The sequence below is a fragment of the Hippoglossus stenolepis genome, chromosome 3 (genome assembly GCF_022539355.2).
Source record: "Hippoglossus stenolepis isolate QCI-W04-F060 chromosome 3, HSTE1.2, whole genome shotgun sequence".
NCBI lineage: Eukaryota > Metazoa > Chordata > Actinopteri > Pleuronectiformes > Pleuronectidae > Hippoglossus > Hippoglossus stenolepis.
The window spans coordinates 7,883,942-7,950,578 of NC_061485.1; the positions used below are offsets into that span (position 1 = coordinate 7,883,942).

Genomic DNA, 66,637 nt, shown 5'->3' on the forward strand with positions numbered 1-66,637 from the left:
TGTGTGTTTGTGTGCATAATGGAGTAGGTTTACAAGGATTACTTCCAAATTCCCCCCCCCACGTCAGCCCAGACCTGAGACACTGGAACCCTTTGAGTTCAGTAATCCCTCGGTGCTCACTGCAGGTTTTGCTGCGTAAAAATAGACAATGCAAGTCCACGGAGAATGCATGTTTTCCTCTCCTATTTAATGCCTTCTGCCATCTGTTTGCAGGTATGTGCCCACCCATTGTAGACACGGGCGACTTGCCGCCATGTGACCCGCTACTGGGTTTAAAAGCTTATGGCCAACAGAGGAGGGCCCAGTATACGATTCCCCAATTGAGTCACATCTGAAGCGCACATCGCACTATCTGGGTAAGTGTCTGCTTTTCTCTTGTGTGTGGACGAATGGTAGATAAACAGATTTCTTAAACAAAAATCTAATCCTCACCGTGCAGTGACTTGTTCTCATTTGTGAAGGTGCTGCCTCCTCAACATGTCCGACACAGAAGACACAACATATGAGTGAGTAAACTTTTAATTTCTGCAGAGCAGGGAGCGAGAATAACAAAGTGATGTCAGCACCGATGGAATCAGTCATAACAGAAATATTGTTGCTGTGTTTTTCTTCTTTCAGGGGAGAACGTAAGTCTGTGCACTGAACACACACACACACACACACACACACACACACACACACACACACACACACACACACACACATGCAAGATGAGTATACCTGCAGTGTTGTATAGAAGCTGCAGATTCAAACCAACTGCACAAACTGACTGGCTGGATGCTCCACAGCTGCTTCATCTGTAGTCCATAGAACGACATGCATGGACATTGTGAATATTCTGCATGAACGTGTATCAGAATCATATTTCAGCTCATGTTTAATCCAGTTGTGAACCACACTGCTACAGCTGACCTCTGCTCTTTACGTCTCTGTGTGTGTGTGCGATGTGAAGGAGAGGAGGATATTGTTGGTATGTACTTTAATACAAACAATATCCATGAAAACAATGTACATCTCCACCTCTGAATGCATCAACTTTAATAGGCAGGTTGTGTTGGATCTTTTCTGCCACTTTGTTACCTGCTTTACACGCTTGAGCCTGGTGTTTAAACGCTGTTGGTTACTTAACACGCTGCATCTGCTAAGCCCCTGGCTTCATCACCGGGTACTGTATTTCTGGCGTGTTGGTGCCACTGTAGAAGCAGCTGGTAAAGGCCGCACCTTTCTGCCAGATTGACCTTTGCTCTCTCGGTGAGTCCCCCTCTGTCTGAGGCTGAAGATAGTTCACCTTGAATAAACATCCCAGTGGATCTGTCCTTTCAATTCGAATGGTGCACCGGGCTGCCATGGAGGAGATAAAGGGCCGTACCGCTATTTCTGTCTCCTTTGTGAGGCTGTCCAAGTGGGCCTCTGTGCAGCCACGCTGTCCCTGCAACTGAGCAGCACCTGTCTCCTTGTGTGTGGACTTCAGTCTCTGTTCGAGACCAATGTAGGTCAGCTTAGGCTCTCAATAGAGAACCTTGGGGCAGATGTCGGTGCAAGCACAATGCCCACTTTCACTTGTATGCCTGCTCGTGGTCCCCTAAATGCAGGTTGGCTTACCTCCTAAACAGTGGAAAGAGATTGAGTTTCCCTTTGTGGCCAAAGGGACTAAACGCTTGGTGTCACTTTTTCCTACTGAAGCCCCAGTGAGGAAAGAAATGCTGGGAACAAAAAGACACTGCTCAGCCGAGTTCATACATCCGCCAGAGTTCATACATCGGCCCAACAGGCCCCTCATGAAACCACATTCAAACTCACTAGATCCAGATTCATATTTGGATCTGCAGCATAAATATCAGAAGTATATATTGATGGCAGAAATAATGAGTGTCACATTGTTTGCTTGCTAACTTCATACTTGCTTTGCACAGAAGAGGAGGAGGATGTGGAGGAGGTAACAGAGGAGGTGGAGGAGGAGGAGGAGGATGAAGTAGTAGAGGAGGAGGAAGAGGTAGTAGAAGATGAGGAGGAGGAGGAAGAAGGTAGTACTGCTTACGCTAATATGTTTGCATGCCAGCTGTAAATAGATATTCCTAACACGCTGCAGTCTAATGACAAACACTATACGTGTATGAAGGATTATATTAGCAACCATTTAATTTCCAAAACATTTGTCATCCTCATTCTCAGCTCGATGTCAATGCATTATTTGAATTTCATGTCTCACAGTGTGATTTAAAAAGGTACATTTACCACCTAAAGTCAAATGCCTGTGTAAAAGCAAAAGCAAATGTTATCTTTCTTTCTCTCTCTCTCTGTGTCTTTCCGTTGAGAATAATACGACTGTGACATATGACAAGACGAGTGAACTATGACAAAAACTTGAATTATAAGGAACGAAGTAGGTTCTTTTGTCAGACTAATGGATGAGGTCATTTGTTTCTCTGTCACCGGGCAGAGATAACACATGAGTTATCTGTCTCAATGATTTGAATCAGCTTCCTCTCAGACAGACACAAGCCCTCATACCTTTCAGGATATGTCCGTCAACTCTGACAGGAGCTCTCAACTCTGCTGCTGCTGTCAAGCGCTGAGTGTTTGAGGCTGTTCCCCCATTTCAGCTTAACAATCCTTTAAATGAGAGACAGACATGAGGGAAATGTGTGACACTGGGTGTGTTATAAACAACTGAGAGTGAGATTCAGACAATTGGATGAACAAAAACATCAAACCCATGATACAAGTCTGCAATAAGATATTTATTAGAATTCACTTGGATCATAAATCACATTTTTACAACCATATGTGACTTTTAAAGACTTCAGAAACTTTTATTTTGAAAGCTTTTAAACATATTTGCACATAAAGGTCTGTGTGTGTGTGTGTGTTTGTGTGTGTGTATCTACTCATGACCTTTCACTGACTCTCATCTGTCAGCAGATGCTGGAGAGGAAAATGAAGGAGGTATGGACAGAAATACAGAGGTTACGTGTGTGTGTGTGTGTGTGTGTGTGTGTGTGTGTGTGTGTGTGTGTGTGTGTGTGTGTGTGTGTGTGTGTGTGTGTGTGTGTGTGTGTGTGTGTGTGACAGAAGAATGTTGCTATGTGAGTTTTTTCATGCATGTGAGTTTCTTTTTTTAAATCTATTTTATCATACACTCCAAAATGCTTTGCTTTTTCTCCTTGTGGATTTGCAGACGATGCAAAGCCCAAGTCAAAGTAAGATCTTTTTTTTTTATGTATTAACGACCAACCTTGTGAGATTTACTGACATGAACAGGTTGTAATTTTCCTCGTCCTCCTCAGGCCTGGCTTCGTCACCGGCCTGATAGCTCCAAAGATCCCAGAAGGAGAAAAGGTGGACTTTGATGTGAGTCCATCTCAGGACAGATTAAAGTCAAACCTGCAAACTTCTCTCTGGACAGAATGGATAACTTCTTGTTTTAATCTCAGGACATTCACCGAAAACGAATGGAGAAGGACCTGACCGAGCTCCAGACTCTGATCGAGGCTCACTTTGACAAGCGTAAGAAGGAGGAAGAGGAGCTCCTCAGCCTCACAGACCGCATTGTACGTTCACGTCTGACTGTCCTGCTGCAGAAATCACACATTTATCCTCCGATATTACCCGATTCTACAGTAAAGTGATGTCTGTAGGTCCCAGGTATGAGGTGTGTAAACTTTCCCTTTGTTTCCTGTTGCAGGATAAACGCAGGTCGGAGAGATCAGAGCAGATGAAGATCAGAGCGGAGAGAGAAAAAGAGCGACAGAACAAAATATCTGTGAGTTGAGGTCCTCATCAAATCACACCAATGGGTTGTGATCATCTGTGTTAATGTTGTGCTTTTTATGAAAGGGAAGGTTAATTTGTTCATAGAATGTGTGTGAGATAATTGTATTGTTTTGTAAAATGAATTATGAATACACTGAAATGACAGAAATAAACTAAGCTAAAACTACACGTTTTTCAAACTGGCTATTAGATATTTAAAGGTTCAGTGTGTAGAATGTAGTGACATCTAGTGGTGGAGTTGCATGTCGCAGCTGAAGACCCCTCACCTCTCCCTCCCCTTCCGAACATGAAGGAGAACCTGTGGATCCTTCAGTTGTCATAAAAACTCAAAAGGTGTTTAGTTTGTCCAGTCTGGGCTATTGTAAAAAACATGGCGGCCTCCATAGAGAGGACCCTCTCCTGGTGTAAATATAAAGTATTTAAATATCAAGGGTCCATTCTGGGGGGGGGGGAAACAATTCATACCATTTAGATGAAACACAAGAGTGAAAACATCACTAGGATTATTCGATATTAAATTTCTGCCAATAGATCCCTTTCACCTAAATCTTACACACTGGACCTTTAAATAGTGATACTAAACATTTTTCTCTCCTGCCTTTGGCCCATACCCCTATGAATTATATTAACAATCAGTTTACTCAAGTTCAGACAATGTCAACGTTACTTTAATGTTTTTTCCCACCAGGAGGAAAAAGCCAGGAAAGAAGACGTCGAGTTCAAGAAGAAAGCAGACGATGACCACAGGAAGAAGATGATTCTGTCCAACTTGAGCTTCACCGGATACAAAGTGAGGATTTTGTTGTCTCATTAAAATAGACAAATATAAAAACATGCTGTGTAACATGTCACCACATGTGTCCTCCTCCTCCTGTCCTGCAGACACAGACTGGGGTAAAAAGACAAACGGAGAGGGAGAAGAAGAAAAAGATCCTGAACGACCGACGCAAGGAGTTAAACATCGATCACCTGAGAGAGGACAAACTCAAGTAAAAGAATAAAACACAATCATACCTTGGTTAATTATTGTATCTTTAACCAGAGCACTGGGCATCATCGATTTTATCTTGGTGATATTCCCCATCTCTAATTAAAAGGCTTTAATATTCTTTTCCAGGGAAAAAGCGAAGGAGATGTGGGACCGGATGCGTGAGCTGGAGTCGGAGAAATTTGAACTTCAGTATCAGCAAACGAAGCAGAAGTATGAGGTAATAAATCACGAGTGACTGTCACACCAGTTCTGTCTTATCAGCTCATCACCTGTAAAACACAGGTCTCTGTCAAGTCTTTACCGCAGATTTTACATGTTTCATTCATAAAGTTTAATAACTACTAAAAACATGACCAAATATATATACAGTGCTGCATTAAATGTCAACACTAATTCATCGTTTTTTAAACCCATGTCTGCACAGATCACCGTGCTGAGAAACCGAGTCAGTGACCATCAGAAAATGTAAGTCTGTTATAATATTCATATGATTTATATATTCAGTGCTTTCTAACACATGCAGGATCATCAGGATGAGCAGAAATTTTCTCTCATCACGCCTGGTTTACTGTAACAGGCCCTTCCAAAGGCCTTTTCAAGTAGAAAACCTGTCGACCGGCTTCTGACACCGTTGCCAGGATTTTGATCAGAGTAAACAGGTTGGAACACATCACCCTGTTTTTTTTAAGCCCCTTCACACTGGTTTCCAGTACATTTTAAAATAGGTTTTTAAGGTTCTTTTAATCACTTACAACTTATGGTCTGACTCCTCAGTATCCTGCAGATCTTTTTGAAATACGAGCTCAGTGCCTGATGAAATATGGCAGATTGAGTCAGGAGCTTCCTTCAAATCAAAACTTAAAAAATACTTTTATCATACAGCTTTCCCTGATTTCACCTTATTCTACAATTTGTATGTTTTTATTTGTATTTTACATGTGAATCACTTTGACGTGGCAAATTAACATATTACTATTTTACAAAGTAGATACCAAAACGGCACAAAGCAATATTCAAGTAAACATTAAGGAAAGTTGCGGTGCTCAGTCAGAGTCTGTAACTCTGATCAAAACATTCACCAAGTTTCCACCTGCTCCAGGTCCAACGTGCGCAGAGACAGGACGGGACAGGGAAAACAAAAAGCAGCGGAAACATGAGAGGTGGATTTAAAGAAGGACAGACTGGTCTGAACTACATACGTGCACTCAGTCTCAGGCTGTAACGCAGCTCCGACAGCTGACAGATCTCATAGCAGCCACGTGATATCATCAGTGATAATGTGGCTCACAATAAAACAGTGACCGGCCCCCGCTGACATCCAAATCATGTCAATCCTTTGCTCCTGATCCGCAGGCCGTGTGACAGCGAGGGCTCGGAGCAAAACTTTAAACCAGCTCAGACGCTGATGCTGCTGCAGAATCTGACAGTGATTTTATTAAGCAGGAATATTGGAAAGAGTGATCGATCATTTCAGACGAGAATCTCCTCGGGATAGAGCCTTTATATTTGACTTTTAGTTTTCAGGTCAAACAACAATTACTTTTAGAAAAGGTAAGTCAATATTTAGACATTCAGGAAACCATAGTAACAGCCTGTGTTTATAGTTTTATAGATTCATAGATTCGCAGATGAGCTGCAGGTACCTCGGTAGCAACAGTAGATAAAGATAGCTGTCAACGATTTGGTAGCTAATCCCCTCCCAGCAGCAGCAGCAGCTATGAAAAGCTTTCTGTGCAGCGGTGGTTCCCAACATGAGGGTTGAGCCCCTTGCAAGGACTCATGGGTATTTGTATTGTAGAATAATAATAAAAAATAAATAATAATAATAATAATAATACAGAACCATTGTTCTTTGTCTCAAGTATTAACTTTTTTCTGTTGATTTGCATCTTTGCTCCTCTTAAACTCTTCTTATACAATTCAATCATCAAAATTAAGGGGACGAGCTCATGAAAAACAGATTTCAGGATTCCTGATCAGTCAGATATGCCTGTGCCAAAAACACATTCTGGTCAAATTCTGAACTATGAGGAAAAAAAAGGTTAAATCCAAATGATAATGATTTGTGCTCTCATACATTTGCAAATTGATGTGTCCACAATATCCTTTCTGCTTCGGATATTCCCCTTAAATGATTTAAATGTCAAATGCTGCGACTTATTTGCATCTGAAGAATACATTCAATTTCTGAAATGCAAACTCTGAAAGCCAGAGATCGTTATGAGGTTTGCAGCCATGTGCAAAATTATAGTAGGATTCAACATTTTCGGTGGAAGGGAACATCCGAGGTTCAGTCTGGCTCGTATCTCTGAACTACTTCTCTCTTCGCCCTCAGTTCAAAGGGCGCCAGGAGCAAGCGAGGGCTGAGGAAGTAACATCTGACGTCACCGTGAGGAAAACTGGCATCAATGAGCGACAGGAACTGAATTTGAACGTTTTCTAAATACTTGAACGCGCAAGAACAAAGTGACGGTTCTGAAAATATTATAAAATGCTCTTAAACAGGTTATCTGTGAAATGCAGTGCATGCTGAGAAATCCAGAGGTGTCACTGAGTCTCCGATCTCAGACTGATCAGACCAAGTGGTGCAGCTCATGTTCATTTTTAAAAAAAAGTGTGTGATCTATTATAATGGCTTTAGCGACAGGATTTTGACTTTAATGCTAAATTCCAAACACTGAATGTGTCGCTTCGAAAAACTCAAAGTGAAGTGGAGACTAATTAACAGATTTTGTGATGCAATGAATAAAATAAACTTTATTTAACAAACCAGAAACAGGCTCCTGTTTTTTGTTTGGTTCTTTCTCTTTTCTCAGGACTCTCGGCCAAATAAATTTGGTCCAAATATTTTAAGGACCAGTCATCTCATTGGCACCACACTTGATTTGTTAAGGGCCTAAGGAAGTGTGGTGTCAAATTCGGAGCCATTTGGACATGTGATATGTTCAATATTAATGAATGGGATCAGTGCACTGTGAGGACATCAATCACAACAACAGCGCGTTCACAACGATGACTAACTGATTATCCAGTTCAAGTGAGTCAAGCCTCACTGATCTTTGAATAAATGGCTCTTTGTGCAGCGGTGGCGAAGCTTCATGGTTCTTTACTTGCAGCCGCTCAATCACTGCAGGGGACTTTCACAGATACAGAAAGAGAAAGAGCTGCAACCAGCATAACCATTAGCAAAACAAACAGCACATACCACACATGCAGGTTTAGAACATGTGCTGCACCAGTAAAACTAAATCAATAACACAGACCTAAATCTAAACCAGTGGTGAGTTTGATGCAAGGGAGGAAGAGCTGGTTTCACCAGGAGCTTTATCTCCTCTGCACCAAATACACTGCCTCTTATGGTTTATGTTTCCTGGGTTGTACTGTCCGACCTGTGGGTGGCCTGTGTTGAAATGTGTTAATTTGTGTGGACTGCTCCGACTGGCTGTGGAAACAAAGTTCCCCCGAGGGGACAATAAGGTCTAAAGTCAAGAAGAGTCTAAAACCAGGGGAATCATCACCATCAATACCATCTGACATCAGATGCTTTGCCAAAGAGAAGCTGTTTGAGCCATTACGGCCCGAGAATAATGTTATAAAAATGTAAAAGGCCCTTGATAAAAGAAGAAGTTTCCCCGCCCCTGACTGTCGGGATTGTAACGATGATGAGCACCAACTCTGTGCTCACAAAAAAAGCCCCACCTTCTTTTAATAATGTCAGATTGTGCTTGCCAATAAAAATAATCTTCACGTGTATTTGGGCGATCGAGTGGTTAATGACTGGCAGTTGCGGGGGAACTTCATTTTGGCAGTTTTGTCTCGAAGCAGCCACTGAGTCACGGCTTGGGGACTTACCCAGTGTATTACCAGTTTTCTATAAATGACCAGGCACATAAATCTATCAGTGTAAAATGAAAAGAGCAGCTCTGCCAGACCCTTCATTAAATTTGATCTCACCCTTAACCCCACAAGTCCCTCGTGGCTGTTGGGTGGATCATGTGGTTTGAACTGTGGAAAACCAAGGTTCAATCTGATCGCCAATAATTCACCGAGTGCAACAGCAGCTGCAGCGTCTGGCTCCGACGGCTTGTTTATAGGCTGCAAGAAGAAAAAAAAACCGATGAGGGTGGAGTAAACAGACAGAGAGACGAGCTGCTCATCTGCCCAGAGGTGTTTTTTAAACTGGACTGTCAAGATGGGTGTCAACCGGTTGATAGAACTCTCGATGCAACTCCAGCGACTGTGACATTTGCCAAATGATCTGCTCCATACAGTATGTATTACCTCACCCCATCATTATTGTTTATTCCTCTGGAAGAAGCACTGAACTAATTTGAACCTCACTCGGCAGAGGGATTGGGCACAGGCCAGGAGAGAGATCATTTAAGTTTGATGCAAATCCGATGAAGGGAGCTGATCCAGGCTCGTTTTTGTCAAATTACGTTGGACATTTTACTTTTATTTTTCTAGCTTTGTAAAGCAGCCTTATGTACTTTGAAATGCACAATCTAAATCCAAGCTATTATTTAATTTTTCTATTTTACAAGTGAAAGAAACACACGCAGGCTTTTTGTCACATTTGCAGCTCAAAGAGAACATATTTCTTTATTGCCACTTTTTGGGACAATACAAGCAAATCACTTTCCAATCACACATATGAAAATGCATATCCCACCAACAAGAGTTGTTTTTATCAAATGTAAACACAAAAAAATCAAGGCAAATTCATAGCTCTTATAGAAACCACATAAGCTCTACAAATACAAAATGCTCCATTATCCATGTGTTCATTCTCTATCAAACAAAGTTTACAATCTTCTGTCATCATATTAAAACAATTTCTGTGCAAAATTAAAGACGTCACCCTCATATTTGTAGTAAAACAAGCTAATGTTACCATATCACACACAATTTCCTCCACTTTTAAAACCTAAACAAGCAAATCAAATCTTCAAGCAAAGACAGTATATTTAGTTTTCAACCTTCACCAGTTTTCTTATAAAGAGAGTCACCTTACAGCAAATACAGGCCTGTGTAATCATGACTGATGCGTGGATTATATGGAAACATGGATTCCAAAAATGAAATGAGAGAGGATGCTGCTCAGCCTGTGCATGTACGACCTGTGCAGGAGAGTTGCCTCGGTAAAAGACGACCGGCTAATGTCCATCTTGAACCAACTGCAGTGCCGACTTGGTGTAGTCATTTAAGAATAAAGGCTTTCCCATCCTTTGCTGCGGGACAAAAATAATTAAATATTAATCAGTGTTTTGTCTCTGCAATTAATCCAAGCTTGAAAGTCGGCGAGACGTTGACGACCCAGTGACCTCAACTGCGCCGCTCTGAAAATTCACCTCGAGCCGCAGTTCAAATCTGCATGTACGTACAGAAGTATAGAAAATGCATCATGCTAATTAGCTTCGGTGCATGTGCAAGCAAAGTCCTGCAAATTTTTCCCTCGAAACCTGAGCGACGAGATTCCTCAGCTCTTTAGATTTTGGCACCCGACTCTCATGCACTGGGCATTTTGTGAGAACACCACCTAATCCGTCAACCCTCCTCTCCCTCCGTTTCTCACAAATACTTGAGAGAGGTGTGGACTTTGAGTTGAAGGCAAGAAACAAAAGAGGACACACCCAGACCCAGACGGATCTTGGCACTCGGGGTTAAGTCGCAACTCACCTTTTTCAGGAAGCTTTGTAGATCTTTGTCTGACCACAGGTTGCAGAGAAACAGCGACGCAGCTTTGCTGGTTTTGGGTAAATAGCTAAGAAGGAGGGAAAACCAGCATAATCGATCAGTTCTAACTTGTGGAAATCTGAGACATGCAAATAATAATCCCTGAGGAGTCATCGGTATTTCCCACATCTCAAATTATTTTATTTACACACAGTCGCATGCACATTCTCTCTCTGCACACATGCAACCATACTTGTTTTGGCTGAGATCTCCCAGTGAGTTTATCGTGGTCCTGTTCAACAGCTTTTTGCCGATGTCAGGTGCCTTCATGACCAGGCAGTTAGTGGCCTGACAGACCATGGACAGGGTGTCATCAGACTCGTTCCCTTCCTCTGTGCCGGCGTTGATGATGTCCCCCAGCTCCGGGAGACATTTAAGAGCTGCGGTAACAAGGAAAGCAAAACCAACTGCGGTTACACACCAGCATGCACATGTAAACCTGCTGGCCGAGATTATGGATTTTAGGGTAACGACCCAAACCATTAATCTACTTTCTTTATAGGTGGTCTCTAAGCATTTTAGATCTTTTTGACAAAGCAACACACAGTTTTGTCTTTCACAAGCTTCTTACCAACGGCGCTGTGCAGGCCTGGGTTATTGGTCAGGTTTCCTACGAGGGCCACAGCGCTCTTCTGCAAATTGGCTTTGTCTGACTTTAAAAGGGGAGCGATAACCTGCAGGCCATTCAGCTTCTTCACAATGGTGTGTCCCATTACTTTGGAGACCTGTGAATATATATGTATAAAAAAGGGTCAGCTCCTAAACTCAGGAAACAACAAGCCGAGTCCATGAATACGTACAAAACGAACAATAAAAAAAAATATACAAGTCATAATTTTACTGGCACAAAGATATTTACGATCCAGACTAATTTAACGTTAGATTTAATTTGACAGTTTTGTCCTTACAATGCCTTCGTGTGCGGTGAGGTTGTGCAGCGCTCCACAGCAGGCTTCCTGTGTGTCAGCTCGCTGGCTGGTGTCGAGCAAGTTCAGGTAACTCAGCAGGGTTTTGGAGTGGAACAGCAAGCCCGCCCCGGTCGGATGCGGATCCTCAACCACGGGGTAGTCTAACTGGCGCTGGACGAGGAAGGGAACAGTTCATCAACGTGGACGAAGCTACTCATACTCAGAACTCTGGATTTTCTTGGCCTTAATCCAGCACAATGCAAACCTTTCACTCCGTCCCACACATCTGTATATTTGCACTAACACGTGCAGAACGTTAACAGGAGGTACAGTTCTCCTAAAACTCTGAGATACTGTGTGAACATTTCATATTTTTATACACATACAAATTGCACAGCTGAAGCATTTCAATGCATGTATTACATATATTAAAATGTTTTATCTTTCAGTTTTTAATCTTCAGATTTCCTAAGTATTATTCTTAAGATAACTAGCGTGGATTTTGACACACCCTGAATGTACTTAAGCCCTTGTGCTTACGTTTTTCTTTACACTATAGCCCAAAGACTCAACATAATTACAACTGCCATAAAGTTTATAAAACAAACTTACAAGTTCAACTGAGGAAAAGGATGAATGAAGAGACGCACACTGAGAGCTGCCGGCTAGACAGACTGACAGGTCCTGTCTCGACAAATTGCTACGTGGAACAAGCTGTCATATACTAAATCCTTTATATATCTTATAATTTGTCCTGCCTCAGTTTCCCTGTCTCACCTCTTGTTCTGGAGCTTTGCTCTGTGGACTGAAGCAGCCGATGGGGGCCGCGTCGTCCTGGCTGCTGCTGCTGCTGCTGCGGTTCTGGGTCTTGGACAAAGCCGTGATTTTGCTGAACAGAGTCGCAGCCTCGGCCTCCAGCTGGAACGTCAGGTTGTGCAGGATGCACACGCAGTTTTCTACTGACTGTTTCAGCGGGAACGACACAACATAGGGGCACATGTGAATGAATGCATCCTGACAGATAATTACAACACAACAACAATGACTCAAACACACAGAAGAAGGGGAAACTGAAAGAGAAACATTTGAACAATATAATGCAATCTAATGAAAAAATTGCAATACTTCCAAATAATGTGTAATAAAATATTTGAATGTCTCTTGTCTTGAATTCCATTGTGTTCTATATATATTATATATATTTAGATGCATTACAAATTAATAGGATGTAACAGAGAGATCGAAAATAAATATATAAAAAATATATTGAAAATAAATCACAGTTGTCTATTAGACAAAAAAGGGAGTTTGTAATTTGAAAAAAAATGGCAACAAAAGAAAATAAGATATGAAAATAAATAAAAACAAAAACAAGTTGTTCGGTTGAATATTTAGAAGCAAGTCAAGGTTTCCTATCGTGCAAAGAAGTTTTTCTGCTCAAGATCGCAGAATTTAAAGAATTACTGTTCCACCACAATGTATAACATCAAGCGTTAGTAGACTGCGTATGTGCATTAGCGTATACATGACCGTATAAAATAAGAAGTCTGTGACTGAACATAATCACATTGCGACTAAGACGAGCCGCTCTGTTGCTATAGAGCTGCAGTTTGTTTACCTTCAAACTGCAGCTCCTCTCTTTTACGACAAATGTTTTTTTTCCCACATGAAGGTGTGACACACAGAGACAGAGACACACAGAGACAGAGACACACAGACAGAGACAGAGACGATGAATGAAAGAGGATGAACAGGATTAACAAACCTTATCATCTGGTTTCCCTGCCTCCACACACTCTTCAATGTAACTGACCAGAGAGTCGACCAGACCTCGACACTTTCTCATCACCTGTCGGTGGTTTTGCTTTGCACTGCTGAGGTTTCTGTTCAAAAAGAAAAACACAAGTCCTTTTTCTATTAGTCAGCACAGAAAATTTTAGAAATTTAGAAAGTTTTATTCATGTTTTAAACAATGATACAAGTGTAAAATACAACTTTCTGTTAATAGTTGTCATTATTATTGCTCTCTGGTAGAAGATAATAAAGGAGTGGTTCCGGCGCTGCCTTGTATTTATCAGTAGTTTGATGAGTAACAGTTTTCAGGGAGTGATTTACAGGAACATTTTTGATCTGGTGTGATATTAATTAAACCGTTCCTTAAAAGAAATCAAAAGTAATCTTGATCGGCCAGAGACGTAAATACGTCAAAAATTACAGCTTTGTCTGTCAGATGTCTAACACCGCAGCCGAGATTCAGTCGATCAGATAAAAGTTACGACATGTAAATGTGGTTTGAATGATGCTGATGCTTTGTATTAACTTTGACAATATCATATCAAACAAGATGAATATCCGGAGGAACTATTTCCTAACAGAGAGCTCTATAATACTGAATCATTTTGTTATTGACCATTGTGATGTGTAGATGTGTTGTATCAGTCTTGAAAGAAAGAAGGAAATGGAGAAAGAAAGAAAGAATATATGAGTGTCTGCAACTGAAATATAAATAAACGTGAATAAAATGACTTTTCCATTTGGTTCTGCAGTTTGGAAACATGTCGACAAAGGGGATGAAATTCTATCCAGTGCTCGCTTGTATGTTTTCTTACCTCAGACACCCGGTGGCGTGATAGAAGACCTCAGGGTCTTGGTTGTTACTGTTGGTTTGGTCAGGACCTGTCGTGTAAGGCAGGATCACACGCTCCATTAACACAGGCAACGCACTCTTCAGCAGGTCGGGCTTCAGCTCGTCTGCAGACGACAGGTTCCACAGGAGACCTGAGGAGAAAACACGTTAGTGTCTGTGCCAAAGATCCGTGAATTCATTTTGACATTTACAGGCTTTTATACGAGTTGAACAGTTCAGATGACATCATAGAGTGAACAGCTCCTGCTTCAGCACAACACTCAGAACAACAGTTTGAATATAATAAGATTTTCATTCGAGGTTTATCACTAGAAAAACACTGAATGGATTCAGGCAGCAGGCTGGAAGCACGAAAACACCGGTGTGATTGACAGCAGGATCTGAGCAGGAATAAGTTTTACTCCACACAAGTTTCTCTCCGTCGGACTTGTTTGCAGAGTTAAGTGTATGTGTGTGTGCACAGATTAAATGTGCATATGTCGGCCTGCGAAGCTCAGAGCGAACTCACACCTGTCAGCTGTTTCTGCAGATCCAAAGAATCGGTTTCCTTGAGCAGAGCCACGACCTCTGTGAGGCCTCTGCGATGTATGGCCTCCTTGCTGCTGTTGCTCTTGAAGGAGAGGTTACGGAGCGCGGCCGCGGCCGTCTCGCTGATCAGAGAATTGTGGCTGCGCAGCAGCGCCACCAGAGGAGGGATCCCGTTGAGTTTCAACACCTGAGAGTCGAGGAAAAGAAGAAGAAGCTGCAGGAGTTAGCGCAGCGGAGGAACAACAATTTATCACCACACAAAGAACTTATGCTTGATATTAACGTTGGTCTCTCTCTGGTGACTTGATCACAAGCGGACAGCTCTGATGTCAGAATACTCAGCTATGATCCTCTAAGAATGTTAAATAGACTGCTGAGCCTTTCCAGTCTTATCCACCACTCAAAGCATGTCACAATACAACTTGATCTTTCTCGATCACTCATCATTCCTACACGGCCAGCACAGCCGTCAGGGGTTATTCGGGGTTAAATATCTTGCCCAAGGACACTTCGGAGGAGCCGGAGTTGAACCATCGTTCGTGGTCGACCCTCTCCTGAGCCACAGTTGACCCGAGGACACACATTCTTGCTGGCAAACAAATAAAAACCTTACACGTCACGTAAACTCTGACATTTTTAGAGAAATATTATGAACGCATCAAATCCTCTCGGACAATTTGGTTTGCCAGGAACACGCATTGTATTGTTTGAATTTCTTCTTCTTCTAATGTGAATCTACGTACTTAGAGACCGTCCACTTGTGATTGGATCATCCAAGCTGTACATTAACGCCAGAAACTTCAAGTTAAAATTATAGGTTCAATGCAAAGTCTACATTTTCTGTGATGGTTTGCAAAGAGTAAAATTGTTGAGCTTACTTTGAGAAATAGCAGGTAAGAAACATGTCAGTGGCATTTGCAGTGTTTGTAGGTCACTCGGAGGTGATAGTGTAGACACACTACAAACAGTCAAAGGTGAACTGGGCCTCGAGGGAACACAACATACTTCTGCCTCACAAACAGGACAGTCTTGACAAAGGCCAATAGTTTGAACTGACATGGTAATGACCGAATTTTCATTTTAGCAGGAAGATAAATTACACAGGTAAGATATTTCCTCCACTTCTTCCACTTCTCAAAAGTTCCCACACAGAATCTCAGGTTACACGAGATGGAAATGATAAACGGTGAAAATATGAAAACAAATCACCTCCTCTTTCGCATGGTCGTTGATGAAAGTGTTGTGCTGGATGTAGGAAGCTCCGCAGTGCTGATGCGTCTCATCGTTGCTGGAGAGACAAGACACAGCCTCGTTCATGGTGATGTCCGCAACGCCACTGTTCCCGTTCGACCTGGAAGAAAAAAAGATCACAATCTATACGAACGCTGGATTTGTTCACTGCCTCTCTGCCCAAGATGTTGTGTTTTCATCCTTTTGTTTGTTTGTTAGCAAGATTACATAAAAAAAACTGAACGAAATATCTTCAAAACAATCAATTTTCCTTGATTTCCCAGGGAATGATTAACCGAGCTTGCCGGAAAAAGATCATGCATGTTCAGAGAATTGATACAGTATTTATGAGTGTGTACAATTTGGTGTAGATCCAAATAAAAATCCAGTTCGAATGGATTTAATTATGGTCTGTTGGGCCTTGGTGGAGGTATGAGCTCTACAGAGTGTCCTTGTTGTTTGTGGGATAAATTCTAAGCTTGATAAAAGGTAGGAATTACTGCCTTTGCAAGCCAAGTACGTCACTCGACAGGGGGGGGTTTGAGCAAGTTGTTTTGGCTAAAATTAGCTGGGGGTGAAATCACCATCACCACTACCATCTGACATCAGACAGCTCACCAGAGAGAAGTGGTTCAAGTCTTCCCATTAGAGACGTCGGTCTGATATATGGCCTGAGTATGTGCTCTACCAAACAGGGGCGGCTAGTCAATAGGGGGCGCTAACAGTAATAATATATGTTTATATATGAAATGTGAATGAGTGTAACATGTATAATCTGCAAGTAAAATGAAGATGTTTCTTCCGGGGGCGCAAAGACATAAAAGAGTGTGCCCCCCCAAGAATATATTCTCACCAGCCGTCACTGCTACCAAGCATCCGTCTAGTATGAAACATTTTAATAATATAATTTGAAATGAATGAAGCTAGCTTGTTCCCACTCACCCAAAAACTTCTCTAGTCTTGGTTGTGATCTCAGGGGCCACCGGCCATGGATGCGTTACGGGCCCATCCGGCTGGCTGCTGTTCAACAGCTTCACGGATTTCATCGGAAATGTGCCGTTGCTGGTGTACACACTTTGGCGTGAGCCTTGGGCAATAAACTGACTGGAGGGCCTCTCTGCCCTCATGGTACCTTTGCTGGAGGGCAATCGCTGCAGAGGCACAGAGGAGTGATTTGCAACGGTGCGCCGCCGGGCCAGATCATGCTCGCTGCGGCTGGTGCTGGGTTGACTGACAGCCATGGTGCCGAGGGTGGCGTAACTCCTCTTCTCATACTGAAAGGCAGCGGCTGCTGGATTCCTCCTGACGGTTGATTCCTTGGAGTTGTTGACAACTTGCTGTTTCATACTTTTCTCAAAGCTGAGCTGCAAAGCCAAAGAAAACATGAGTTTCATGAGTCCTGTCTCGTGAAGGTTGGTTTGCCAGAAATGAAGAGATGTACATTGGAGCCGGGCAAAGTCAGATTAATTTATGAGAGATGTGGTTGTGGCTGCGTCTATGAGGGATGAACTGATTTTTGGGTGAAGAAACACAGACTCTGCAAGTATCTGGAAACAGGTTTGAAGTAACAGGTTTTTGGGACTGAAATGTTAGAAAGGTCATCCAGGGACAGCAAACGCTTCAGACTCTCAATACACGGTGTAGTTTACAGTACTGCACTAAACAATCCCTCCCCTGGTGCTTACAGTATTTTTGACATTTAATTTAGTTTCCTATTTTTAATTTTTTTTATATTTGTTATATTTATACTTGCACAAATACACCACAGCAAATTCTTTGTATGTGTTAAGCTGCTTGGCAATAAAACACGATTCTGATTCTAACCTGCAAAAAAGCAAACCCATGAACTTGTGGTTGTTTCTTGTGCCAATACTGTAAAAAAAACCACACGCTAAAATACAGGTGAAAAACAGAGATTAATTTTTAATCTACTGGGAGTCGCAGGTTAGTTTCAGAACACAGCTGGAGGCAGAATTTTATTTACACTGACCCAACCCTCTAAGGAATGTTTGACTGCCAACCAAAAAAAGAAAAGAATAACGCTTTGATTTTTTACGTTTCATTGAGTCATCTGACATTGGCAACAGTGAAATGATGGATCAGCTGCTCGGAGAACAATTTCGGTCTTGACCAAAACACTAGGGTCGAGATATTCAAATGCAACTGAAGCTACTTGTCTTGAAGTAATCATCTTGAGCTGTTGGGGACACTTTTTGGGGCTTATTTCTCTGACAAGTTCATTTCAACCATGACTTGCAGCTGTAACCTAAATGAGGTTTCCCAGCAATAATCTTGCATTAGCTTCGGCTCGGTCACACAGTTCTCTCTACGACAGCACAGCGATGAGCATATACTGTCATCCAATGGTGCATTGAAACCCAATGGTGCATTGAAACCCAATGGTGCATTGATTAAGCGTTTTAACTGACCCTTTTCGACAAGCCGTTTCCAAAGAAAACGCTTCCATTGGACGAGGTCAACTGAGTCTTCAAAGGATCAGCAAACACAAACTCGTAGGAAGGGCCTGCAGAGAAATGAGCTGTTATCACACAGATGTATAGAGCGCAGGAAATCTGATCGTAATCTAAAAAAAATCTGAAAACCATCAACATTGAGACAGAATGGGAACGTGAATAAGTGTAAGTCTATGAATCCCTCAACACACTGTTAAACATCACACTGCAAGATCTGAGTGACATTTTGATGATGAGAAACTTCCTGAAGCTTTTAAGCAATTTCATTATCGTTTTAAGGTTCTCAAATTAAACTAAAAAACAACGGCATCTGCTTGTAAACACAAGAAAATAATGTAATAAACATATATATACATGTAAATATGTATCAATCAAATAAAAAAAAATTATAAAAATATCCTAAAAAAAAGTATCAAGGACTAAATCAACTATTGCTGCTCATAACTCAAACAACTCTAAACTATAGCAACAACATGTCTGATCTCTATTGTCCCTTAATCTATATCCTAATTACTACCAGTGAAACTGTGGAGTAGCTAAACAAAGCATTACAGATTAATTTCCACATTTAAAAGTTCTGCATCTTGGAGCAACATGTGTTTAAATGTAAAAGCTGCAGTTGGTAAAAAGCCCATTAAAGCCCCAGGGTTGTGTGTGTGCGGGCCTGGATGAGGCCGGAGAGGGCCCTCACTTGTCGGGGAGAAGGAGCTGGAGCCGCTCCTGCTGCTGCTGGTGGTGGACTTTCGGGACTTGGTTCTCCGGAGAGACTGCACTTGTTCCAGGACGCGCTGGTTCCCGGAGCTGCACTGGTTCTCGGAGGGGACCGCGAGAGACGTGTCGTCCACGTTCCCGATGGAGATGACGGACTTCAGCGGATCCAGACTCGTCATTTTGCTTCTTCGTCAGTGTTTTCCACCCGGAGCTGAGCTGCCTGGAGCGGCGGGGATGTGTGAGAAAGAGAAGTGCACCTTGCCCTGTACGCCCCGTGCCACGAGGCCGCGCCCCGCGCGCACGATGCACCAACAAGACGTGAGGTGTACTGTCATGAACTCTCAAGTCTGTCTGTCTGTCTCTATCTCTCTCTGTGTATATCTGTCTGTGTCCCTCTCTCTATGTCTGTCTGTGTATCTCTATGTATATCTGTCTGTCTCTCTGTGTATATCTGTCTGTGTGTCCCTCTATCTCTGTCTGTCTGTCTCTCTGTCTGTCTGTGTCTCTCTATGTATATCTGTCTGTCTCTCTTTGTATATCTGTCTGTGTGTCCCTCTATCTCTGTCTGTCTGTCTCTCTGTCTGTCTGTCTCTGTGTGTCTCTGTCTGTCTGTCTGTCTGTCTCTCTCTCTATGTCTCTCTCTGTCTCCTCTGTCTGTCTCTCTGTGTCTGTCTGTCTGTATGTCTCTCTCTGTGCACTTCCTCTCAGTGATTAATGTCTCTGAGGTTTTATGGAGGACGAGCAGGTGAGTAAAGATTCCCACAGGCCAACAGATTCTGCAGGTGTCTGGAGGCCACTGATATTCAAGCAGGAAACACTTTTATGGCACTTTTTCTTTTCTTTGTTCATTGTCAAGCAAAAGTTTTAAAGCCTGATGTGATAAAAAAACATTTTTAAATCTTGTCATATAAAGTCATCGCATCAACTCCAAAGAAATCCAGCGCACCCGAATGGATTATGGGGGAATTTTGTGACGATGAAAATGAAATGAATAAATAAAATAAATAAAACTTGACAACCCTGCAGCTGCAAAGCAGGAACTTCGACCACTGGAGGTCAGCGAAAACACATCCTGCTGCATTTACACTTATTATGGTCTGTTCACCCCAAAATGACAGAACATCTTCCAGGTCCTGTTTGGATTTATGTGAAACATATTTCTGCCTCCGTCACAGAAATCCTCATGTAATCATCCTCTGCCACTGCAGTTTACCCCAGTATGTGTAGTGGTGTCTGTGGTAAGAGGTTTTGCGTAATGTGCATATTCTCTGTATTTTCATTCCAGTGCTTAAATAAAATGGTTAAACGTCTGTCCCTGGTCTTCGCTCCTCTCTTTCTGTGCCTTCATCTCCCCGGAGGTGAGACACATGTCTGATTCTGCCTCAGTTGTCTCTGTTTGATGTTTGCTCACCACGTGAATTCTATTCTCGGGTATTTTTGGATGTGCACTTTACTTTGTGACGTTCATTGACGTTATTTATGATGGTGATTCACTGCCCGTGTGGCTCCTGGGTACAGAACAGATCACAATGTGTAACAAGGCCTGTGTTCCAAACCAACAGGTTCTCTTACGTCAATAAGAGTTAATTAGAGTATCTACCGTCTATTCCTTATAGCATGTTGGACAACAAAGCCTTCTCTCTTCTTATGTTGCATTAACAGTTCAATGTTGAAAACTCAGACTAAAAACAGTTGTACAAAACTTTATAAAAACAGATTTTCTCTAACTGTTGTTTACAAATGTTCTTAAATGACTGAGTGCAATGGTGTGCAAGATTCCTCTATTATTTTTTAATTAAATTCGTTATAACATTTTAAATGCACTACACCCATGGATGGGCCTCCCCTGAGGGAGTACATGTGCTGACAGGACAGTTTGATCTGGTAACTTTGGAGTCTCCTCCCTCAGAGTGTCTTTCCTTTATCTCCACATTGCTTCCAAAGAACCAGTTTGGTTAATTGTCAGCAGGAAGTATTTTCATTTGAAAAGTTCCCCGTCAATCGTAGGGTGTCCTCTTGTGGTGAAAGAGTGGAACTGTTGTGCATCAGTGAACATTTCTGTGGACTCATTTATACAAAACCAGTCCAGACGCACGAGTAAGTAAATATCTTTATTATTGCTTAATTATCATGCCCATCACAATTTTTAATTGGAATGAACATCAGGAATCATCTGAAATTCTAAGATTCATAGTAAAATGTAAGTATATTTCTAATATCTAGGTTATAATTAAGAATTTATATTAAATCAATCAGTCGTGGTTTATCTCCAGCTGAGTCTTAACACTGTTTTACAGCGATATGTACATTAAGTCGTCTCCCAGAAAACATCCACAGAAGTCATATATCAGTTTAGTCAACCAAGTGCAATGCACATGTAAGATATATTAAGTGATTCATTTAAAATTCCTGCAGCACAAGAGGCTTTGTAAAGTAAATTCATGCGATTTGATTAAGTGAAAGTTAAGAGCATATAAAGCAGAAAATCTTCAGCACATTCCTACAGCTTTACTTTGGTGTGTTAGTGACTGAACATGAGAACTGAGATACGCAGGTAAAATGTGCCCCCTTCTCCTTCACTATATATATTCTACACTGAGAAGTCGAAACTGGCCTGAGCATCCTCGTTTTTTCTAAGTTTTACTTCCCAGTGATCTGGTCTGCGGAGTAAAAAACATGTAACAGATCTGAATGTAAACCTAAAATCTTTCGGAGTGTCGGTGTCTCGTGTGCATCCCCTCTGTAAGTAAATCTGCCCACAGTCTGGACCCTCTACGATTGTGCGGTGGACTCTCTAAAAATCACAAAGGGGGAAGCATGATATCAAAAACAGAAACAACTGGTCCCAATGATACTACTGGAGGGTGGAATGCAAATTGGGCCTGAGGCTTGACAAACACAGTAGGTCATCGTTATGACGTTTAAGCACAGACATGTCTCACTGTCTAATAGGAAGAACACTTGTGGAGCTGCATAGAGGGAAATCTAGAGGTAATCAAGGGCTAACGACGAATATGTATGTATACATATGTAGAAAAAGTATAAAAATGCCAAAGCATGATTGTGTACAGCACGACTATCCAAAACGTTCTTCGATTATAGCTCAACTCCTGCATTCTGCGGTACAAATCTAAATTTCTAGGGCTTAAAAACACATTCAGAGGAGCGACGACTTCCTCAAACATCCATCGTAAAGCTAATTTCAAAGGCTCCATTACAGGGAGCCAGTTTTGACCCAGTTAGCTCTGACGTTACTCCTCTGGGTTACATGCACTGAGACCCCCTGGAGGCTTCCGCGCGGCGTTGAGGGCCTGAGCCAAAGTAAAGCCCCGAAGACCCTCCTGCAGACTTCCTACAGCCAGCCTCATCTGGTCCTCCGCCCCCTGGAGAGACTTCACCTCCATGGTGTAGAAGATGTACAGCATAGTGGTGGTCAGCAGGATGGCGAAGCAGAGCCCGGCCAGCAGGTAGAAGGATGTGGAAGGGAAAGGCTGCTCAGCTCCCAGAGCCAACCAGGGCACGGCAGCGATGGCCAGCTCCAGGAGCAGCAGAGCCACCCCCATCACCCCGGTGCGCTTCGCTGTGTAGCGCATCCTCTCTGCGCAGTGCAGGCCGACTTTGACTTCAGTCCGGGCCTCTGTCACGATGTCAACCAGCTCGGCCAACTTCCCTGAGGACAAGACGGAGAGCAGCAGGTTAGCAGCACTGTGAGGTTGTGATTAAGCTCTGATCGGAAGGATCAACGTTAAATTATTAAATTGTTAAATTATATTGTTAAATTCTTAAATTATATTCATCGTCTTTCTTGTAACTTATTGTTCCGGATGATAAATGCAGATATTAAAAAATAAATAAAAATGTAGGCCATTTTTTGAAAAATGGATCACAAAACTCATTATGATTCATCCTGAGGGGGCACGAAAGTCCGAACTAAATTTTATTACCGTTGAGAAAGTGATGGGCCAACAATTTAAGAAACAAAACCATTCCCATGCCACCTGATCTGCATAGTTACCAACAATAATACCTGTAGAAGAGTCTTTTAAATTCTTGTCTCTTCCCGCCCCAGGTGGAGTGTGGGTCTCCAGCCTCAGTTCAGCGGTCAGAGCCTCGTGATCGGAGTACGGGAAAGGTTGGTCGGCGACGGAGCCTTTGGTGGTGGACATGGAGTCGCAGAAAACGTCTGTTTTAGGAGAACCCTGAGAATAAAATACATTGCAAAAAAAACACATATTGCTATGAACAGGAAGTGATAAAAACAAAGCAGGTGTGTGAATGTAAAGCTTCCACTCACTTTGAACAAGATGTAGTCGATTCGGATTCCTTTCTCAAAGGGAATGAGGTCCTTTTTATTGGTGAAAGGGTTGTCGGCTATTAGAGTGATACCATCCTCACATCCCTGCAACAGAAAAAACATTTCTAATCACAACAGCAATCAATTTCTATCTTTACAACGCACTTTTGCAGAATTCACCATTACTTCTGTCAGTTATGAGATTTTTCTTAAGATAAGGTTCAACAATGACACGTAAGGAAACACCTTTGTACACATACACTCTGGTCAATGATAAATTAAACAGCTGTACTTTTTTATGATATTTACGTTGGTGCATGCAAGAAGTTTTAAAGTAACTTGGATGACACCAGAGTTTTAAAGACATGGTCAACCTCGCTTTTTAAAAATGGCTTGAAGAACGCAGGGTGACTGAAGTAAAATATCATCATAACCGATATGAATTCAGCCGTCACAACAACAAAGATACTGGGTAAATCTGAACATTATTACTACCTACATCAAATGTATCTGTCTCTAAATAGGAGTCTCGGAGTCCAGTGTAAGACATCAATAGTCTGTTCCCGAGGTCCTGAGGGTGCAGGTTGAGGTCACCACCTAAAATAACCATATCTGCTCCAGCAGAGGTGTGCCTGATGGATGCAGAAAAACACATGCACGGAAATTAATGAAAAATATCAAACTATACAGCAGAGGAAACAAACAGTGGTTGGAAATTGTGCAGAATGAAGAAGCAAAGAGACAATACCGAACAAACTGCTGCAGCTCCCAGGCCTGGACCACTCTGTGAGGTAGATACGAGTCCTTCTCTCTGCAGTACTCCGCATGCAGCTGAAGCCAATACACAGGGACAGAATCAATTGATCTGTTACTTTTACTCATTTGGCTGATGCTTTTATCCAAAGTCACTTTACAACACTGAAGTCTCTTCAATGCAATACGAGACCTCAGGGAGACAAATCCTGCAGGTTGAAGGAATGCAGTTTTTCTAGAGACGGATGGTGTCTTCAGTGGAATTATTTATTCTCAAGATACCAGGCTGACGAGCTGTACAGAAAGTTAACAAGTTAAAAATTGTATTGCATCATTAGTCCTCATATGGAGCTACTCTATTGGACACATTGATCTAAACCTTGGCTCATCTCAGCATAACATTATGGTGTCTTCTCTATCTGTCTCAAAGAAGGTCAGAGTGTTATCTGGCCTCCAAACTCAACCTTGGCTCCTATAGCTGCAACAGCGATAAGGGGACTCTAACATAACACAGATATGTGGTGAATATGTAAGAGACACTATGCAAACTGTGCTGTCTGTCTGTGGCTCGCATATCTCCAGAACTATTCATCTTATCGGCTTCACACTTGGCGATAAGATGTCTGAGGTTTCCGAGAAGGTGCAGTGTGGAATTTGGAACAATTTGGACATTTAATAACTTCAATGAGAATAAACAGGTGACCAGCGCTCTGTAGCAGCAGCAGGGGGGACATGTCAACATAATTGACATTGTTGAGAACCCATTCTCCAGTTCTGGATTCTGTATACTGAGTCAAGCTTCACTGTACTTTGATATATAAACATCTTTGCTCTTTGTGCAGCAGCGGTGGAGCAGCTTCAGGCTTCTCTGGGCTGAGTCCTGCAGCAGGTCTGTACTTGCTGTGGCTCAGTTAGTGCAGGTCACTTTTACAGTATCAGAAAGATGCAACCAACATCACCACAGGTCAAGCAATCAGCCCAATTCAAAACAGGCAGGTTTAGAACGGGCACTGCACTAGTAAAGACTAAATTAATTAATAGACTTAAACCATCAATATTTCCAAGTAATTAAGTGCTTAATTTTCTCAATAAGACAAAGTGCGGGAGATCAGTGAACAAAAAGGTAAGAGCTAGTTGGTCATGTGAGGGTGTGTGAGGTGTTAAAAGGGGAGGTGCTCTCAGAAAAGACGAGGTTCTTGAAGACGGAGAGAGATGCTCCTGCTCTGATATCATTCCACTGTCTAGGAAACACAAAGGAGAACTGTCTGTACCGTCACAGCCTGGTGTTCAGGGATGACAACGACAGATGATAGTCCTCTGAGCTCCACGGGAGCAGTGGAGTGACATGTGCTCTTTTAGCATAAAGACACGTCTCAGCACTCTGCACAATCTCCAGGGAGTGCATTGTAAAAGAAGGGAGGCCCTGCCGAAGGGCACTGCAGTAGTCGAGGCGGGAGATTACCATGATCATCGATCAGTAACAGCATATAATAAACAGAGAGCTGAGAGCTGTGAGGTGTGAACCCTTACATGAGTCACGTAGACATTTGCAGTCACGTTGCCGATGCCTATGACGGCCATCCCAACGGCTTTACCCCCGAACCAGTCTCCATGGTGAGCCTGAATACGAGGGAAATGCAGAAAAGAGAATTTAGGGAAGGGAAAAGGAAATATACAGTGATCAGGTATAGCAGGAAATAAGAAAACAACAGTGGACAACTTTTGCTGTTGCAGTGATGCACTGTGACAATTTAGACTCTTTACACTATCTCCCAGTATGTTTTAGAATCATTCCTTGCTCATCACTTTAAAGATTCCTCCAGCCCTATCTCCGTGTTTTACATGTGACCTTTTACACAGTGACTTGTATCTTGTACCTTGGGCAGTGGTTTCTTTATCTCTCCCAAAACCCCAGTTGAAAACTAAAGGGAAAGGAGTACTTACAGTCCGGGCCCTGGGGGTCTGGAATGATCTACCCAAGAAAGATTCATCGGCTGATTCAGTGAATTCTTTTAGGCTCCTTCTTAACGAACTTGTACTCGAGAACCTTTTACTAGAATTCTAAATTTATTTTTGAACATTTCAAATACTGCCTTTTAAACCTGATGAATTTATGACTTATATGTATTAATTGCTGCCTTGTGAAGCACTTCGGAATCTACATATTGAAAAGTACTGTTTAAATACAGATTACTATACTATTACTACTGACTGAAGAAAAGAGTTGGACTACGTCTTTAAACTGTGTTCAAATCCCTTCCCTCAGCCCGACCAGACTTACCATGTATGGATAACCGTTCAGTGAGTAGCGATAAAGAAATGTGTCGTGGATTCTGTGTTTGGAGAAAAGGGCCAGCCCACTTCCTATGACCCCGCTGCAGAAGGAAAGAAAAAGCAGAATCAAGTTACATGTTCCACACTCAAACACACATTAGCTTCAGAAAAAAAACAAATGCAAGTCATGTCTGGTCTCCATGTAGATCTGCATTATGCTGCGGTAAGTAGGTGTTATCTGTAAGAGATGTGAGAACTTATGTAGTGAAGTTGACATTTCTGAGAGCTGCAGAGGGGATTAAGGATGACGGGCCTTTGATTAATCTCAGTCTTGTGCCTTGGTATGAGGGTCAAGACAGAATTAAGCTGCAAAAGTTAATCCGTCAGGTAGTGGCCCGAGCCCCAGTTAAATTTTACAGATGGATCAATGCCATGTAAGCAAATTTGTCTGACATGGCTTCGGGGAACCTTTTGAAGACGGAGAAACGTTTTTCATGAATTCTGATCACAGACTGAAAGAAACTCAAAGGTAACAAGATGAGAAACGATTGCACAGCAACCCTGTGACAGGAGTAGAAGCTTTACCTTTTGAAGTAATGAGAGTGAGGGTGGCTACAGGCAAGTTTCTTTTTCAGGGACATGTAGTCTTTCTCACTCCACACCTGAAAGAAAACACAGATATTGTTCATATGCATATAGATTCCACAGAATATAACTACGTGCATGAGCTGAGAAGTCCGTTCAGAGGCTCCACACCACTGACCTCTTGCAGTAAGACAATATCGTGCTCTTCTCGGCACAACATGTCTCCAATCATGACGTAGCGCTGGGAACATTGTTTGCTGCTGTAACGGATCCCCCTGAAAAGAGAAGCAAGGAATCATGGAAAATGTTTTTTTGTGCAAACATCTGTGTAGACAGAAAACGGTGCAATGAGTCACAACTGCTGGTCACATGGAGCTCAGCACCCATTGAACAGACTTAGTCTCCAGCTTCTTATTCAAACTATGTGAAAGGTTTTACAACAGGTTGATATCAGCTCTTATCTATATTGATTAATTGATTTATTTGATCATTATCATTCTGTTTCTCTGCTCCTGTTCCTTTGTCTAATTCTCATTTTATCCACTTGTCTGGTTTTATTTCTTCTTTGTGAAGCACTTTGTAGCATTGTTAAATAAAGTTCATTATAAACAAACCACAGCCACTGACCAGCAGTTGAGAGAGAAGACCCGGATCCTGCTAGAGTCTGTGTTCGTCATGATGACAGATCAGCGGATCAGTCGTTTCAGATCAGGAGAGATGACTCAGCACCTGATGAGACACATACAAATGATGTTAGATGTTGATTTTTGTTATCTAATCTCAAATAACCACATTACACACAATGGACACATGATGAGGTGAACACATCCTGCAAATACATATTAACACTGATAAAAAAGGGACTTTGAGAGATAGTCAGCTGGAACTAGTAAGTAAAGGTTAAAATGCAATGTAAAAATATACAATATGAAAGGGCACATAAGTCACGAGTCTGAGTGAGACAATGCACATTAAAGACTGCACAGTAAGCTTCAAAAGTGCAAACTAAGCAGACAGGAGAACTAAACCTCCAGTTCTTGTACTTTAAACAATTCAGCACATTTTCCATTTTTAACCAATAACTGTAAAAACATCTCAACCATTCAACTTGAATTGTTTCATTAGATTAAAAAGTACAGTGCAAATATCTGTGAAAATGTGGGAGGTTAAGTTGAAGTAAACTGAACTATGCAATGAGCAAAAGAACGATAGAAATATACACTGTATAAATGAGGTGTCAGAACCGAGCTGACCCGGTCGGGCCTCGCTGTGCAGCGCAGTGGGGAAATGAAGAGTTAATAAAAAAAGGAGACAAAGTCAAAAGGCATTCCCTCCTTTCTCCTGGGAGTGCAACAATACGCCGGCCCCACACAGAGTGCTGACATGGCTTTGCTCTGTCTTAAGAAAAGAGGGGGAAGCAACTGTGTGGTGAATAGAATCCAGGGGCAAATGATGCCAGAGGTAACGGTTGATTTGTAACGGGCAACACAAGCTATTTGTCGTGTCAGTACAGAGAGGAAAAAAAACAGCACAGAAACACACAATTCCCCTCAGAGTTTAAAATACTTAAATACATTTTAACTTGTACAGTGCATCTGTGTGTGTACATCCAAAGTACTGAGGGGATGCTGCATCAATCACAAAGGATTGCACAGACAATACATGTCACAGCCAGGGTAACAGTGGCCTCCTGTAGAACTGTCTCCATAGAGAGAAGTACGAGCAGCGGTGTCGTGGAATTTGTTGGTCACGGCTAATATTGATTTGTTTTCTGTTTAATGTGGTTTGTAAGAAGTTAACAGATAAAAAAGGGGGTTTCTGCAGGTTTCACATAGTTAGATTTAAGACTTTTTAAGACCATAACTAAATTAATTTACGACCTGTGTCAAGCACAGACGACACACGCATGCCGCCAAAACATTTCTCTTGAAAAATTATTTTAAAAAGGATGAGGGAGGCAACGTTAAATGAACAATTATCCTAATCAAGACCTTTTTTAAAGTATTTAAGTTTTAATGCATACTATTTTAACATATTTAAGACTCTTTAAGGCACCACAACAATACCTTTGGAAACCCAGTGAATACAAACTATTCATAGCATTTACTTTATATTTTTGTATTTTTAGTGCATCATATTTTTGCACAATATTTCTTGTTGTGAACCTTAGTTCACAGATGATCTTATCACATAGAGAATCAGGGTTTGATTGTCTTCACCTCACCGTCTTGTTCTAGTCCTTAAGGTTCCATTGTTTTTGCTTGACCTCTGTGTGTAGTTTTTATTCTTCGATTGTTTGTGTTATTTCCTGTTTTTATCTTAATGTTTGTTTTGTACAGCACCTTGTAACTTTGCTTTTGAAAGGTGCTTTATAAATAAAATTGACTCACTTCTCTATCATACATGACAATAAACTGAATATCCTCTGATTTAGGGACAGAAAAATAAAAGATTTAGAAGATGTCAGCTTCAGTTTTAATCATTTTTCTGACACTTTAAGTCAAATATATGAAACAATAAATTAATCCACAGACGATTTGATACTGGAAAACAATAATCAGCTGCAGAGATCTGAATTGAAAATCAGATAATCTGAATCAGAGCTGCAGAGGCTGAGCAGCATTAGCTCGTAGATGAGGGGAGAAAGTTCGAGCTAACATTTAAGTCCCACCTGCTCCATTAGCTTTATAAACACGTCCTCCGCTGGACCCGCACACCACTGACACCAGTAGAGAACCGGCAGCTTCTCCATTAAACACGCAACTGGGACATTCAGCCCGTTATTCAATTGGAGATAACGTCACCAGCCCGCTGCTCGACTCCAGCTAGCCCCTTAGCTCCGTGTGTGTTTACACGGAGCTGGACGCTAAACTCTGCAGCTCCCGTCACTCGTGGATTTGTATCTCTCGTCCGGTTCAACTCACCTCACGAACCTGTGGAATCCGCCGAAGTGAACCGGGACCGTAGTGGGTTTAACACCGCAGCGTTAGGTTTCTGACCGTGGAGCCGCAGCACTTCCTTGTAGCTGCTAGTGCTGGTGTGATCCCCCCCCCCCACCCCCCTCTCGGGTTATTTATAAATGTAGTGTATGTGCTTAGTTAGCATGCACCGCTAACACACTAGCTCAGCGCCGTGGATCCGCTCTCATCGCTCCGTGTTGTCTCTGTCGGTGTCATGGATGCTTTATACGAGCCGGTGTCCGGTCAGCTGAGATTTGTATACGTTCGTGACTTCCGGTCGAGTTTTTAACCCTCAGAATAAAGCGGAGGCTCGAGCTGTGTCCGCGTTTAGGTCATTTTGAGCCCACGAGTGCACGTGTGGATCATTTTCATTTCGGTTATAAGCTTTGTGATTACTCAAGTACAAAGAGTGGATTTCAAATATCCTTAAAATCCACTTCGTTTTATAGAAATGTTTATTTTGAAGACCTGGCTTCCGGTTTGGGTCCGCCTCAGGCGCGGTTCATTCTGGAAAGTTGAGTTCTTTCAGCTTCAGTAAAATAACTTCATTAAAATCAGTGGATTATTAACTTACCCTTATTTACATTTACTCATGCACTTCTCTGTCCTGCAGATTTGAGATATGTGTACTCTACTTAGTACTTGAGTATTTCCATTTCATGATACTTGTACTCCCATTACAATTCAGCCATAAATAGCCTACTGTAGAAATTATAATAACTTTATTTGTGTCGCACTTTTTTAATACAACAGCTTTTCAACAAACAATATAAAATCCACAATCAGTAAATAAATTATAAAAATAAAGATACAAATATTAAAGGTCTTAGACATCATACAATAAAAGCATTTTATAGCGATGTGTCTTGAGATGAGAGATAAAACTGATTCTGCTCCTCTTGTCTCTTGTGGCAGATTGTTCCAAAGTGTAGGGGCCCTCACGACGAAGACTCTGCCTCCTTTGGTTTTCAGACTTGATTTTGGAATGGCCAGCAACGCCTTCCCAGAGGATCTCAGGCTCGTGGGGAGATAAAAGGTCTCAATCAATCCTAAAACAAACAGGGCTGATATGGTTCCATTGTGTCAAAAGCCGAGTGGCAGCATTCTGGACTAACTGCAGACTCATTGATTTCTGAGGAAGCATCACACATTGTTTAATCTTTACTTTTACTAAAGTAAAGAATGTGAACACTTCTTCCACCTGTGAAACATTATAAAAATGTCTATTGTAAAAATATATCAAATTGATATATTGTTATATATGTTATTATTATAGAATGTTCTCCAAATTTGCTTTTCTTACATTTCCTCAAGTACTTTCTTCCTCACATGCTCTCGTGTACTTTCTAGTTCCACTTTTTCTACCAGTGACTACAGATTTTCCCGTGCGGTTTTAGGTGTAACACCAAACTCATGATCTGAAATGTGACCCTGTAGAGGATGAACTGCATGGAAAAGACCAGAATATTCACATTTACAGTTACATTTACAAGAGTTTCTCTGTGGGTCAATTTATTGTATACACTTGTTAAAGCCCAATGCAATTATTTTTGAAATACTTTGAAAGCACAACTTTGTAACAGCTGATAAAGTTTAAAAACAAATTTGCAGCTGAAATTCCCACACCAGAGTTTGGTGCAACACCCTGAGAGAGAACCCTGAAATAAATGCAAAGTTGTGCTTCAAGTTTGAAACAGGATGGAAGACAACGCTAATATAAATATTTATTACTATATGCCTCTGATATGTTGGTGCAAAAAGAAAAATTGTGGACAAAAAACAAATTTACAAACATGTTTAATAAGTTTTCGGGGGAAAAAATGGCCCCAAAGGCACCATGCGTCTTTTATTGTTAGATACATTTGTTTGATTATATAGTCCAACCTCTACTTTGAAGTATAAAATTGCAATGCACAATGGTAACAAAGACAATATTAAACCACCTTAAACCAAAACACAAAACGAAAAAAAACAAAAAAACGCCCACACCATTCAGAATATGATACATTAGATATCTCATTATTAATTTTCAATGTCAGCACAGTCACACATTATTTTCAGTGAAGCATATGGCGGACACTGAAAGTCAAAAAGACAACAAAACATTAATCTTGATAATGGGGGAAAAAAAATGTCTGTATAAAAGATGGATTGAGAAAACCTGCTAGAGGAGGAGTGTTATTGTATCTAGCTCGTGAAATATGACATTCAAAGCCAGGTGCAATTATTCCACCGCACAAATATCTTAAATTTGAACCTTTATAGCAAAATTGTCCAGTGAACCACATAGAGTAGACACGTGTCCAGCAGTGACTCATGGGACGACAGTGAATCCTGTCTCTAGTTCAGAGTCCTGCAATACTTACACATTCTCCATCACAGTGGAAAATGATCGATACATCTCCAGGACCCCCCTCCCTCCCCCCCCGCTATTTGTTCACCAACCCCATAAATAACAATCAAAGGTCATACTCCACAGCACAGAGACAATAGCTCTCAATAATTATTAAGTTTGATTTCAAAATTATTTCATGTGTAAAAATGTCTTAAATATCAAAACTGAACTTTTCTGGCTGGATGCAGCCTCTCCGCACATTACGCGGAGAGACGGGTGAAGCAAATGAGCCGTCTTCACAGCATACGATCTCTTTTTTAAACAAAAGAAACAGTGATTCACTTCTCTTCACTTTAGCCATGGTCTGAGTTTGAGTGCTGAGTTAATATTGATCACAAATATGAACATAAAGGTCACCCTCCCTGTCCCCCTCCAGAAAAACAAACACTCCTATGTAACACGTATTCCTTTAGCATCCACTGACTCACAGTACAGAAACAATTCTTTTTTTTTTTTCTCTTTTCAATTAGGCTACATAACTCAAGGCAGAAAATAAGCACTGCTGTTGATTCACCCCACTTCTGGATCGTCTTAAGTGCAACCGAGCACACGTCTTCAAACACAGAGAAATAACAGGGGATCTCGTAAGGATTGGTAAAGCCTCGGCTTCACGTCAGGCCGCTAATGGTACAAGGCATCCTTAGTGTCAAAAGTCAGTTATAGATAGATGCTTGTAAGACCTGATTTTTTTTTTTTTACTGTGTAAGAAAACATAAAAAAGCAGAACTTTTATAATACGGTAACACAATAAACCTTCTCCCTGTACACTTGGACTGTAAAACATGGGACTATTTTTTTGTAAAACAACAGGCTACATGAAAATTAGTCATCCCACCCCGTTCCTCTTTGTGCCCAAATACAAAAACTGCCTCGAAATAGGTGTGAATCTGATGTTTCATTAGCTGCTTTCAGACATGCACTGAACTCCAGAGATCCTCCAGACATTCTCAGAAGGGGCTTGTATGTGTGAACGCAAATGTCCGAGTGAGAGCCTGCAGAGTTTCTGCAGACCTTCTCCGGGTCAGCCCGCTAGTGAAAACTCTGCAGAAAGTCTGGAGGACCTGATGTGAGAACACAGCAGGAGATCCTCCGTAGGGATTCACCGCGAGCGAGCGGGTGTGTTGATGACGTTTCTAACAAAAAACTAAAGAGAAAACAAATATCTCAGGATGAAGAAGCGAAGCCGTACACGTAGAAGACACCGACTACAATGTCAAAAGAGCTTTTGGTGACGAGGGGCCGACGCCGGTGTCGATGGGCTGTAAACAAAAACTAGAGATCTCCACAGCGGAATTAATACGTTACTACCTGCCTCTGGCCTGCAGCACCAGCCCTCACCTGAACGCTCCGGAGATTTCTGTGTTGTCTCTCAGCGGAGAATCTCCTGCTGCGTTGTTCGTCTGTGAAAGGAAACCTCCGGAGAAAGTCCGGATCAAATTCTCCGGACATCCTATTTCCAATTTTTTTCTTTTTTTTTGACAAAATACACCTGTATGACTATTTTCTGTTCATTTAAAAACAAGAGGTAGTAATAAAAGGCAATTCAAAGTGGCAGGCAATGATATCTTTGGAGAAAAGGCACTTGCTTGCTTTCCTACGGCAACAACATCACTTGGCTCTGGATTTCCCCCTTCTGTGGTTCTGTTGTCTCGACCTTTTCATTCTGGCACACACACACTCCATTATTGCTCAGAGTGTATTCCCTCGGAAAACATCAGGGTTCTTCTCCGCCCACAAAACACATTCTCGCTCCCTCAATAAAAACATTTCGAGCTCCATCAGTTACCTTGGCAAAAGTGACCCACTTCATCTAAAGCATGTTTGAACACATGGAAAAAATAGCTATAGTTGTTCGAAAAATCCGTAATTCTTCAAAAAATTTCTTTGCGCGTCGGCACGTTGAGTATCACTCTTTTGTTTCCTCGTGAATGAATCTGTCCTTGTTAGTTCGGTCTATCATCGTTTGAATGTTTTCTTCTGGTTTTTTTCCTGGATGGTTGAGCTGGTCGAAGAGAGATTGTGTCACGCTTTGTGTCTGGCTTTTCCCCAAACCTCCCTGAAAGAGCTGTTAGTCTTTGACAAGTCTGTAGACGTGGTACTGAGCTCCGTGTTCGCTCGTGGAAACCTCAAACACAAACGCTATACAGAGCAGGGTCTCCTGGGTGTCACGGTTCGTCACCACCTGCAGGGCGAGAACGTAAAAAGGTCAAAGGGGAAACAGGAAGCAGCACAGTCTGTTTAGTATTTGTTAAAAGAATAGTTTGAAATTTTGACTCTCGTAATCACGTTTAGCAAAATCCGCCTACCAGCCCCTCTATGCTAACCCTACCTCCTCCATGTTAGTGAATGGGACACTAATGCTGTAATACTAATTTTTCTGATAAGTTTGGACAATGGGAGGAAGTGGAGACGCGTCGTCCATCTTTACTTACGGTCTAGGCTTCATGTTAACTTGCGGTAAAGACAGTGAATATTGGTTCTTCCCCAAAAAATGCCAAACTATTCTTTCCACAATCAAATCATATAATCAACTGTGTTTTACCTGCAGGATGGTGAAGTTTTCAAGAACACTGTTCATCATGTATTTTTCAGGCAAGTGTTTGAGTTTGTGGATGAAGTTGATCATGTACTCGCACATCGGAGAGCGGTGGATCCTGTAAACACACTTTCCTCCTTCCAGACGGGCGTACTCTGTCTGCAACACACACACACACAGGACAGCAGTGAGTTTAAATCAAGTTTCCGTCCTGTTTGGTCCATGATCACATTCCTCAGTGTATCTTTCACCTCTACTTTCTCGACAACCTGCTTGCCGAACGAGCAGACTTTGGTTGAAACGGTGATCGTCATGTTCTCAATGCTGCTGTACTGGCTGCTGACACCGTAGAAAGAGCCGGGGCCGTCCTGCATGCCGCTGCTGTTCAGGTCCGCCTGCAGAGCGCACAGATGATATGAGAGATCGGTTCGATTATCAGATCATTAGAGAGCATTACATGTTTTCTCACATTCTATACACTACAAAAGCACCCTTCATACATAACATGCAGCTCAACGTGCTTTACAATAAGATCAAAGACAGATAGATCAGACAAGACAAAAACACATCAGAGCATAATAGCCTTGAAGAATTATCAGCTATTTTTGTTTCTGTTAAAAAAAACAACACGGGCAAGAGACAAACAGGAAGTGAAGTGCAGCATACACGATGAAGCAATGTACTGTGCAGAGCCTCGTCAACAACCTCAAGATAGAGTCCCTCACTAATACAAACACCATTGTGTTGCAGGAAAAGGAAGTGGTTTTCAGAAGCTGTATTTCATTACCACAGGTCACTGAAGCCATGAGTCACTGTGAGAAAATAGCTGCAGAGGTCTTTGGAAGTGTTGACGTGTAGCTTCCACTTCACAAAGGAGGAGGAAATTCGATTGGACACAATGAATTCATGAAATCTAATCTATCGCCTTTTGCATTTGAAGTGTTTTACATGAGAAAGTGAGACAGATGTTCGAGATGGGTGTTCGCTGCACGTAAAGAAGATTTCAATGTGAGGAAAAAGCCAAAGGACATAATGGAAGACAAATGTTCAAGAACATCTAAAAACTGGCAGATGGTGACGACTCACCCAGAATTTAACTAGGAAGAAAGCGTTCTGAGGGCCTTTCTCATAAAGCTCTTTGAGCCCGCCCTTCTTCTCAGGGAACTTGTCGTAGATCTGCCGGATGTCCACCGCCTCGAGCAGCGGGTCGCTGTACGACGGGTTGGTCTGTCCAATGTGGACAAACAGATGTTTGCTGTACTGTGGTGGACAGAGACAAAAGAAACAAGCAGTTTCAAGGTTGAGCTGCAAAAAGTTCTGTAAAGAGACACTGCATTGACTTTTGATGGTTTCCGACATGAGATCTCTACCATAGACCATTTGAAGATTCTGCCCTTCTTAGACTTTGCTTTATATTAGACACTCGAGATTAGAGATGCTCGTCCGACACCAGAATTGTCTTTAAAAAACCTCCTGTGTCGTTTCTCTGCAGGAAGCTTTAACTCACGTTGTCTGGGTCTCTCTGAACCTCCATGAAGGCCGAGTACTCCAGCATCCGCAGCTTAGAGGAGGCGATGGTCCGGTCCTGCCACACTGGCACTGCTGTGGCAGATGGTGCAGGAGGAGGCGCCAAGGACTCATAACCTGAACCACCCACACACACGCCCACACCCACAAACACACACATGAATAAGTCACTGTGATCGTGCGCTGTCATTTCCAGGTCACCCACATGTTTGGTTGCATACTCACTTGGTATGGACTGTGGTAAAGGACCTGATAGGCTTGGGTACGGCGGCTGTGCAAAAGTTTTGATACTGAAAGACAGTGAATAACATGATGACACAATGATATATAAACCAAATAGTGACATTAAATAATAATCTGATGCTTGTGGCACATAGGTTTTTAATATATTTGTATTTTCAAGTTAGTGTCTCGGTGTAAGCATGTGTTGCTGCACCAGCTAGGCGTGAGTCCACCTGCTTCATTGTTTCTTAATGATGCAAAACAGCATCAATTATGGTTTTAATGACAACAAAATTAAGAATAAAATCTAATTAAACATTTGCAGAGTTTCTTACTTTTTCCCTGATCTCAAATTATCAAAAGAAGATAAAGTTTACATCAAATTTGAAGCAGTTAATTTGCTTGGTTTACATCAGTGCAGGAAACATACAGTAACATACAGTGTAGAGGAGGAGTTAGTTGTACTGTGTGCTCATTGCTGGACCACGGCTAGGGGGAACTTACGAATGGCTGGAGCGGCCAAGCCCAGGAGGCCTTCCCGGGTTGAGATCTAGAACCAGCCTGGTGTGCAAAAATGTGGTCTGTTAATCATGCCTTCCAATACCCACCTGACATTACACCTAACCTCACTGGGTGAAGCATTTACTCATCAATAGCAACAGTCTTTACAATATACACCACGGTGGGTCCCACCAGATAACATGTGGGGGGTTTACTTACTCCTGAGAGGGTCCCGGCTGTCCTGGGATGGGACCAGGCCAGAACTGGAGAGTGAATAATAAAAAACTGTCAGTAGCTGCTTCAAATTAAAGTTAATATTTCCTAACAGTTCCTTGGGGGAGGTCTCACTCTGTGCTGTTGGTAGGGGGCAGGAGGCAGCGGCGGAAGGTGGTTCTTTATCATACTCGGTGAGACGATCTGTGCAGACGACAGTGCTGCCATGTTCTGCAGGGCTTTGTCTTTAGATGCCTGATCCTACAAACAGAAATGAGGGGGGTCAACCACAAGGTGGCGCCATAACCTAAACATGTATCCATTGCTTTGCATGATCCTGAATGATTAATGGTTGAGTCTATTTACAGCTATCGAAAAACATCTGATTGTAAAATCAATGCATTTTATAGTCTAACAGTCATAGTAAGTTCAGGTTTAGCGTAAAATTCAATAAAAACTCTAAATGGAAGATAACACTGAAGTTTTAATAATGTTCAAAGAGCAGCTGGACACATGGAAGCGAAGAGAAGAACTGAGAAAATGAAGCAACGTAAACCCAACGATTCAAACTGAGGGTGTGAAGGTGTGTTATCAGAATCACCACAGGAAGAAGAGAATAAATAAAGTAAACGCACTGGCTTGGAATGGAATGCAGTTTTGTTTTCACGTTACGTCTGAGAGTAAATATCCACAAATTCAAGTTTAACCATGCGGATGGAAGTCATGAGATAAGCAGCACAACAAAGCAAACAGATTCATGTCCACGCTGCACGGCACAGTTTATCATCTACAAACACATCTGAGCAGTTTACTTTCATTTCAATATTTTCAAACTTCATCACATCCGCCAAGGAGGCTATGTTTTCATCTTCATGTGTTGGTTTGTTAGCAGGATTATGAAAAACTACTCATCCGATTTCCTTGAAATGTTCTAGAGGGGTGGAGCATGACCCGAGGAAGAACCCATACAATTTTGGTGCAGATGCAGGAATTTTCTCTTTTCTCTTTCTTTAACTTTGCGAAATGGGGCATTTTGCAGCATTTTCGTTGATCCCTCAGAATAATTCATAGATCTTGATGAATAAAAAAATCAGGCATGTTTAGGGGACTGATATTTATGAGTGTGTGCAATTTGTTGCAGATCCAGATAAAAATCCAGATCAGGTTAATTCTAAATTCATATGGGGACTGTTGGGCCTTGGCGGCGGTTTGCTCCCTACTCAGAGCCCCGCTGGTTAAAAATGCATCCTATTGCTCTTTTTTAATGTTTTTAAAATAATGCATTTGAGCTAATTCAGTGATTAATTCTGAGATTGAAAGACAGATGCCTCAGAAGCGAGACCCCAAATCAAAAAGGGACACCTTGTGCAAAGCAAGCAAGACTTTGGCTTTTGGCCGCGGCTGAGGGGGATTGCACTACGTCAGGCAGGATGCGCAGCAGCACTGGGTTCAAAGCGTGACTGTTTCCTGAGCATTGCTTCATTATGGGATAGCGATGAGGGTGGGGGGGAGAGGCCATGCCAGCAGAGGGCCATAGCAAGGGGACAGTGCACTGGTGCTGCCAAACAAAGGGGAGCAGGGAAGCATATTGCACAAGTCGGATTCACTTACCAAATTCATCGCCTAAATCAAAAAAGAGAGAAACCATTAGTGCTGTGCAGTTTTAACGATGAGTTAAGATTAGTTTAAGAGTTTTGTTTGAGATAAGAGAAAAAACAACTGAAGTTTCTCTTATCTTTCTCAAACTGTAGACATGGTTTTTAAAAACTCATAATTCACACCATGAATAACAGTTTGCTCTGGTTTAGACGTTATGACGGTAAATTAAAGATACATATCCAAACTATTAATCACACATTTTTTACTTTTGAATACAGCAAGTTTCCCGAATTGTCTACAGCACATGTAATACGACATATAGGATTGAAATAATGCAGTATATATGTATATATATAAAAAAACATTTAATTGGACAAGAGTAAAATGTTGAAATAATTGCAAGTAATTCAACATATGTTTGCACAAAAGAAGGCAAAGGATAAAGACATATTTTGTGACTTTCTGATAAAATTCTGTATATAACTGGGGACCACTTGAGTAATAATTCAACAGAAAGAAAATGATGCAAATAGTCAAATAATTCAAATCCTCAGAGGTTGATTTTTGCACAAGCCTTCAGTGTGGTATATAGATGGCTGGTGCACTGAGACATTTTTCCTTCATGTTTGTTCAGCTGATGCTACAAATTTACTTTATGACCACGAGCCATTTGATCTTAAAAGACATCAACTTAAATGCCGAGTAAATCCCTGAGCAGAGCAATGGCTACAACGGCATTACCAGATGCACCACATGATGATTAATGCTTAAGAGCTCCAAGAACAGAGTTACAGCAGTGACCAAACTATCAGACCAAGTTGAAATCATGAAGCATAATAAAGTTTAAGATGAACACATGAGGATAAAATGATTTTCTAAATAATCAAATTGATGTCCAATCAAATATGTCATGTTTTGTGAAGGAATGAGGATGTGTGTGCAAAAAAAGAGTAGTCACAGAAAGAACAGAACAAATCATGATTAACCCCTTCAAGCAGATCAAAGTCACCGCGCAGCATTTTTAGGCCCTTTTAAGTACATAAAACATGATTTAAGAACACAACACTGCCTCCTGTTGGTTATAACATATTAGATGAAGAAGGCTGAACACACAGTTTTTGATTTCTGCAAACATTTCTGATTCCATGATCTGAAAGTAAATAAGAGCAGGAATGATTCGGTCACAGTTTCTCTAACAGGACAGAGAGGAAAGAAGTGTAACTAAAATCTACTTGATGATTTGTAAGTGATGTGAGAAATCAGTTTCCTTTCCTTGTAGATCATCACACTAACTACAACTTGGTGGACTGACACCACTGAAAGGTTGGTTAATTTATCTCGGTGTGACACCAGGTGCATTAGTCTGCATGAAGGGGTTAATCTAAGTTGAAGTCAGCGCTACAAATGCCACAAAGTCTCTGTATTTACTTGTGTCTGATTTATGGACTGTGTACAGAACATGGAAATATGCAAAAACCATAAAATAAGCATGAACAGACCAGAAGTACTGGAAGTCAAAAGAAGAAATACGGTAATCAAAGATTAATCTTAATTAATGTCCAGTTTTACTAAAGACATTACAAACAGACACATTAGAGGAACTTGAAGTAGCAACTACAGTTTTAGGGAAAGGTTTTAGAGCGAGTTTTAGAGAAAGAAGAAGTCTAAGAGAAGTAGAGTTTGCTGCGGAGGCAGAGAAAGAGCTGTAGCATCATGCAGCTGAACAACCTTTCACTGGGCTCATCATAACAACCTGTGTGGGCAGAAGCTTCAGAATCAACTATTCTACTTTAAACAGTTCTACTTTAAAGATTAGGGCCCATAATTAATGCAGCTCAGACCTACGGTAGAAGTTAAAAAGCTTTGACTGTTGCACTGTGTACCTCATGCATGATACCAGAGCAGGACTGGGGTTATTTTTTCTATTCTCAGAGATTTTAGCAACTAGTTGTTACACTGGGATTCTTGCTTGCCAAGCTTGCGTCCACTTATCCAGCAGGAAGTGGCCTCGCATCAGCACAGAGACTGATAATACGCACAGATTAACTGGTTAGTGCAAAGCCAAGCCTATACAAGCCCCGCCGAGCCCGCGGTGAAGCGCATACCTTTAGCTTTGACTGGATCTCGCGAGATTTTCTCCGGGCGAGAACCTGCAAGTGGCTAGAAACCTGCACAGAAGAATAGCCAAGAGGAGGGAAGAGGAAAAGGAGACAGGGAGAAGAAAAGACAAGGGAAGAAAAGAAAGAGAGAAGCCGTAACCAAAGAGGAAAGGGACGCTCAGTCAGTGGTTGCCGTGAGGCAGGTTGGCGGCACCTACCTTTATACCAGCCTGGTATTCACGAACTTTCTTCCGCGCTAACACCTGTATGTGACTAGACACCTAAAGGGGTGTGAGACAGTTTTTTGAGCATAAAAACAACATTCACTCACATACATGCGCGCGCACACACACACAGACACACACACACACACACACACACACACACACACACACACACACACACACACACACACACACACACACACACACACACACACACACACACACACACACACACACATATGCATGCAGGCGCAGACTTGTATTCACACAAACACAAAATCACACACACACTTACAGTAATAACACACACATTAGGAGTTCTTATCAGTACATGCTGTGGCTAAACATGATAACAAGATAAATATTTTCACATCAGTCAACATTGATAATGATCATGATAAATATCACGTTATTATTTATTTTAAACTTCAAACTTTTTTTCTCCTGAGTGAAGGATTTAGTTTAAACTTCCTCTTTATGAGCAGTGACAGACAAACATTTGATAAACAGCAAAACATTTGACAAATCTGAGGTCGATCATTTATGTGTTATATGTATAAACATTATATCGATACATACTGGACTTTTGTTATAATGCTAGTGATGAAAAATGATTTATATCGTTTTATCAACCAGTGTTAATACGTTCAAACTAAAATAGATGATTTAAAGGATGTGCTGGTGATATTCTATATTTTTCTTCATATCAGATCCCACGAAAAACCCAAAACCAACAATAACTTGATACAACAACATTTTTGATCCTGATATATCTTATTGCTTTGTCCCATGGATCTTGACTGCTGCCAAAATCTCATTAAAATGATGTATGACACACGTTTTCTCTTAAAATCTCATGGAGTGCTTGTGGTGACATTTATTTTGATTCCTCACACATGATGCTGAGAGACAGTTAATAACAGTGTTGGTTTGGGCCTTTAAAAGGGACGTGTTGACAATAACAAATACACATAACTAAACCAACTTGTAAACCTACATTTTGTGTTGAGGCACAAGGAATTAGCTGCTGAACTTTCACATTTTCATTAATCTAGTGCCATTTTTATTACGACTATTCGACTGGTGATGTCAGCAACTTAAACCAAACACATGCATGACTGTTGTAATTCAGTCATCAGCGTGAGTAAAGCTTGTTTACCTGTTTTCTTGTGCGGGTTTTGCCTGTCCTCAGCTTGATGTACCTTGCTATCAATTCATTGCGACCTGCAACCAAAAAGAAAAGAAGGTCTCAGACTGAACAAGAAAACAAAATAGAATGTCAGTCTGTACACATCTTAAATTACAACAAGCCACATCACATTTCTCAGCTACATGGTGGTGGTAGTTACAGGTTTGTAGCCCCATTTGCTTCCATGAAGCAGCTATAAAAAAATATTATAAAACCAACTTTAAATCCTCTAGAACCAGATCTTTATTTGGATCCATACAAAATTCCACAAACTCATTGATACTAACCCCTTAAAAAAGTCAGATTTTTTTCAGGATTAATACACAGTTCTCTGAGAAATTAACGAAAATGTTGTGTAGCAATGTTAAAGAAAAATGTATCTTGGATCCACCTCCTGATCTGGATTTGCTCAAAAATGTAATGTGTTCTTCCCTGACTCATATCGCATCCTCCCACCAAGTTTCATGGTTACCAAGGGTCAAATCTTAAATTCTATCAAGCCAAGCCAGTTTGCACACGCTCATAGATATCAGTTCCCAGTGTATCTGATTTATTCTTCAAGATCTGACTCATAATTTCTTGGGAAAAATGTCATAAAAAAACCCTCCTATCTTGCAATGTTAAAGAAAAACGAATAAAAAGACTGGATCTGCCTCCTCAAACGACACACACATCACCCCATAGGCGAAGGTAACGAGAGACAGATCAGTGATAATACCCTGAAGTGGACAGAAGGTGGCGCTCTAGTTAAACCTTGGAATACGTGTGTCACGTCAAGAGGAGCAGCAGTGTGACCTTTTCCCAGAGCTCCTCAGACCCAGGGCAAACCGCCTTTGACCATCGGCCATGAGCCACAATGACACCTCTGTCTCCTACAGCAGAGGTTTTTAAAAAATCAAAGTTTCATATAAGGCTGGTTTCTGTTTTGGTTCTGTTTCCCCCCCCAACGTTTCCACCGACTCGTTTCACACATCCCTATTGTCTGCTCACATGGCCCCGTCGCCTAATTACAGAGAGTGCTTAGAAAACAGAACCATGTTTTTCATGACATAACATCTACTCTCGACATTCTGCACAAACAGGTTGTGCAGGGAACAGGCTGCTGTTCCCCGGGGCCTCCGTGGGTCCCTTCTTCACGTCCAGTAGCCGAGCATGTGCTCCGGAGTGCGGGCCCGGGGTTCGAGCAGAAAATCATCTTTAGTGTGTGAGAAGTGCAAAATGCATTATAATGTTGCCTCGAGGGGGGAAAAGTCGGTCCATCGGTCTTTTTCACGTCTCCTCGCTGCCAAGTCACGCTTACTGGGTTTCTGCGGATGAGCGTTGGGGCCAAAGGGAGAGGTTGAACCGCTGTATCATTATGAATAATGACCTCAACTCTCCCAAAGTTGCTGACAGGAAAATTTTTCACCAACGAAAACTGGTCAAGATGTGTTTTCCTCGAACACACACACACAGACACTCACAATAGACTGAGTGTCTCGGACGTCTAGGGTTTAACAGCTCTGGGTCCCCAGACACATAATGACAGGAGGAACAAGTCCTGTTTGTTCACACACTCTTTAGCGTTTGGCCTCCAGAAGGCCCTTAGTGCAATTACCATAAAAGTACTGAAGGCCACCTCCAGCAGGCTCGCAGGCCTCGCCAGGCTCTCCAACCAGTCGGCCCGGCGGTCAGCCAGCAGGGCCGAGCTGTCTGCCGATACCGAGGTGGCCCCTCCCCCTCCGCCCTGGGCCAAGGATGGACACGCCCGCTCCAGCGCCTCCGCATTCCTCGCATTCCTCTGAGCCTGTCACATCTGTGCTAGCCAGTCTGATTGGCCCGGGCCTGCGAACACAGCCAGAGCTCGGGCCAACGCACACATGCTCTTATGCACTCCTTCCAGCCCTGGGAGTAGCAGGGGTTACGGCCGGGCTCAGGGCCATTAAGGTTGGGGTAGGGGGTCGACAGTCAGAGGGGGGCAGCTGCTGCAGTAACTCTCAGAAGAAACACAAAGCCATAACTGACTCTGCCAACAACTGCCACCTGGCAGCAGAGCAGCCCCTTCTCCCAAAACAACACCACTGTGTGACCCTGCGCTCAACGGACAGCAGCACCTGCTGTCGACCATCCCAGCAGAGGATGGCAGAGGGAGAACAATGCCAGTCCGACCCCCACCCAACTGTCAGACTCAATCTCTTCAGCTGAGGGGCAGAGGGAAAAACATTATATTGTCCCGTCCCCACCACAGAGCTCTGCTCTGAATTTCACACATATCTCATTGCAACGCACTGGAGATACAGTGTGAACTCGTTTGTGAAGGTTTGACTGATAAAGACAGGAGTTTTGTACAGAGCTGGTCAAACTGTGAGTTTCAGTTTCTGGCTGCGGCCGAGTGAAACCAAGTTAAATCTGTTTTTAGTTTAGAATTTCAGTCATTATTGTCCCTGAGGAGTGACACAGAAAAGACAGAAACTGCCACAGCTAAATTATTATTTATTGCAACAAACTAAAGAGATTAGAATGATTGCAATATTCATAGATAAGCTGTACCAGTTAAATGCAGAACGAGGAAGGGGCCCAATTCTGTGATTATTCAAAGCCAGCATCTCTAATCAATTAATCAGATTTCTAGACAGCAGACTAAAAACTTTTTTCCCCTGTATTATAACAACATGGGCCTCAGTGATGACTCTGTACTGCCTGGTAAATAACAAATGTGTTTTGTTCATCTGATGGATGGTGAAGTTCTGCGGTCGTGAGCTGAGACGACGTCTCCAGTTTCTCACAACATCTGGTTGCTTTTGTGATATGTTAAATCGCTGCTTTTTGTTTGATGCGACGTACAGTCGCGCTGCAAATAAGCGGTGTTTGAGTTCAGAAGTTTCAAATAAACTTTTATGAAGTCGAACAATATAATGACTTGGAAACTGAAATGGAAAAGGTCACAATCTCAGGCACTGCACTTTTTTTCTGGCTTTGAGGAAACAGACAAACTGGTTCATGGTACAACAGAGTGATGATTTGCATAAAACGTTCCAGTCCTAAACAATAGAGAGAAATAGAAACAACAGAAACAAATAATAAAAAAATTCTAGGTTAATAAAATCTGAGGGGGCAAGAAATCAAAAGCTGCTGCTGGACATTATTCACTTTTAAAATAAAATCATAACCTTCAGGATATCTAAAAAGACGGTCTCGGGACTTCAAAGAAGCAGCTGCACGGTGGACACATGCACATTTTCTGGAAATTCACTTCTTTTGCCAACTGCAACTGGTTATTTTAGCTGATCGTACTTTTTTAGACGCTGCTCTCAATGACAACAACGCAGCAGAATTTTGTTTTATCAAGGACAAGACTCTGTGTGTGTCGTCATTCTGCAGCCGCCGAGATCCAGCTCAGGCTCGACACGGGGGTCGTGGAGACGGTGAAAAGGCCGACCCACACGGCAGGGGATCATGACAGGTGCACATAAACAGACACACAAGACAATCGCATGCACAGCCCTGCTTGTCCTCTGCCTCTAATCCCCCCCCCACCCCAGACACACACACACACAGACAGACACACACTTCCATCTCCCTCTCTGTGAGCGGCTCATGATTCCCTGGTTGATTGCTCAACACCCACTCACATCGCTGCAGGCTGCCCTTCTTCACCTCTCCCCCTGACGGGACACGCCTCTCTCTTTTTCTTTTTCACTACATGACCGCTGGAATTTTCCACTTCCACGCGAAGATAGTGAGCGAAAAGGTAATCTCTCCTCACCCTCAGCGAGCTCCCCCCCTCCTCCTCCTCCTCGTCCTCCTCCTCCGTCTCTCCCCCTGAACCCGTTCTCCACCCTTATTCTCTCTCCCCACCTCCCTTTTCATAACATTGAGGTAATCCTAAATTGCTAACATACTGCTCAGCCATGACTGAAAACATTCCTAGCATCTCAGCGAGGGGGCTGACAGGGAAGCACCAGGCGTGCTCAGTCATCATTACAGACCCCCCCCCCCATCCACCCCTTTTCCCTCTATTGCACCTTTTCCACGCATGTTTTCTCACAGGCACCGAACCCGCTGTTAAAGTCTTGCCGTGGCTCTCAAAAGGTCACAACTGACACAGGCCTCTCTCTCTCTCTCTCTCTCTCTCTCTCTCTCTCTCTCTCTCTCCAGCACCTAAATCTTCCCTCGCTTTGCTTTCTACCCACAATGCTTTGCAGAGTAGTGACAGCTGCAGGGCTGAGAGAGAGAGGGAATAAGAATAAAAGAGAGAGAGAGAGAGAGAGAGGGGTGTGTGCGCTCAGGGTTTGACACACCTGTTGAGGCCAGAAAACGCAGGTGAACAACATGTCAGCACAGCCCCACAGCAGAACAAGACAGGCCACATTTTTTCAGACACACACACACACGCATCTTTTCGAAGACACTTCCTCTGAACGTAGTGGCCTTATATGTGCCAACTATTTCACTCTACTGGGAACAAAAGTCTCGGAGCTACAGCTATGCTCTAAATGTTTTGTTTTTTTTAAACTTCAAACGACGCCGCAGATCATCACGTCCAGTACCAGTTATTATTTTAAACCTCTAATTGAGTGTTCATCACTCTGCATGAGAAGTACCGAAAAGAATCAAAGGTTTATTTTCTCTCATTCTAATTAAATATGCCACAACGAGTGATGGGGCCGTTAATCAAATCAAAATCATTTATAGTTTTCATAACTACTATAAGTACCGATGTATAATTATCAGGATATTAAATGTCACAATGTAGGAGTTGCTGGGACGAACTAGACGGAGAGCGACACTTGATGAACAGCAAAACATTTTATAAATGATGTGTTATATGATCTCAATCTTCTCAGAAGAGGCATAAGCATTAAAGCGATACAGCTTATGTATGAAATCTTTGTTATGTGCAACGAGCAAATGTGAATCTGAATGTAAATAAACTTCTTCTAACATTGATGTTAATACTAAATAAAAAAAATTGAATGATGTATGGAAAATTAGAAATTTGGTGATGATGAAAATTATACTGCGATAATTATTGATTATTGCTTTATTGCCCTGCCCTAGTACAACCAGCAGCTGGTTAGCTTAGCTTAGCATGAACACGAGGAAAAAACTAGCCTGGCTTATAGGTAGCGAAATCGGCCTCTACCAGCCAATCAAAAGCTCAATAATTGTTTTACATGTGTGCATTTATTTTAATATTTTACGTCAATTTTTTTTTCTTAATTCAAGTTCCATTTTGGGTTTTAGTTGTGTTTAATGTTTTTTTGTAGTTACTTACAAGTTAAATTGTAGTTTAACTGGAAAATATCATATGGGTTTGATAACGACATTGTAGGAGTCATTGCAAATTTATTTTTAAATATATACATTAGCCAATATATCAGATTTGGACATTTTTAGTGCCTCATGTCATCATCAGCAACGGCTCAGAAAAATGCAATTCAGTCAGGCTGTAGTGCACAAGCACAATATACTGATAACATACATCGGACTTACGATATAAAGCAGAGTGCGTTAAGAACAAGGAGCTGACGTGCAGTAACAGATGTCGCCTGTTTAAACTGTTACAACTGTGATTACGTCACCAACTGGAGTTTAGCTTCTTTATGTGTTGCTCATGTTCAGAAACAAACTGCAGCGATTATTAACATGTGGCGTTTATTAAAAAATATGAGCGTTTCTCTCTTTTGAACTCTTTGTCACCCCTGAGCTGCGTAAATGACTGGCAACGCTGCTGGGAAGTCTAGACAGGTTAGTGGAGCGGAGAAGTACACATATATACAACAGTCCTCGCGCTAATGGAAATTTGCAAAAAAAAAAGGTTTTCCCACCAACTGGGAGAATAAAAAAGAACTCCTGGCAGAGAAAGAGTGATATTCCCAATGGGAGGGATGACTTGCCTGCGTTTGGAGGCCACTGGAAGTCTGAGACTGCAAGGTAGACAGTATTACATACAGTGCAATCGTTAACATTCCCCTAACCTCACGTCAGGGAAGCTTTTAGATGTCTGAGGTAATCACCTTGTGAGAGGGCTTCTTCTGGGGCATGCCTTGGCTCTGGCAGCGGAGCCTCAGATGACTTAGTGTAAATGGAGAGGGTGTTTACTGCTCTCGAAAAAAACAGGCCTCTAAAAGGGGTCCCGAAAGTTTGTCGCTAAGGCGGCAGGTCTGTGCGCCGCTCCGCTCTCTTTGTTGACGTTCTCATGACAAATGTCCGCAGCTCGGGACGCTGCACTGCTCCGCTGCACGGGGTGGAAGAGTTATCTGGGCTTTAATTAAAAGATGGCTACAGTGGTTCATGCTGCAGGTCTTTACACAAACCCTCAGCTTAAAGTAGGTTGTAAACTATTTTTGTTAAATTATTTTACGATAACTGTCCCCAAAATGAAAATTGGAATCTAAATATAATGAATCACATCCATGACTAAATAAGAAAATTCTAACTATAAACAGACTGCACATGTTATTAGTCAAAAAGTTTATTGATATTTTATATTTCTAGTTATTTGCTTTTATTCATTTCCTCAGTTTTTAACCTAGGTTAGTTATCATTACTATTATAATCTCCACAAAGGAGGATATGTTTTCATCTGTATTTGTTATTTAGCAGGATTACGCAAAAACTACAGGACGGATTTCCACGACAATTGGTGGAAGGATGTGGTTTAGGTCAGGAAAGAACTCGTTAAATTTTGGTGTGGATCCGGATCCAGGAATCTTTCCTCACTTTCTTTAACATTGAGCGAAAGGGTGTTTTTATCATTTTGTCGATTTCTCAGAAAATAATTCATGGATCTTGATGAAAACAATCCGACATGTTTAATAGATTGATATATAGTGAGCGCAATTTGGTGCGCATCCAAATAAAAACCGTGATTCCGTGAATTTAAATATAGTTTGATAAGGGGGCTGTTGATTCTGATGTGCTTTACTTAGTGACATTCTTGTTGTTAGTTTGGATATTTATAATTTTTTTTATATGTAAAAAAACTTTTCACATCTGTTTCTCTGGATTGCAACTAATTCATTTCACAGCTGATTAATATGTTAAATGTTTTTACGATCAATCAATTGTTTATGCATTAAATACCAGAAAATTATGAAAAATGCAGATCGAGTCCAAATCCCAAAATAATTGCTGCACCCAGCAAATGTTTGACATTACTACTTGACAAATTATATGTTTTTTATTCTGTTAAATTATTGATTTATTTATCAATTCACACACTTGTTTCCTCACTACTAATCCACTTAAGCCAGGTTCAGAAGCTGCCACTGTAGCTGAGTAATCTCAGGTATGTGCTTGTCCTTGAATATGAAAATGTGACGAATTAGAGGTTGAGATTCCATCTCAGTGAAATCACACCAAAAGAATCCCATTGCAGAGAAGCCAACCAAAAAAAAAACCAGCCTTTTAAAAACAAACACTAATGCCTCTTAAATCCTGTCTGAGACTTTGGTGCCAACGATTGATGGTTTTTATGGTCGTACTGAAGCCGGAATCAATTTCAAGTTTTTGAGACATGATGGACAATAATTAAAGGGCATGAAAGTCCTACAAAGCGTGGCCTCAGGGATCTGAATTACCATGGTGAAAAGAACATAATTCCCCCAAAAACCAAAAGGGGGTTTGTTGAGGTCGAAGCCAAGAAAAACAGCAAAGAAAGCAGCACAATTCCTGTCAATCAACATTTTAACTGCTGTTCAGCGAAAAAAAAAAGCTTCAAATGCTAAATCTAATTAGGAAAGTGTGTGCTGTCTCGAAAACAGGAACGGGAAAGTGGGATCGAAATAATGAATGACAAATGCGTTCAACTTCCTACACCTGGATGTCAGTGATTCCACCGACGGACTTGCCAAAAACGTCCATCTGGAGTTTTTCAGGACATTAAGCGCTCAACACCTGCAATTTAATGAACACGCTGCAGGAAACAGCTAAAACTATTCTGAAACCATGTGGATGTTTGAAATCTCCAACAGACCAGCATGCCAAAGTGATGTTTTTGTTCCAGAGTCTCGGTGCACGCTGTGCTAATTAACACTAATTTAAATGAACCGTCCGGCATCAAACACAACTCTTCTCTAGAAACCAGCACCAACTAGTCTCCTACAGGCAAAACTCTCCCAGCCATACCGGTGTGGGGGGTTAAACGAGCGCAGGATGTTCAGCGATAAAGGGGAAAAAAACAGAAAAACAAAGCAGGTTTGGCGAGTGAGAGCGTAGCGCGGAAGAAAAGAGGCCATAAAACAGTGGGCATTAAAAACAGACTGTAAAGAAAAACACAGTGAAGTAAAAAGACAGGTGTAAATCATGGGGAGAGCAGCTCAGATGGTTTCAGGACGGCAAAAACCAGCTCGGAGAGCGCCGGTGCAACTGGAAGAACCTGCCCCTGGGTCACAGCACAACAGGTACAGACTTGTTAAGGAGAGTTCTGTGTGGAAAGAAAACATTCACCTCCGTGTTGAAGATGTGACATGAGCACAAGAGGAAGAAAAGTTTCTCTTTAGGGCAATTTTTGTTTTTCTTTCAGCCACACGTCTCTGGGGAACGCGTGGTTTTCTCATCTTTGTGCGTTCATTATGTGACTGATTTACATGTAATTGTTGCTCTCTTGTTGTTTCTCTGGCTGTTTTCCAGTCGACTTACCATACATCTTTCCCTCGTCTGACAGGATGATTTTCCTCCTGCCACAGGGAGGGTAGATGGCGAGGGCCTCCTGGAAGCTCTGCTCGATGTCCGGGCTCCACACGCCCTCGGCGTCCCCCTCCATGGTCTTCTCATCAATGTCCCCGTCCAGCCCATCTTCTGGGCTACCGTTGGCGCTCCACTCGTTGGACGCAATGGTGGCGGCTCCCCCTGGGCCCGACCCCGAGCCCCAATATCAAAAGATCTGTGGGAGATCTGTGGAGAACAATGTCACATGAATAAACATTTTATTCAATGATGATTAGACTCTTTAAAGACACTTTTCCAATGGTCAAAAAAACAATGGCGACATATTACATTGTGGTAACTACAGTAACTTAATCACTGTAGCAAAAATCGTCCTGATGCTGTAAACACCACACACCTGAAAACAGTCAACTATTTACTCCAGTTTGAGTGTCCAGCGGTTTTAGGAAATAACTTTATATATTTATGACCCATTTAAGAAGGAACAACTGGGTTTAGACCTGAGAGCCACAGACAGGGTAAGAAAGTCCATAGAGACCTAAGAGATGGACGACCAAATTTGGTTTTTGCAAGGAATTTGTTGACAAACAAAAAACAGAACACGACCATTGTTATACATAAGAGCATATATTCCTATCCAACAGGAAAATAATAACAATCACTCCTAATTCTACATTTTTCCCGAATAAAACCACTTTACCACACAAGCCACAATTGTACAGCAAAAGGATATTATGGGGGTTGCAATACAAAAAAAAGTCAAGCATTAAAAAAAAGTTATTGTTTTAGCAGGACACAGAAATTCTGTCCTGAATTACAAGAAAGTTCTATTCTCAGTATTACGCAAAATACCATCATAGACTGCTATTATCAATGTTGCCCATGTGGCCACAGCTGGAACTGCAGGTCGTGCGATTCAATCTGGAAGATGAATCAATTACAGCTGACGTGAAGAATAACAAAGAAAAAATATAACTCATCGATTGTGTCTGAAAAACAATTACAAGCCACAGTTTGTCATATTAATTTGTGACCTTCTTGTGAGGAGTGAATTGTCACGTTTGGCGAGAATGAGGAAGCGCGAAAATGCTTTTGGCATTTGTGTTGGTGGAGCAAGTTGAATAAATGGTGGACCAGTGTGCTCGGAATACATCTGTGGCTGCAGTGCAGACAGGTCAACACACTGAACTGCGCTGACCTGCAGACAAAGAGGTCAGCACGGTGAACGGGTACATGATACAGTGCAGGCTGCCAGCAGTGTCACTAAAAACACATGGAGCAGAGATTTAATATAAACTCAATTCAATTATGTCGACAACCTAATTAGCAGTTTCCCCACTTCAGCCCTGCCAAGTGTGTTTGGAGCTTTTTCCTTTAGAAATCCACATAGAGTGAATTATTTGCTGCAAAGAGGAAGAAGCAGAACTGTGCTCGCTCATAACAAACATAATGAAAATGCAGCTTGAATAATGTTGTTCATCTATAAGTCACAGTTTTGTCTTCCTCTGACCTTTTCTTTATTGCAGTCGTTAAATTTGCATGAGTAAACAATGTTAACCGTAATTATTACTATAATTTCCTCAATTTAATTTCTCTGAAACGGCCAAATGAATTCAAGATATTCCATAAAACTAAGTTTAAAGACCTCACTAATCAGCACTGGCCTCAAAGAATTCTTGTGGTCTGGGAACTGTGTTCCAGTGTGGTTGGCTTATGGCTGACTGCAGGCAAAAGATCTTAAGTATTTTTCAAGCTGCCTTTTCAGCGTTGTATTGTTTCTAAGATGGAAGTCAATGAGGTAACCATGATCCTCAAAGGATGCTGGTGTCTCTGCTGCAGCATTTTAACTTTAATGGATAAATGCACTAACGTACAAAAAACGAGAGTTCCTGTGGGGAAAGACTACAATGATCCAATCATGCAAACATTTAGACATAAATATAATAAAATGTAAAAAAAAAATTAAATAGGAGACATTATCTGTTTTCAGATGTTTTTTGTTTCATTAAAAGCCACATTTGACCTCTTTTGCACACGAGTCAAAAAATAATAACAATGTGGTTCTCGTAAAAATCAGCCAAGAAATGAAGTTTCGGTCCTCGCATGTGTGGTAGTGCTCGCATGTCACAGTGTAATTACACCAAAACTGTGGTGAAACAGAGTGATTTTATTGTATCGGGATATATTCATGACGGAAAAGAGGGTCTACGATGTAAATCACAAAATATAAGTTCAATGAAACGTGGCAGTTTATTACAGCTCAGAAAAAAATCTCCCTTTGTCTCCGCTCCTCTGTTTACGTGTCAGTATTTACAAAGATACACGTTAGCAGCAGTTGCACCAAATCCTCCGCGAACAAAGTGGTGAAAAAGCAAAGCTGCAGGATTAGTGACGTTTCCTTTCTGTCCACGTGTCGACCAAACCAGCGACACACTGTTTCCTGCAGTGAAATGTAACATACAACACGAAATGCTCGGTTGTCACAGAACTCAGAACGAGAGTTTGACTGATATCCTCCCGAGTCAAACTGCAGCTAATTTTAGCGGAGAGGGTACCGGTTATGGCGGACCCTTTGCCAAGAGGGTCACACTGTTAAAACTCAACACTGAAACCCAACACTCATCAGCGGCTCAAGTGACCCGTCTACATCTGTGCAGATCACAAGGCTGGATCCCAACCAATGGCAACTACATATTCAACCAGAGTTTGGGTTAGTTTGATAACACTCTGTTCTGATATTTGTGCAATTCAAATGAAAATCACCAAATCAAAACCCCAAAGATATTCAGTTTGTTGCCATACAAGACAATGTAAAAACAATAAATCTCCTTATTTGAGAAACTGGAAACACTGAAACTTCTGAAAGTTGTCATTTATTCTAAAAAAGTTTGATTTCCTCAATAATGTTTGACTTAAATCAACTATTCAATGAAACTCAAACATGTATCCCAATATGTGGATGAGGGAATATTTGCCATTTTACTGGCCTGACGAATAATCAAGCAAATAATTAATCAATGATGGAACTAATCTCCCCCCAAAAAAATTAAAATCTAATAAAATCTAAATGTATTAGCAAATGGCTTTCATGACAGTCTGTCATTAACTGTAATTTAGTGTATTTCATTGTCTGACTCATCTGTAGGAACAATGAGTAGTAGTGGTAAACTTGAAATGCCCGTCTTTGTCTCAGCCTCTCTGCAGATGATGCTTGTGTGTGTGTGTGTGTGTGTGTGTGTGTGTGTGTGTGTGTGTGTGTGTGTGTGTGTGTGTGTGTGTGTGTGTGTGTGTGTGTGTGTGTGTGTGTGTGTGTGTGTGCGTGTGTGTGTTATGAAAATGTGTTTCAGGAAGTGTTTCATTAATGAATGCACAGGTGCTGTGGGGCAACAGCTCCAGTGAAGCTTGGGGGGCAACAATTAAAGAGCGGGGGTACAGTGAGGAGGAGGAGGGAGAGAAGGGAGGGGAGAGGAGGGTCAGCCGAGCCACTCTATTGTTTATCTCCAATTATAGCAGAGAAAACGCCGCAGACCTTCGTCGGCACGGCGAGCTGTGAAGAGCCGCACGCGGTTTGTCAGCGTGTAGCTCGGGGATCTGACGACCTCGATGGAGCCCCGAGTGCTCACAAGAGTGTGCTCGAGTGAGGTGCTGCGAAAGAGAGGCTCTTCAGCTGGCGAGGAGAGCAGGGGCCTGAATTCCAGACATGTCCTTATTAAGAAAGAGCCTGCGAGTGTTCACTGTTTCTCCTCCTGCCTCCCTTGTGTCAACCCAACGCCCTCCCTCCTCTGCCTCACCCCCACCGCCTCCCCCTCCCTTCCACCCAGCGCTCAGAACGTCTCTACCCAAATAAGGAGAGGAGACCAGGGGATGCGTGTATGGGAGGAGTGGGTGGCGGGTGGGTGGGTTGGTTGGTTGGTTGGCTGGCTGGAGAGCAGAGGGGGAGAAAGGGGGTGTGTGTATGGGGGAGAGTGAGGGGAGGGTGGTCGGAGGGGAGGGGGGGGTGTCCAATTTAGGCGTCCACTTTGGGGTCTGGAAAACAGTGGGATTGTTCCAGCTGGAATGCAACATCAGCAGTGAACACGCTTCGTGACGCGCAGAGAGCTCAGACTGGAGGGAGGGCGCTGTCAGCGGAGCCATGTTTCAATACATCCTCGGCCGGAGTCACAGGATTTAAATCAGGACAATAGTCTCCACTTCGTGATGAAAGCGAGCGGAGCATCAACTCACAGGGACACTTTTATGGACTCAAATGCGACGGCAATAGTTTGACAATGGGGGGTTCCAATAAACTGATTTAAATTTTAAAGAGCTTTGGGATTTGGGTTTTTCCATCGTGACTTTGTGCCAGAACTTCATCTGAACAGAGAAGCTGCTGTGATTAACATATTGATCAGATTCAAACAGCTGATATCAGCAGCACTGGAGTGTCTGCAGGAGAAACTCAAGAACACAAAATATCATAGTAATGACTCACAGCAGATTGAATGTGACGTTGCACACACACTACACACTGTGGCTGTAGCGGGTCAAAAGTTTGCCAGGGATGTAACTAAGTACATTTACTTCATTACTGGACTGGAGTACATTTTTCATGTATCTGTACTGTTACTCCTCGACACATATCAGCAAATATCTGTATTGCATTTCGTGTTCACATAGTTTTTAACATATTTAAAAGTAATCAATAATGAGAGGGGGAATCGATCCACTGATCCAATCAGAGCGGGCAGGTAACATTAGACCCCGCCTCCTTCTGCAGCCGCATCACTGGTGAAGAAACACCTGAAATGAATTCTGAGGAGACTCTGCTGCATATAAGCTACACTCGACAAATACTTTTACTTTTAATACTTAGTACAAGTACAGACTTATGTTTACTCAAGTAGAACATTTTTATTTTTTACTTAAGTTACATGTTTGAATACTTCCTCCACCACTGCTGCCTTGTCCTGTCCACTTGTGTCCTTGTGCAAACACTGACAGGAGAAATGGTGCATATTGGCTATAATCTATTCAGGTAACTTAGAATACAAAGAGGCTCTGACAAATATTGATTCGATGATCAATAATCGAAATTCACCTTAAAATACTTTGAATACTGAGTGACCATATCAAGCAAAAAAAGCCAAATAATTCCCAGTTCAAAGGAAGATTTGTTGTTCTGGGTGTTAGGTAAGGTTCAGGTTTTTAAGCTCGGGGTCAAACTAAAAAGGACATTTAATGACATAACTTGTGACAACAACTTTTATTTTCTTTTTTTTTTCTTTTTTAAAGCAAGTAAGTTTATTAGCTGCAGCCGTTGTCTCATGCTCAAACCTGTTTGTGTGACTCCTCTGGGCGTTTGCCAGACGACAGGCTTTAATTCGGATGTTGATTGAATGACGCGCTTTTCTCACATTTAACACAAAAATCAAGGACACACCTCCCCTCCCACTTTCTGGGATTTGGGCCATGAGACTCTAAGACCAACATGCTACAGAATTCCAATGTGCAGCAGGAATGTAAATAACGCTGCAGAGCTATGCACCTCGCCCGTTCATTCAAACGGCGCCATTCATGCACCAGAATCCCTCTTCCCATTTTCCCAGCCCTGAACGGGGCGATCGCATTGCAGTCTGTTTTCAGCAATCGGCTTATCTCTGCTGCAGCTCCATCTACGAGCTCACCAGTGTTTACTGGCGCCGGTAACTGCCTCCCTTTCCCCCCTTTTTCTCCCTAGACAAGACTGTGTGTGGAGAAACCTACCAGTGAATTCCAGTAATTCTACTGAGTCACTCTCAGGCTGCTGGGTCACACAGAGGAAAGCTGTCGGTGCAGACTAAATCAGGGAAAGGTCCATTACAGACATTTGTATCGCAGACCTTCGTTTAAACTGGGCCACAGAATTTATGAAATCCCTTTTAAGGAGGAAAACTAAAAGCCTGCTTGTTTCAGCAATAAATCCACGGCCTGTCAAGACTTTCAGCAGTTGGCACAATAACACTTAATCATAAACGGCAGAGATGACAATTTTTTTCATCTCCCGCTGAACATGAGCTCATGGCGCTCTCTGACTGACCAACCACATGGATTTCTACTTACACATGTGGAATTTGAAAGTGAGGCAAGGCGTTGAGTCAAAGTTACTCTGTCATGTCTCAGATTTTTATGGCCCGATTGGCAGCATCTCCTCACCAGTCCACAGGTGGGAAGAAAAAAACAATGTGTAACTTACCGAGGTTTAAGACCAAACAGGATGGATCACAGGAATATATTTGAAACCGAGATTAAACAGCCCACCATGAGAGCCATGGCAGCCCATTGAGCATTAGACCCGAAAAGCCAGACATGTGTGAAGGTGAGGTACAATATCTATTTGATTCTGAAGACCTGTAATGACCTGTCGGAAACTAATGCAACTATTTTACGAAACAAACTTTTCCCTCCGTGTTTCGGCCTCTCGTCCACACGCAAGAAAAGCGTTTATGTCACTAAAATTTAGGTTTTTGTAATGACTCGTTTAGGCTCAACGTTAGATACACATACAGAAACGTTCCTAATCCGTATTTGTGCTCCTCTTCTGAAAGCTTGCGGATACGGTGAAACTGACAGAACGGAGCAGTTCCACCGGAAGTCAATAGGGGGCGGTGTGGCCAATAGTTCAAGCAAGACAACCAAAGGTCACGAGGAAGAAATTTCAACAAAAGCGGAACATTTGCGGGGTTGGTAAGAAGCTACTCACTTCGCCCGCTCAAGTGGACAAACAGACGCTTTTGTCTTTTTCTTAAGAGATACATTAACACAACCTTCTCCATTGTCGCAATGTTTGTTGTTGGTTCTCGACTCTGCGCTGCCCGCTCGTTTATTGCTGAACAACCATGTAGCAGTAGTGTAGACGGGGCCTTGGTTAAGGTTAAGTTAAGGTTACATATTTCCCAGATTCAGCTGTGGTTTTTCTCGAAGCAACTGAATTCCGCCAGAAACTGGCTTCTCCTCGTAAGCAACACAACAAGTCGGAGAAACTCTAAATTTAATGATGTCAAGACGGCCCGAGCTCGATGCATAAAAACAACCTTTTTGATGTAACTCGTTAAACATGTCGTAAATACCAGACAACAGAACAACAAAGGGGATATGTGCATTTTCTCAGGCCAGTTCAGAAGAAAAGGTTGGTGCGCAAATTTTCTAGTTGTTTTTGCACCGTGGGACCAGAATCATGGAATTACAACAATGAAAGTGGCCACATTCTTAATGAAATGGACAAAAAGAATAAATGTAAGCACTAATTTATAGCTTGGCCACTTGAGGGTAAGGGTGGTCGATCTACCCAAAAACGTACATAACTTTTGACACACATCCACGATCCAAATTGAGATCTTTCCTTTTAATTACCTCCGCCAAGGAAGTTATGTTTTCATACCTGTCCTTTTGTTTGTTTGATTGTAAGAAGGATTATGAAAGAAATATTCAACAGATTTACATGAAACTTGGTGGAAGAATGCAACATAGGCCAAGAAAGAAGTATAGTAACATTAATCTTTACAAATAGATATATCTGACCATGCTACTGATATCAAGTTCTGCTTTGGCACCAGCTCCACTTCCACTATGCTATTAACTTCATAACAGTGAAGTTTTTGCACATTAAAGAAACCCTATATACAGACATCTGATAGAATTTGGCTCAATTTCAGCACAGCCATCTAGCAGCTTATAATTCTGTTGGTTTGTGAGTTTAGCTCTGGATTTACATCCAGAGCTTTAGCGGGAGGATATAAACAATGTCTATGAACCACTTGAAAAGTAAATTGTGTGGACGTCTTTGAGATTTATCACATAAAAATCCTCAGAACACCCAACTCTGCTTTAGGACAGTACAACAAGCACTGGTTCTGATCTCTCTTATCAAGTTGATATGACAAACAGGTTAACACAACCTTGAAGCTGCATTAGTTTGCATTTGGAGTCAGACTTTAAGATGAATGTAGGATCAATATTCATTTTCCTTTCAGCTCATCAATCATTTAATCCTCTGTCCTATGTTCCTATGTTGTTGTAGCTGGTTGTTCAACTGAAAATGCAGATTATTTCAGATTTCAGATTTGAAGGTAGAGAAACAGGACATTTCTGCCACTGGTTTGGATTTAGAGTTTTTAGAGTAGTTTTCTACCTCCACCAGGGAGATTCTGTTTCCACTCCTGTCCATTTGTTGGTTGGTTTGTTTGATTGCAAGCAAGATTACACTTGAATAAAATACCACTAAACTTGGTGGAAGGACATTGAATGTGAATTTGTTTTTGGTACGTTTGGTACATTTTCTCTTTTTTACCAAGGGAATAACTCACAGGGCTTGAGCGAAAGAAATCAGGCACATCGAGGGAGCTGATATCTATGAATGTGTGAAATTTGGTGCAACTTGATTAGATTTAACGGGACTGTTGGGCCTTGGCGGAGGAATGTGACATTCACCATGATTTGTTGTCATCAAGGTTCATTTTTCTCCATATCACATACAACACTACTTCTATCCAGAGCTCAGCACAACCCCATCTCCATGACTCAGTTTTACTGACTCATGTCCTGTTGCAGATTGTTAACAGATTTCCATCAAATCTGTCTCCTCTGCTGTTGATCCCGTTGTGTGCTTGAACGTCTCGGCAGGGCCCACTGGCAGAACCTATTTACCACCATCTGTTTGCAAACCAATACCCTACAAGATTTATTCCCTTCCTTTAAAAAAGCAGCCTTTGTTAGGTTGCTGCTGGAGTTGGGACACTTGTTGGCAGAGAACAGACCCCTGCTGGCAGCCAAAAGCCAACCCCCCCCCAACCACCCACCCACTGCTCAGCAGAGAGTTAAACACACCTCCACCGAACACAGTAACAAATCCACAGCCTGAAACTCCTCCGCATTCGAACCACACGTCTTGTTAAGGGTTGAAGGGCGCTCACAGATGTAGAGTGAGCGTTGACCATCGCAGTGAGACCCCACCCCACACCACACACACACACACACACACACACACACACACACACACACACACACACACACACACACACACACACACACACACACACACACACACACACACACTACCACATGGAGCAACAGCCACACAAACACACACTTGAGGAAACAACAGGACTTGGCGGCAGAAGGAGCAGCTGCTCTCTAAGGTCAGATTACAGATAAAGAAAACATTTTAGGTTCCAGGCCAGGAGAGCTGCTCTCTGACAAGAACTGGAAACGCTGCTCTTATTCCTCCTGACACACAGAAACGCACACAGATGCATTTACAGCAAATGCACATGTCTAACAGTAAACACAGCTTCCTTAATTTGCGAGATAAATCGGAGGTGATGAGCTGGATTGAGTGTCGGGGGCCCATCTGCTCCACGTTGGCCGCAGACGCCGCCTGCCTTCCTCAGACTCATGAAAGCACAGGCCTCACTCATCTCCCAAAAAAAACCAGAGTCACTACCCTCCTCTCTCCCTCCTGTGTCTGTGTTTGGCCCTAATAAATTCTCTCCAGCTCCTCCAATAACTTCCTCCTACTTCCTATCTGGCACGGCGCTCAGGAAACAATCAGAGAGCTGAGAGTGAGAGGAGGACTGGACGGCCAGCAGCTCACACGGCAAGAAGCAGAAAGAGAGGCGAGGGGGAAAAGTGGAGACCAACGCACACGCACACGCACACACACACACACACACACACACACACACACACACACACACACACACAAACACACACACGAGCAACCACACTAAGACACATGCCACATGCACCCCCCTTGTCAAGTCAAACATTTGCAGTTCGATAACAGCTGCCCAAGAAAAATAATAAAGCTCGGAGTGACGTCTTGCCTGCGAGTTGTCTTCCTGTAACCCCTTGTGCTGCTTCTTAACCAGCACGACCAGATCTGAGTGGGACCATCCAGGATAAATTAAGTATGAATAGAAGGACATAAGAATAAAGGGCCGCATTATCTGTGTGAAATGAGACCGATGTGCATTGGTCACATTTTACGCTATTAAAAAAAAAAAGAAAAAACAGCCTCTGATTTGTTGTTGTCTTGTAAACAAATCGCACAGCGTGGAAACCGGCGACCTCACTCTGAGGTAAGGAGAGGTTGCTGGTTTCCTGAATGAGTCACTGTGAGACTGCAGGATAAAAGCGGATAAATAAGTATCACACGTCGAGCCGGAGCATGAACAACACAAGACCCGATTCATTCATTCATTCATTGTTCTATTTTAACTCCGTCGATGTGATCCACCTTCAGTTGTTACACTTTTAGAGATTTAAGCTTTAATCCAGCCGAGGAGGGAAAGACTGACACAAAGCAGGAGCCAGTGTGCCAGAGAGCCTTTTTTTATTTTTTTTTTTAACAGCCTGAATCAGCATTTTAATCGGAAATTTTCCAGGGAACGCAGCAGAGAAGCCATTCTAGCATGAATTGGTCATTTTGTGGCGAGGGGAGCGGTTTGAAGCCATAATCTGTGAAACCTTTAAGACATGCATAACTTTGCAGCAGAATGCACCAGCCAATAACCCCTCAAACCGTATCAATTGTGAAACAAGGCATTAAAAGCAGCCGTGGCTTTGATCAGAGCCATATAGAGGGGCGATTTTTTTTTACAAGAGAAAAATATATTAGACGTGAAAATAAAAATGAGCCTAATCTGCTTATTAAGGTCTGGCCTTGCTCAGAAACCACTCAGGCACCGGAATTGTTTTATATTAGAAACAATCAACTTGAATAACTCTGTGCTGAAGAAGGAGATCACCCCCCCACACACACACATCCAAAACACTGAGCACAGGGATTAAAGGGGTTTCACATGAGTGCCCTTGGGTCACTGGAGCTCCGAGTGCGACACACAGGCCACACACACTCGTCTCCGAAGCGGCAGACGGGGCCCGGTGAGAGAGTGAGCCTCCTATTATCTACAACGGAGGCCTAATGTGCCAAAGACACTGACACACACACACACACACACACACACACACACACACACACACACACACACACACACACACACACACACACACACACACACACACACACACACACACACACACACACACACACACACACACACACACACACACACACACACACTGCACCCTCACGGACATTTCTTTTGGAGTACATTAATGTGGAACATCACTCGTAACAGTTGGTCGCCTGAGAAAGAACAACTCAAACGTTTAGCAACTTGGGGACAGCCTGACACAAAGACTACACTGTTCTAGGCCACTCCCTGACTCCTCCCCTGAGTGGTCCGAACAGGAGGCCAGCAAGCTTATCTGCTAAAAACCTCGTGGTTTGCAGGATATGTAAACATGTGCAGTGCATTAACGTGAATACAATGTTGATAAATTGTGCCACTGGGGACTTTGAGAATGCAATAGCTCGTAGTGGAAATAACTCTGGTGGGTTTTTAGGACACGTTGGTTTCCTCTCAGTTGGTGTTGGAGCAGCTCTTGACGTCACTCTTCGCTTGGTTGTATCGATGTAATAAATAGCTCCAAGCACATTGTGCTCGTCATCAACAAAACGCCACTCTCTAACCGAGCCACGGCTGCTTAGCATCAAACTGCATATTGTCTTCCAGATTGTCATGAATGCCCCGCTGCCGAGGGCTGCAGGCTTCTTCTCTGAGGCCTTCTGTGTTCTCGCCACCCAGACATAAGTGCTATTTGTTCAGATCTGCGCTGACAGAGGGGTAAGTGTCCACCATTTGGACGACCACTTCTGGGGATGGTGCTAAAAAAGCGGGCCGGGGCCCTGCACAAATGGGCGAAAGCTCATTAGCCCTTCTCCTGTGGGTTTAACACAGACGGGTGAAGCTGCCGGTGACAAACGGTCAACAGACCCTGCATCCAAAGTAAACAGCGAACGAGAGGATGCCCCTCAGCCCCTAGGATCGACCGAAACACGGCAAAGGATCTGGAATACCTACAGTCACTCAGCAGTGATTAAACATGTGCTCTAAAAATCAGAAACATGAGAGGACAACATATTTTGTTTTACCCTCATGAAGAGAACACATGCTCATTAACTCTTCCCCCTGACAATCGGCCTGAAGGAACACAGCTGGGGAGAAAGGAGCGAGAGAGAGAGAAAGAGAGAAAACGGCCACTTTGAGGGGATATTAGCCCAAGTAATCTAATTGACCTCCACGACATGGGTGTTGTTGTAAAACCTTCCCCTCGTATTTAACTCTCACACAAGCACAGAGGATAAATGATAAATCCACAACGGCTGAGACGCATAAAATAGGTTCAAGGAGGAGAAAAGAAAAGAACCCACCACACTGTACATTGGGAGGCCTGATGCATTCAGGCTGCATAAAAAACAACGAGGGGGGAATCTGACAGAGCAGCAGAATGCCTAATCCTTTCCAGATTTACCCATCAGCATCGAAATCTATTATTAGGCATCGTGGCGTGTCTCATCTACCAAGGACACATTGTTAGGCTGAACTGGTCGAACTGGAAAGTGGTCGTTTTTCCTTACAGAATAACTTTTCCTGACGTTGATAAGAAGTTAAAAGCTCAAAGTGTAGATTTTACCCCTCAACCAGTATATAATGGGACTGACTTGGGAAGAAGATCTGCCCTGAGATATCGGCTCATCCTCTTTATCAGTGTTGTATCGAAATACTGTAACTCAGCCAGGCTTCAAAGATCTCCCCAAACGCCTGTCGTCTGTGAATTTACGACCATATGGATTGAAGACAGAGCTATAAACTCTGTTCCCTTCCTGCAGAGCTTCGTTTCCCTGCAAACCTGCAGGACATATTCAAAACCACTGGGCAAATATCGCAATATAGAACTGAAAGTATGATGCTGATGACAGTTACAAAAACACAGAGCGGCGTTAACAGGTTATTCTGCTCACTGTCACTAACCTGACAGACCACATTCTGTCGTTCAGTCAAACCTGTTGACTGGCAATGATTTAACTCTGCAGCTCGTGGGTGTCTGTGGAAATTCAGCACGAAGAAGGCGCTAAGACTTTTTTTTAAAATTCTCTAATAAGATCTAGCTCTGTTCTCAAAGGTTTTAAAGGAAGTTTCCCCCGGGTCTGAACCAACCAGTCAGTGTGAGAGCAGGTGGCGCCCGAGGTGGCGCTGAAATAATTATACAATTAGCTCTCGTACACATATCCGTGCATCTCAAATCCTCACCTATGAATTATGGACTTAGTGGGACTTTGCAGAGTATCACCGTGCCACTGTTTGTTGGCACGAGAGAGAAAGACACTAAGAAAGAACATTTTAAATCTTAAATACATGTACAGTGAAGTACATATGTAAATTAAATCATGAATATTCATTTAATATAAAATAATGATATGATATTAATCAGTTAAAGTTGTTTATAATTTAAAAAGCTTTAGGATCATTAGTTATTATTGGTAGTATTTGTACTACATTATTTACTCATCAACACAAAAGGGACATGATGTCACTATTCTCCTGTGCTGTCGCTTGGAGTCGAACATAATCATATATTTCAAAGTAAAAGTGTTAAAATCTTTCGGGCAGCCTCAAATCACAAATCACAAATCACATATTTTACGTGGGATCAGAATTTCCCCTGAATCAACCAGAGTAGATTAGATTTTCAAATCTGTCATGTTAGGATTTTTTTGGTGTTAAGACAATAAATCAATACAGAGCAGTTGGTATTTCTAAATTAAATCTACTGGCATATTAGTTGTGATGTCACAGACATATTTTGGGCAGTTCCATGTTGGTCTGTGAAGCCTCCACCCTGGGGTTTATCTCACAGAAATACAAATGTGCTGGTTTTCTATGGTCACAACTTTTTCTTACTATTGTAGCCTGTAGGTGTGATTATAAAGTTTTTTTTAAATGTGTTATCAAAAATCATCAGAATCTTGATAGAGACTCTCTGAATGTTTGACCCATGTGGGAGTTAAACATTTAAGTCTCGTGGCTGCGGCACAAACACTGAGGAGAAACTTCCAGTCTCACTCTGAAACTATTCCTGGGAATTGAACTTTATTTCTACTCCTATAATAAAAACATCTGCTGCTGGAGGGGAACAGGAGATGTCGCCTCCATGGAACTCTGCTGACAAATCAAGAAGGGATCTTACCTTCGGGGATGCAGGGATCCAGACCAGCCTGAAGTTGTGTATTCCTCCAAATCCTGTTGTGTTGTGTTGTGTGTCTCTCTCTCTCTGTGCGAGCCTGTGGGTTTATAACAAACCGCTGGACTCCTCTTGAGGCTGAAACAGGAGCGTGATCCAGGTATGAACTGTGCGAGACAGAAAACAAACATGTTGGCGCACTTCTCTGCTGCCAGGAGGAGTTTGTGTTGTTCTTGTTTGTGTGCGTGTGTGTGTGTGTGTGTTTTTTAAGTCACAGTGTGTGTCAATGAGCGGACTACCGGTGTTAATGTGATTGAGCAGAGCCAGTCAAAGAAATATCTCGCTGCACATGAGGCCAACACAATAAGACTTTCAATCTGCAGATGTTTCCTTCCCTCCCAGACGCGGGGAGCTCCGCGGAAAAATGTGAAAAATGACAATGATCTGAAAACTTCACCGAGACGAGCGGCATGAGAGAAAAAAAAAAAAAAACTGCCCCAGCAGAAAACAGACGGACAGAGGGAGAGAGGGAGAGAGAGGAGAGAGAGAAAAGGAGAAAGAGGAGAAACTTACCTTTTCTCTTTTATTCTGCCAGGCCCGCTCGGAGCCGCCGCTGGATTTGGGGACTTTGCAGTAATTTGGCGCCTTGTTGTTTTGCCCTAATATTTCTCAGAGCTTTGACAGTAGAAGTGGAATGTGAAGTATGACTCTGGTATGAAATCAACGCACCACACTGGAGGACGGGGAGGGGGGGGGGGGGGGGGCGGGAGAAGGGGAGGGCCAGAGACACAGAAAGACGCTCGAGGAGGGGCCAGTGGTGCGCGTCAATCAACAGACCGGAGGGGCGGGGACTTCACAGCAGGCCCCGCCCACTGGCAGAACCCTAAACTGGGACTGCAGCTTCCTGTCCCCAAAACAACTCTGATTATATACAGTCTGATTATATACAGTCTGATTATATAACGTTTGATTATATACAGTCTATGGTCTGATCATATAGTCTAAGATAAACAGTCTGTAGTCTTATTAAAGTCTATGGCCTGATCATATATAGTCTGATTATATACAGTCTGGTTATATACAGTCTGGTTATTTACAGTCTGATTATATACAGTCTGATTATATACAGTCTGGTTATTTACAGTCTGATAAGTCTGATTATATACAGTCTATTATAGTCTGGTTATTTACAGTCTGATTATATAACGTTTGATTATATACAGTCTATGGTCTGATCATATAGTCTAAGATAAACAGTCTGTAGTCTTATTAAAGTCTATGGCCTGATCATATACAGTCTGATGATATACAGTCTAGAGTCTATAGTCTGGTTATAGTCCATAGTCTGATTATATACAGTCTATAGTCTGATTATATATGGTCTATGATATACAGTCTATAGTCTGATTATATACAGTCTATAGTCTGATTATATAGCTTATATACAGTCTATATCTGATTATATAGTCTAAGATAAACAGTCTGTAGTCTTATTAAAGTCTATGGCCTGAT

At 42.2% G+C, this 66,637-nt stretch overlaps 4 protein-coding genes across 14 annotated transcripts; 1 reads left to right on the forward strand and 3 right to left on the reverse strand.

Moving 5' to 3' along the window:
- The first annotated feature begins 220 nt into the window (after window positions 1–220).
- Window positions 221–7,541, forward strand: tnnt2b (troponin T type 2b (cardiac)). 4 transcript variants are annotated; one of them, XM_035153006.1, is made up of 13 exons: window positions 221–356; window positions 462–506; window positions 619–626; window positions 2,920–2,946; window positions 3,179–3,200; window positions 3,288–3,351; window positions 3,435–3,551; window positions 3,686–3,763; window positions 4,463–4,564; window positions 4,657–4,763; window positions 4,892–4,982; window positions 5,190–5,230; window positions 7,101–7,541. In XM_035153006.1, exons 2-13 carry the CDS (start codon window positions 478–480, stop codon window positions 7,138–7,140), a joined length of 726 nt encoding a protein of 241 aa, XP_035008897.1. In that variant the 5' UTR covers window positions 221–356; window positions 462–477; the 3' UTR covers window positions 7,141–7,541. The 4 variants fall into 4 exon arrangements, with proteins under 4 accessions (XP_035008897.1, XP_035008899.1, XP_035008898.1 ...); XM_035153008.2 differs by having other exon boundaries at window positions 222–356; window positions 2,923–2,946; XM_035153007.2 differs by having other exon boundaries at window positions 232–356; window positions 440–506.
- A 1,794-nt stretch (window positions 7,542–9,335) lies between these two features.
- LOC118105372 (plakophilin-1) lies at window positions 9,336–19,339 on the reverse strand. Its single transcript, XM_035153067.2, has 13 exons — window positions 18,980–19,339; window positions 18,244–18,338; window positions 16,757–17,178; window positions 15,794–15,935; window positions 14,567–14,771; window positions 14,019–14,187; window positions 13,175–13,292; window positions 12,187–12,372; window positions 11,410–11,580; window positions 11,073–11,226; window positions 10,695–10,881; window positions 10,445–10,529; window positions 9,336–9,996 (listed from the first exon to the last, which is right to left on the reverse strand). The coding sequence occupies exons 1-13, from the start codon at window positions 19,176–19,178 to the stop codon at window positions 9,922–9,924; spliced, it is 2,208 nt and encodes a 735-aa protein (XP_035008958.1). The 5' UTR covers window positions 19,179–19,339; the 3' UTR covers window positions 9,336–9,921.
- A 1,758-nt stretch (window positions 19,340–21,097) lies between these two features.
- On the reverse strand, window positions 21,098–30,105 carry smpd2b (sphingomyelin phosphodiesterase 2b). Of its 2 annotated transcripts, none has more exons than XM_035152596.2 (11): window positions 29,839–30,105; window positions 27,533–27,634; window positions 27,084–27,180; window positions 26,906–26,982; window positions 26,328–26,421; window positions 25,577–25,666; window positions 24,042–24,124; window positions 23,793–23,925; window positions 23,294–23,398; window positions 23,027–23,198; window positions 21,098–22,669 (listed from the first exon to the last, which is right to left on the reverse strand). In XM_035152596.2, exons 2-11 carry the CDS (start codon window positions 27,580–27,582, stop codon window positions 22,251–22,253), a joined length of 1,320 nt encoding a protein of 439 aa, XP_035008487.1. In that variant the 5' UTR covers window positions 27,583–27,634; window positions 29,839–30,105; the 3' UTR covers window positions 21,098–22,250. The 2 variants fall into 2 exon arrangements, with proteins under 2 accessions (XP_035008487.1, XP_035008486.1); XM_035152595.2 differs by having other exon boundaries at window positions 29,830–30,105.
- Window positions 30,106–33,435: 3,330 nt separating this feature from the next.
- On the reverse strand, window positions 33,436–51,128 carry tead3b (TEA domain family member 3 b). Of its 7 annotated transcripts, none has more exons than XM_035152602.2 (13): window positions 50,996–51,128; window positions 42,341–42,405; window positions 40,964–41,026; window positions 38,871–38,882; window positions 37,395–37,520; window positions 37,266–37,309; window positions 37,050–37,106; window positions 36,549–36,613; window positions 36,304–36,440; window positions 35,883–36,056; window positions 35,048–35,191; window positions 34,803–34,955; window positions 33,436–34,442 (listed from the first exon to the last, which is right to left on the reverse strand). In XM_035152602.2, exons 1-13 carry the CDS (start codon window positions 51,117–51,119, stop codon window positions 34,329–34,331), a joined length of 1,278 nt encoding a protein of 425 aa, XP_035008493.1. In that variant the 5' UTR covers window positions 51,120–51,128; the 3' UTR covers window positions 33,436–34,328. The 7 variants fall into 7 exon arrangements, with proteins under 7 accessions (XP_035008493.1, XP_035008491.1, XP_035008488.1 ...); XM_035152600.2 differs by having other exon boundaries at window positions 36,304–36,461; XM_035152597.2 differs by having other exon boundaries at window positions 36,304–36,467.
- Window positions 51,129–66,637: the final 15,509 nt, after the last annotated feature.

Coding starts and splice junctions, on each gene's coding strand:
- LOC118105372 (XM_035153067.2), bottom strand. CDS start 19,178: ATGACGAGTCTGGATCCGCTGAAGTCCGTCATCTCCATCGGGAACGTG. Junction 18,339..18,979: donor CAGCTCCTTCTCCCCGACAA/GTGAGGGCCCTC, acceptor ATTTCTCTGCAG/GCCCTTCCTACGAGTTTGTG. Junction 10,882..11,072: donor AGGCCTGCACAGCGCCGTTG/GTAAGAAGCTTG, acceptor TTGTTACCGCAG/CTCTTAAATGTCTCCCGGAG.
- tnnt2b (XM_035153006.1), top strand. CDS start 478: ATGTCCGACACAGAAGACACAACATATGA. Junction 2,947..3,178: donor TGGAGAGGAAAATGAAGGAG/GTATGGACAGAA, acceptor GTGGATTTGCAG/ACGATGCAAAGCCCAAGTCA. Junction 3,201..3,287: donor GATGCAAAGCCCAAGTCAAA/GTAAGATCTTTT, acceptor CGTCCTCCTCAG/GCCTGGCTTCGTCACCGGCC.
- tead3b (XM_035152597.2), bottom strand. CDS start 51,119: ATGGAGGGGGACGCCGAGGGCGTGTGGAGCCCGGACATCGAGCAGAGC. Junction 37,310..37,394: donor CCCCCTACCAACAGCACAGA/GTGAGACCTCCC, acceptor TTCACTCTCCAG/TTCTGGCCTGGTCCCATCCC. Junction 37,107..37,265: donor CAGCCGGGACCCTCTCAGGA/GTAAGTAAACCC, acceptor TTTGCACACCAG/GCTGGTTCTAGATCTCAACC.
- smpd2b (XM_035152596.2), bottom strand. CDS start 27,582: ATGACGAACACAGACTCTAGCAGGATCCGGGTCTTCTCTCTCAACTGC. Junction 25,667..26,327: donor TGAACGGTTATCCATACATG/GTAAGTCTGGTC, acceptor CCTCGTATTCAG/GCTCACCATGGAGACTGGTT. Junction 23,199..23,293: donor TCGACTACATCTTGTTCAAA/GTGAGTGGAAGC, acceptor TTTTATTCTCAG/GGTTCTCCTAAAACAGACGT.